Source organism: Vipera berus (assembly GCF_964194415.1).
Source record: "Vipera berus genome assembly, contig: HAP1_SCAFFOLD_225, whole genome shotgun sequence".
Lineage (NCBI taxonomy): Eukaryota > Metazoa > Chordata > Lepidosauria > Squamata > Viperidae > Vipera > Vipera berus.
In genome coordinates this window covers 1-51,525 of record NW_027673514.1, presented here as the reverse complement: position 1 = coordinate 51,525, position 51,525 = coordinate 1, and the positions used below count along the sequence as shown (strand labels likewise).

General features: G+C 48.1%; 3 protein-coding genes across 5 annotated transcripts; 2 read left to right on the top strand and 1 right to left on the bottom strand.

Moving 5' to 3' along the window:
- Positions 1-1,206: 1,206 nt before the first annotated feature.
- On the top strand, positions 1,207-5,151 carry LOC308679343 (uncharacterized protein; the record flags this gene model as incomplete). The annotated part of the gene is made up of 3 exons (XM_081346953.1): positions 1,207-1,267; positions 3,539-3,904; positions 4,992-5,151. 3 exons carry the CDS (start codon positions 1,207-1,209, stop codon positions 5,084-5,086), a joined length of 522 nt encoding a protein of 173 aa, XP_081203079.1. The 3' UTR covers positions 5,087-5,151.
- Positions 5,152-5,229: 78 nt separating this feature from the next.
- Positions 5,230-13,306, bottom strand: LOC308679341 (target of rapamycin complex subunit lst8). Of its 3 annotated transcripts, none has more exons than XM_081346949.1 (8): positions 13,054-13,306; positions 12,916-12,967; positions 9,987-10,149; positions 8,715-8,790; positions 8,468-8,620; positions 8,242-8,366; positions 7,425-7,588; positions 5,230-6,134 (listed from the first exon to the last, which is right to left on the bottom strand). In XM_081346949.1, exons 1-8 carry the CDS (start codon positions 13,180-13,182, stop codon positions 6,016-6,018), a joined length of 981 nt encoding a protein of 326 aa, XP_081203075.1. In that variant the 5' UTR covers positions 13,183-13,306; the 3' UTR covers positions 5,230-6,015. The 3 variants fall into 3 exon arrangements, with proteins under 3 accessions (XP_081203075.1, XP_081203076.1, XP_081203077.1); XM_081346950.1 differs by having other exon boundaries at positions 12,916-12,964; positions 13,054-13,304; XM_081346951.1 differs by lacking the exons at positions 12,916-12,967; positions 13,054-13,306 and adding an exon at positions 11,435-11,662.
- A 4,352-nt stretch (positions 13,307-17,658) lies between these two features.
- On the top strand, positions 17,659-34,638 carry LOC308679342 (glutamine--fructose-6-phosphate aminotransferase [isomerizing] 1-like). The gene is made up of 5 exons (XM_081346952.1): positions 17,659-17,706; positions 28,130-28,257; positions 29,780-29,947; positions 31,333-31,494; positions 31,766-34,638. Exons 2-5 carry the CDS (start codon positions 28,153-28,155, stop codon positions 31,808-31,810), a joined length of 480 nt encoding a protein of 159 aa, XP_081203078.1. The 5' UTR covers positions 17,659-17,706; positions 28,130-28,152; the 3' UTR covers positions 31,811-34,638.
- The last annotated feature ends 16,887 nt before the right edge of the window (positions 34,639-51,525 follow it).

The following is a 51,525-nucleotide window of genomic DNA, read 5'->3' as shown; positions in this document are numbered from 1 at the left end:
CGACCGTCATAAATAGGAGCCATTTGCCAAGCATTCAAATTCTGATCACGTGATCGTGGGGATGTGAAAAATGGCCATAAGTCACTTTTTTCAGTGATGCTGTAACTTTGAACCTTCACTAAATGAATGGTTGTAAGTTGAGGACTGCCTGTATTTATTGCTATCCAGATGTCAAAGAACCGTATTTTATATAGAAAGTAATCAATATTGATATATAGCAAAGAATATCAGCTCTTGATAATGTAATTCCTTCCATACCTTATTTTGCATGCAAGTTTGTGCGGTTAGCAATTTTCCTTTTTAATGCACACACTGGAGGGAGGGGAGAGATAAACAATTTTCAGAAAGAGCTCCTGAAGCTTTAAGTCTGAACACATCTGATAACTGGCTAACAAACGCCTTAAAAAGCCCCCGTTTATCATGCAAAGGCAAAGGTAAAGGTAAAGGTAAAGGTTCCCCCGCACATGCGTGCTAGTCGTTTCCGACTCTAGGGGCCGGTGCTCATCTCCGTTTCAAAGCCGAAGAGCCAGCGCTTGTCCGAGGACATCTCCGTGGTCATGTGGCCGGCATGACTAGACGCCAAAGGCGCACGGAACGCTGTTACCTTCCCACCGGAGTGGTCCCTATTTTTCTACTTGCATTTTTACGTGCTTTCGAACTGCTAGGTTGGCAGAAGCTGGGACGAGTAACAGGCGCTCACTCTGTTACGCGGCACTCGGGATTCGACCCGCCAAACTGCCGACCTTCCGATCGACAAGCTCAGCGTCCTAACCCACTGAGCCACCGCGTCCCTATTGCAAAGGCAAAACACAGCTGTAAAATTCCACAAGCGCAACCCATTAATTAAGGCCCCCATTCCCAATCCTATTAATAATCTTGTTTTTTTTGGGGGGGGGAGGAAACAGCCCTTGTGCCTCTTTTAAGGTAGGGAAGGCACGTGGGCGTTTGGGCTGTCCTCTTGAAAGTAAAAATAACCTCATTAATGCCGAGAAAATTGCAAACCTCGGCCCTTGAAAATGTGACCATAGTCCTTTGCTCTGATTGCAAACAGCTGTGTTTGGTGGCAACCTTCCTCAAGGAAATTCATTTCACAACTTTGTTCAGCCCTATCCTTGAAAATTAGCTGCAGAAATGTAGTTTGCCTTTTGCCTCACCAGCAGTACCAAAAATGAACAATCCTGCCTCAATGATGCGAGGCTGAGAACCATGGGAGCCCCAGTCATCTTTGTCACTGTAAACTGGCCAGGCCAGGGGATTCTGCAGGGAGGTGGGTCCAAAAAGTTAAGTTGTGGGGCACAACTATATGATGGAAGCTCTGCCCTTTATTCTTGTCACGTGGTTCTGACTTTTTTGCCCCCTACCGGACATCCCTTGGCCAAGGCCATCTCCTCCCATTGGTGGCACAAAGCAGCCTTCCAGAGCGATTCTGGAAAATGAAATCCTAACCCACTTGGCAAGAATCTGTGTGCAATACAATCAGCGTTGGACTGGGACCACATTTCAAATTAATATTTTCTGCAGATGTTTTTGGCCTCTACACCAGGGGTCCCCAACCCCTGGTCCCTGGACCTGCACTGGGCTGTGGCATGCCAGAAACTGGGCTGTACAGACAAGTGAAGTGAAGGCAGCATGTGAAACCATGTCCCCTCTGGTCCACAGAAAAACCTCTTTCCACGGAACTGGTTGCTAGTGCCCAAAAGGTGGGGGGGCCCTGCTCTACACTTCCTTTTTAAAAAAAATTAAAAAAAATAAAATGGGGGATTCTAAGGCATTAATGGGTTGGGTAAACCGCCAATTCCTACTTTTTGTATTTTCTTGCCAAAAACCACCAGAAAACTGCCCTGCTATTGTTTGGTAGTTTGGTGACCAACGTTGGTGTCCTAGGATGATTTTCCAATCAAAGAGAGAAACTGGAGGTGAAAGAATAAGGCCTGGATCCCTAGGAAGAAGAGGCTGAGTTGTGAGCAGCAGATCACATGAGGGAGGGAGGGAGGAAGGGAAGGAGGGGTGTCCCAGAGAAGGCCAAGTGCCCCTTAACAGGCCAGGTGTCAGAACTGCCATCCTGCGCTTCACCCTTGCTTTGCTAGATGCCAGCCTGCCATAAACTATGGGGGAGGGAACTGCTGGAAAGGGGGAAAAGGAAACTATACCTCGGGGCAGGTGTGACACCAGGCTGTAGGATGGAAGAAAAAGGCCAGAAGAAAGGATAAATGATCTGTTCCAGTGTTTCTCAACCTTGGCAACTTTAAGGTGGGTGAAGAGTTCCCCAGCCAGTGTTCCTCCCATTCTGGGAGTTGAGGTGCACCCATCTTAAAGTTGCCAAGGTTGAGAAACACGGATCTACTCCTTTCTGGGTCTTCTGGCATCCTAGGTAGGAGATGCAAGACGTCTTGCTACGTATTACTTTTTTCAGTAACTTCGAATGATCACTAAGCAATCTGTTATAAGTCCAGGACTACCTGTATTTAAATTTAATTTGGTTATAATGTTTATAATAGAATATCTAATGCAACTGAGTCAGTTTGGTCTAGTGGTTAAGGCACAAGGCTGGAAACTGGGAGACTGTGAGTTCTAGTCCTGCCTAAGCATGTAAGCTGGCTGGGTGCCTTTGAACCAGTAGCTCTTTCTCAGCCCAGCCCAATACTAGGAGTATTAGGTATGTTCGGTGCCTTGAGGTAATTTAAAAAAATTATAAAATAATAATAAAATAAAAATAACTTTCTCTAGCCCATCACACTCATTGACAAGGCTGGAGGGAATACTAAGAGTGGAAGCCTAACATTGCCAAGGGGCACCAGGTTGGAGAAGGGTCTCTTAAAGATTTTGACATCCCCCCCCTTCCAGGGCCATCTGGGCCATTTCCTCCAGAGAGACGGACACATCTGGGCTTCTCCCAGAGAGAAATCTGATCCCCATTCTCCATCCAGCAAACGTTTCAACCTCTCAAGCAACTATCTGGCCCATGGCAGTCTGAACTCTGGCTGAGACCCTACAAAGAGTGCAGAGAAGAGCAACAAAGAGGATCAGAGGACTGGAGGGTAAAACATACGCTGGAATTGGAATGCAATGAAGAGAAGGACGAGGGGGGACAGGATAGCAGTCTTCCAATATCTCAGGGGCTGCCCCAAAGAAGAGGGAGTCAAGCTATTCTCCAAAGCACCTGAAAGGAGGACAAGAAGCAACGGATGGATGGAAACTAACTAAAGAGAGAACCAGCCTGGAACTAAGGAGAAATTTTCTGACAGTTAGAACAATTAACCAGTGGAACAACCTGCCTCCAGAAGCTGTGAATGCTCCAAGACAGGAAATCTTTAAGAAGAGGCTGGATAGCCATTTGTCTGAAATGGTATAGGGTTTCCTGCCTGAGCAGGGGATTGGACTAGATGATCTCCGAAGTCCCTTCCAACTTTATTATTATTATTATTATTGTTGTTGTTGTTGTTGTTGTTGTTGTTAGGTTTATACATCAACGGAAACATCTTCTCCTGGGGAAGGAGTACCAGCATTTTTGTGGTATTTCTGAACTTTTCCTTTAAAGGTGGTTCAGCTGTTGCTTTAATAATTTTCAGAAGAAAATGGAAATGCAGCGGGCGGGCAAAGAGGGCTCAGTTCCCCAGGGCCTCTTCTGGGAAGCGCTTCCCCCAGAGCAGCGGCCTGGAGTGCGGATCCCGAGGGACGCAGAGGTTGAGCGGGCAGTCTGGGCCTGGAGCCATGCTGAGGTACCCTCACTGTCCTTCCTTTTGCTGCCAGGAGGATCCACCACTGCTTCCCAGCTACGGTTCCCAATACTACCGTGAATTCCTGGGGGTTGTGCCAGGGAGCCTGGTCGAGCCAGCGGAGGCTGGAGAGGCTGCCCGGGCCCTGTGTGAGCAGGTGCCCATCCGCTGGGTTAAGAAGAAAGATGGTAAGCTGATGGGCGCAGCCAGGCCAAAGCCCCCAGGGAATCTCTGCTCCCTTGGAGCTGCAAGTGAAGCTGAATGGTGCCAATCAGTTGTGCCAATGCTGGCATTTGTTAGGAGCTGCTGGCAGCGACATCTGGGTGTCCAGAGGCTGCCCTCCTGACTGAAGGCACCTTGGAAAGAGCAGGGCGGGTGGGCTCCGTCACTGGCACAGGCAATGCGGTTGGGGCAAGGACACACAAGTTGGAACACAGCCAAGTTTATTTAATTCATCTGAGGCAAAGCAGGCAGAAGAGAGCACATCTGGCCTAGTGGTTTAAGGAGTTCAAGTCCTGCCTAAGGCACAAAGCCAGCTGGGTAATCTTGGGCCAGTCCCTCACTCTCAGCCCTGGGAAGGAGGAAATGGCAAGCTACCTCTGAAAAATCTTGCCAAGAAAACTGCAGGGACTTGATCAGGCAGTTGCCAGGAGCCAACAATGACTCAAAAGGACACACACACATACGCACGCACACAACCCAAGGCACAAACCACCTTATACTTCGAGGACGTTGTAGATGTCAGTGAGCGGAAGAAATGGGTCGAATCTAATCCAGAACCTCTCTGCGCTCTGAATCCTCCTGAAACTCCCAGGAGTCAGTCAACATTGCTTGACTGAAGGTTTGCCACGGTGGCTTCACGTGTGGGAGCATTAGAGGTCTAAGCCAGTAAAACCTGCTATCTAGAGCCAAGTCCCCAGTCCCGGGCCACATCCTGGTAATGGGCCACGGCCCATTCGAAACCGGGCCACGCAAGCGGCAGGCAAGCACGTGCATGCAGCTCCATTTGCGTGACCAGCAGGCATTTGCCTACCGCTTGCGCAAAGCCATTTTCATCCCCCACCCACCGGTCCACAAAGCTGGAAAGGTTGGGGAACCACTGATCTAAAGGGTCTTAAAATTAAAACAAAGTTTGGGGGGTTTCCTCCAGATGAGCAACCACCAATGCAGCCTGTCCCTGCCAAGTTTCTAACATTTCTAGCTCATCCAAAGGACTGTTACACCCCCCCCAAAAGAGACCTCCACCTCTCCACACACTCTTTGTGTTCCTCACAGATCCTCCAAAGCAGCGGCTCATCTACCTGTGCATTGACATCTGCTTCCCAAACAACATCTGTGTCTCCATCTGTTTCTACTATCTTCCCGAGTGAAGGTCCAAAGAGACCGACTCCCATGGTTCAGCTCGGCTGTATTTGAACCGAATCAGAACCTCCGCGTCCCTGTGCTCGACCCAAACCCTCCAGCCTCCAGAAAGAGCCCACCTTCAAAGTCAGAACTCCGGACCAGCCAGAAGAAAAAGAACACCACTTACATGGTCATTTATATACATTTATACATACATTTACGAAGTTTGTCGCTTTCAACTGTAACATGTAAATAATTACTTCTGGTAGAAGTAGCTTTATGGTGAAGGTAAGATCCGTACAAGCATTATGTGAAAAACAACACTTAAAAAAAAAACACGCATGGGATGCTCTGATTTGGGATGTGAGCATGCCGGGTCAGAGAGAAAAGTCTGCCCTCGGATGATGAGGCTTCCCTGAAGGTTTGGGCCAACCTCTTCTTTTAAGCCAGATGACCCAGCCGGGCTGCCTGGGGAAGGGGGGGGGGCAGAGTGGAGCCTGCCTCTCCTGCAGGCACTGCCCACAATTACTCTGGAGTCAGTGCCAGCTCCCAAATGGAGCCTCCTCTAGCCTGGGGTGAGAGGAGAGGGGCAAAAAAGGCAGTCTCGGAGAGGAGACTCAGCTCACCCCAGACCCAGAAGGCCCTTCCTAGAGGCAGCCAAGACAAAGATACCCACCACTGCCCAGGGACAGGGCGGCTTCCCTGCTTTAGTCCAAAACCGGGCTAGTTTTAAGGCGGCGCTTCAAAAGGGGAGCCCGAGAGAGGCCAGCTGCAGCCTCACAGCACCTGCCAGTTAAGCCAAAGGGCAGAGACTCTTCGTGCAGCCTCGGCCGAGTTAGACTGGACTCCGCTCCATTTGCAGAAACAAGCAGTGGCCGACGGGGCCAAAGAGGAATCCTCTCCTCCGCCCAGAAGGCAGACCGGCTGGCGAAGAGGTGCCGTCCCGGCTTGCTCCTCAGCCCAACACGCTGTCGTTGAAAGCCAGACAGACAACCGCCTTCTGGTGCCCGCTGTATTCTCTCTTGATCTCCCCCGTCTCCACACACCAGAGGCGGGCCAAGTTGTCTGACGAGGCTGCAGGGGGAAGAGAGAGTTCAGGGGAGCAGCACCAATTCTGGGAAGAGAGGGACAGACAGCCAAAGGCTGGCCGTTTCTCTAGAACAGGGGTTTAGGTCTTGTGGACGTCAACTCCCAGAATTCCCCAGCCAGCAAATCTGGTTGGGCAATTCTGGGAGTTGAAGTACACAACTCTTAAAAGCTTTGCTGGCTGGAGAATTCTAGGGGGTCCGAAGTTTGGAGACCTCTGCTCTAGAAGGCTCCAACCCTTGCCGAGTACTCCTGCGGCACGTTGCAAGACCCGCACAGAAAACGGCTAGGTCGTGTTTTTAAGAGCTTGAGGGAACTCAGTTTGTCCAGCCTTCTGACGTCTGTGAACGTCGGGGGCGCAAGATGGCAGCCCCCCCTTCCGTTCTCAAAGGGGAGTCCCACAAAAGGCAAAGTATCCTTCTCACAATCCCAGAGTGTTGGGTGCAGAAGAACAGATGCGGGTTCTAAGGCGGCAGATTTCAAGGGTCGGAACACACTTCCTAACAGGAAGAACAGTACGACAGGGTGGAAACCTGGAGCCAGGCTGGGGGGCCACCACTGAGTGGGTTCAAGCAGACTGAACAATCTGCCTGCACTGGTTTTGTGCGGATTCCTGCACAGAGCAGGGGGTGGACTTTATAGCCTCAAGGGCCTCTCCAACTCTAGGATCTTAGGCCCCACAGCCCAGTTCATGTCTTGCCTGTACAACAGGAGCAAAATACGGGGCTGGCCCATGAACTGCTCCTTCTCTCCTTTTCCAAAACATGGGATAACACAGGTAGTCTTACAACCATTTGTTTAATGACCATTTGAAATTACAACAGCACTGAAAAAGGTGACTTATGACCATTTTTCACACTTATGACCATTGCAGCATCCACATGATCACATGACTGAAACTCAGGCACTTGGCAACTAGCTCATACTGTGACGGTTGCCGTGTCCCCGGGGGTGTGTGTGTCACGTGATCCCCTTTTGCGACCTTCTGACAAGCAAAGTCAATGGGGGAGCCAGACTCACTTAACGACTGCGTTGCTAACATGACAACTGCAGTGCTTCATTTAACAACTGTGGCAAGAAAGGTCGTAAAGTGGGGCAAAGCTCCCTTAACAACTGTATCACTTAACAACAGAAACGTTGAGCTGAATTGTGGTCACAAGGGAGAACAGGTGCGTTCAAAATGCTACTCTATTTTTGGCAAAAGGGGAAAGGAAGAGCCGCATGGACTCTTCCCTGCTCCAGGATGGCAGGTGGGCCTGTGGGCTCCGCCCTTCTCACCTGTGACAATATACTGGGAATCCCCCGAAAAGGCACAGTCCCACATCCAGCCGCGGGAGGTCTCCCCGGGGTTGTTGCTCTTGATGCTCAGCTCCGTCATCAGTGAGAAGTTGGAGGTCCTCCATATTTTGCACGTCTGGTCAGCAGAGCAAGTGGCCAAAAGCCTGGAGAAGGGAGAAAAAGCAAACACCGCTGAAGGCCTGACAGACCTGGCCCACGATTCCAAAACGGAGCAGGTTTGGCCCCTTTTCTGGCCTTATCTGAGGAACTGGGAAGCATCTTCCCACCTCCTTGGAAGGAGGCTGGTCCAAGGTGGGTCCGGGCATCTCAAAACTGGACAGATCAAGAATTGGCAAAGAAGATGAAAGGAGCTACTAGATCAGGCCTGAGTAATCAGGCCCCCAAATGCAGGGTAGATCTGCACCTCCTAATATGTCTTGGGAGTCTTCCTCAACCATCTCCTTTGGAAGGACCTGCCTCTCTCCCCAGGCCCCTGCCTCCCTCTCTCTGCCAGCTTGAGGCTGGGCTGGGCAGGACAGGAAAGAGCGACCCCTGCTCCCCACCCAGTTACGACTAGACCTGGGTTCCAGATCAGCTTTTACAGAGGTGAAGTCTGAAGCGCAGCAGGGGCTGGACAGAGGGTGCAGGAGATGCCACCCAGTCACGACCAAAGCTCAGTCCAGATGTTGCATGCCAACATGACTCCTCTTGTCCAAGCTTGGTCTGCCAGGCCAATGTTTCTCCTCCCCGTCCCCAAGAGGGAAGATCCCTCCTTTTCCAGGGCCAAGAAAACAGGGCGATGCCACCAATTACTCACGTGGAATCCGGGCTGAATTTGCACTGGAGTGCATAGCGGTTGTGTGCAGGGATCTTGGTCTTGGGGATGAGCTGGGTTACCTCATCTCCGATGCCTCCCGTGAGATTCCACACGTAACAGTTGCCCTGCGAGAGGAGAGATGGCTCAAAGCACCCGGTCCGCTGGCTCTGTGCCGCGTGGAAGGCTAACCGAGGAACTTGGCGAGTCCAGGACTGGCTATCCTTACCGAGCTGTTGACCGCAGCCATATAGCTGGCATCCGGATCTATATGTACCGCATTGACCGAGACCTCTGGCTCTGGGATAAGCTGCTCGTTGTGGTCCGTTTTCAGATCCCAGATGTGGATAGCGCCGCTCTGATCTCCCACAATGAGCTCAGCCTGGGAGGATACAAAGCAAGCGAGCTTTTGGCCCTGCGGCTCCTGCGGCCTCTTCCCCCGTGCAGCAGAGAGCAAGGGATCCTGCCTCAGATACCTGATTGGGATGCAAGCAAACGCAGTTGATAGGCGCGTTCACCTGGAAAATGCGCTGGCACTGAAGATTGCGAGACCTGAGACAAGACACAAACGACGTGACGGGAGAGAGTCAAGGGACTGCTGAGTCTGCTTGCACTCCGGGGAGCATCCACAGAGCCTCTGCTCAACACTGACGGCCATCATGCTGTCAAAGACTACGCTGGCACAGCCGTCCTTGCCTTCTTTAAACGGCTGCCTTTCTTAAAAATTCATTACTGGGCCTCCTATGCTCTCCTTCCCCAGCAGGTTGGCTCAAGGGGGACTTGTCAGATGCAGATGCCGGATGGCAAATGCATTTGTCAGAATAAGTACATATATATCTTTAAGGGGACACCAGACTCTAGAGAGTGAGGCCTGTCTAACCTTGGCAATTTTAAGACTTGTGGACTTCAACTTCCAGAATTCACCCCTGCCTTAGCGCTTGTGCTTCAGTAGGATATCTGTCCCCTCCAGGAAAACCGTGAAGCGTTCAGGCCCTCAGAATTTCCAGGATGTATTTTTTGAGTCCCACAACGAGCAGGGTTTGCTCACTAACTTCCTTCTCCCTTCACCCCTTCATTTCTCCTCTTTTCACTTAAGGCAAAACCTCAGGAACCTCAAGAAGGCACTTTTGGAAAAAGAAGGAAGTTCACCAGAACTGCTACTGAGGTGCCTCCAATGCGGATTCTGCTCACAGGCGAGAAAAAAAACTACAGCTCTAACTCAGCCCCACAGAGGAATATCTCGGTCATTTTGGTGTTAATTGTTTATGATCATGCTAAGAAACTCCTGACTCAGAGCAGCTTCTCACCCCACCGGTTTCAAAGCTGCCCAGCCTTCCTTTGGACTCTCTTACCTACGAAGGGATGTACAGGCCCACCTGGAGGGAGCATCCCACTCAGGCTGAACCTGTATCTATGCTGGCAGTGCCTCATGGGGTTTATGGTGCCTATTGGAGGGTTTCAACTGCCCTCAGTTTCAACTGTAAGAATGATCCCACTTTAACAAGGTAGCAAAATCTTACAAGATCTCTCTCCACGCACCCATGTAAGATCTCATGAAATTCGGGGCGTTTGCTTTTCTAAATCCTCCTTTGATCACTTTTACTCCTTTCCCCATTGTCTGGAGTGTGCAAAGGTGCCCACTGTGTGGGCAAACCGTGCACCTGACTCCTCCTCAGCTGCCCGCTTTCCACGCCTGCCTGCTTAGGGTCGGTCTTGGAAAGGTACGAGATCAACAACCAAAGTCCCACCGGAGGTCCCAGATGCGAGCCATGCAGTCTTCGCCCCCCGTGTACATCCACCGGCCGTCTTCATGGAAGCCAACCGAGGTGATGTTCTTGCTCACCCCGTCGTAGTTGATCACTGGGTTGGGGTTATTGGAGTTCAAGTCATACATGCGGATGTGCTGGTAACCTAGACCACAAACACCAACTAGTTCATAAGGAGTCAAAGCAACGAAACAGTTTCACACAGAGAAAAATAGCACTAGGTCAGGGGTAGGCAACCTCGGCTCTTTTATGACTCATGGACTTCAACTCCCAGAATTCCTGAGCCAGCTGGCTCAGGAATTCTGGGAGTTGAAGTCCATGAGTCATAAAAGAGCCGAGGTTGCCTACCCCTGCACTAGGTCAGCGTTAGGCTCCTTCTGAATTCTCAAAAGGATGGAAAGAGCTGCTCTCACCAACCCATGATCTGAGACTGAAGGTCGCTTGTCTGTCGCTAGTCTTAATCCTAACTTGGGTAATCAACCTTTCACCACCATTCACCTAACTGCCTGGGAGCTGTACCTTTGTTTCTTTAAAAAAAAAGAAGATTGACATTACAAGGATAATCATAATGACAATATCAAACCATTACAGGTACTCCTCAGCCTGCTACCATCACACGGTTGCAAGTGGTGGCAACCTTTAAGTGAGGCAGACTTGCTTAACAGCCCCAGCCGCTCCCGCTCTCCCTGATGAACATGCACCCACAAGAATTCTTCGTTAAATGAACATTAGGTGCCTCATGGATGGAGGCAGATCCTGGGAAGTCCAGCCAACAATCCGGGGCCATAAAGGAGGCAGTATAAAGCTTTGCAAAGCCAAAAAACAGCTGAGGGGAGGGGAGGGGGAGAACCCAGCAAGATTAGGGCCTAACACTGAGTTCCAAGAAACTTCCAAGCCAAACTCCTTGCTTGGCCGATGAAGCTGAGCTGATGGGCTAACGCCTAGCTCCTTGCTAGGCTTTAGGAGAGTATAGCCACCTTAGCTGGCAGCTTCAAAACAAGTTTCCCCAAATCTTTCCCTTTTCCCTCCCTCCTCCAGAAACCCACATTACTTCAGTAAAGAAAACCAAAAAATCTTGAGGACACAGATAAACCTCCAAGTGGCCTCAATGACTCTCGAAAAGAATGCAAATGACCAGCTATCTGCAAGGAATATAAATCCTTCCATGAAACTTCTTGGATGAGAAGCGAAACATCTTCAAGGAGAAACAAAGAAAGCCCAGTTGCCTCTTGAAAAAGCACCTTTGGGACAACCTAGATGACTGAGAGTCTCCACAGACACTGAAAGCTTGATCTTCCCTCCTCCCTTCCCCAAATTTGTCCTGAAGCTAAACTCCTTGGCTCTAACTTCCAATCTCGATCCCTTTTTACCACTTAATTTGCTAAACTTACTGCATGCCTAGAAAGAGGGTGACAAAATTGGTTATTTACCTTGATAGACGACTACCAGGCTGTAGAGGAAAGGAAGCAAAAAAAATCCTTTGTGTTTGCCTTGAGGAGCTGAAGAAAAAGTTCAGCTCTAAAGAAAAAAGTGGCAAGAAGCTTGGAAAACTTTGGCAAGCTTTTTGCTGCCTGTAGGACTCCCTTTAGGACCCAGCTTCGGATGCGGCCATTTGGTACACATTCATCTCCTAGCACAGGGGTAGGCAACCTCGGCTCTTTTATGACTCATGGACTTCAATTCCCAGAAATCCTGAGAGTTGAAGTCCATGAGTCATAAAAGAGCCGAGGTTGCCTACCCCTGTCCTAGCAAGAACCAGGAGAGGTTTGCAGTCTCTCAATCACCAGCTGATTGGGGCAGAAAACTCAGCAAGTAATTGTTGGAGTGTTGAAAATGGTGGCTGCCTCCAGGAGGCATGGGAGCAGGCCCAAATGCTGCGGGATCCCCTGTGGGATGGGAAGGAGAGAAAGAGGCAGGAGGGTGCTGCAGCATTCCTGTGGTGGTGGTGGTAAGGGTGAATGATTACACGGGCACTCTAGCTGCTATAAGTTTGAAACAGGGTGGAATGTAGCCTTTGGGAGGGGCTCTCTCATTTCAAATGGCCATTAAATGACCGGTCATATTTCAAGGACCACCTGAATTAAAAATAGAGCTCAAATTCAGTATTATGCAAATCTGCATCCTTAACAGGATGACAAAAAAAAAATCAAAGCTTTTTCTAAAAAGGGAGAGTTGTTACGTCTGGGTTAAGAAGGATTTTTCACCCAAGTGAAATTGGCCGCAACCCTGATTGGTCAATTGATCTACCTTTTTTTGGGGGGGGGGGAAATCTATGGAAATTGGTCAGAACCCCACGGTAAGATCTTCTTTCACTGGTTCTGTGCCTGCTCCACTGCAGACAGAATCCAATCTCTCTGGGTGAGGGGCTTCCAGAAAGCCCACGTCGCCTTTAAGGTTAATGGGGCACCGATCTGAACTTCAGAATGTGACTGCTGGCAATAATACTCTGTGAGCCGAGTGGGGAAAGGACAATTCTGCATTTACCCATGACAATATTTGAAGCAAAGACAAGAGGAGCCAGGCACAGAATTAATTTCACAGAGCCTCTGCAAAGGCATCTGGGGGCCGCAGCTGGACGGCCAAGCCGAAGCCGCGCCAAAGGCTTTAGAAACCCAGTTCAGACGATGCCACCTCGGGAAGGCTTTTCCTCCGTGATGCAGGATTCCAGCTGGCTTGACCCGGAATTCCACCAGGGCGACCGCTCCGCAGGGCCTTGGGCAGGACCCGGAGCCCTCTTTCTCTGCAGCCATGCCCGGGCAGGGCTCCCCCACCCCGAGGGCCGCGGCCCCTTCCCAGCACGGAGCAATTCTCCCCCCAACCGGCCTGCAAAGCCGGAAAGGCCGGGAGCGCGAGAGCGGCCTAAAGCCCGGCCTGACCGGCGGCGGCTCCCCCCGCCCCTCCGCTTGCCTACCTGCCGCGGCCACCATGGTGCGGTCCGGCGTGATCTCCAGGGCGTTGACCTGCTGCGGGCGGGCGAGCGGCGGTTAAGGAAGCCTGCGGGGACCCGGCCCAGCCCCCCCCCGCCCCCCCCCCGGCGCCCAAAGGATACCGAGTCCTGGTGCTGCACCGTCCGCGTGCAGATGCCGCTGTGCGCCTGCCAGAAGCGCACCGTGTGGTCGTAGCCGGCCGTGGCCAGGATGACCGGGTCGCTGCCCACCGTGCCCTGCGCGGGGTTCATGCTGCCGGCCTGCGGGCGGGGCGCGGGGAGCCCCCCAGGAGGCGGCCCCGGCCGGGCTCCTGCAGCGCGGCCCACCTGGCAGGGAGGTTGTGGGCGGGAGAGCAGCGCCAGGACCCCGCGACCCTCCGGCCCCGCCCCCGCGGGTCAGCTTCCCTAGAGCGCCTGGGTACCGATCTTGCGCATGCGCGAGCCCGGGTCGCCCGGCCGCGAGCATCGAACCCTGCGATTGCGGCGTCCCTACGCATGCGCGCGCGGGGGACCGCCCCTTCCCGTGCCAGAGCCGAGCCGAGACGGGCGCGTCTCTAAGCCATAGACTCCGACTTAGCCTCATCCGAAGACGGCGAATTCCGGGTTCCTTCCTTCCTTTTTGGCTTCCGTCCGGGCTTGCCGTGGGCTGAGAGGCACCACGGAGGACGGGGTTGCGGGCCTGTTTCCCGTTTCGACCAGCGGCCTTCTGGAAGCTGCCTCTGAAGGGCGTGTTTGGATCCCTAGGTTCTCCAGCGCAGGCTATGCGAGGCAGCCCGCCGATGGAGCCACAGTAGGGGACGCTTTTCTGACTCTATTGTTCAGCACCCTCATGAGAACCCAGCCAGTTTTCCGTGACGCCCCCGTCCCGGCTTCACGCGAACTCGTCAGTTTTCACTGAAAGCTCTCGGGCACCCGAGAGGGAGGCGCGCGGCCTTCTCTGCACTGTTCGTAGATCTACCGCCTTACATTCCCCGCAGAAGAGCGCCCTCTGGCGAGGCGGCACCAGGTAACAAGAGTCGAGGCTTTCGCGCGCGATTGGCCTTCTCCCTCGAGTGGGCGGGGCCTCGCAGACGGTCTGGTGGTCCAGGGTTTCTCGGAGACGGGCGGGCTTCAACGTCCAGCCTGCCGGGTGAGGAATCCTGGGAGTTGAAGTCCACGCATCTTCACATGGGCAAAGTTGAGAAACACTGATCCATACAACCCTCTGCTGCATCTCTCAGTGCGCTAATTAACTCTGAATGGCCGTCCGTCCTCTGTTGAAGTCCCTTTTGCGAAATTAGGTCTACCGCTTCCTCCGGCAAATCTGTCCCTTCTATGAACAGCTTTTACCACCAGATCTTCAAACATGGCCACTTTAAGACTTGTGGACTTCAATTCCCGGAATTCCCCAGGCAGCCTTTGGGGAATTCTGGGAGTTGCAGTCGACAAGCCTTAAAGTGGCCAAGTTTGAAAAGCCTTGCACTAGGGCACGTTTCCTAATGTCCAACCCAATTTGGCTTCCTTTTCATTTGGGCGTTTCTGTCACTGCACGTTTTTTTAGTTCGTCAGAAAAGTTCATTGACAGTTGTCATACCTTGACAGTTTCTTTCACATCTTTGGGAAACCTCTGAAGGGCTCTGACCCGGCTTCCACAGATGCTGGGAAAAAGCTCTTCCCCCAGTTGTTCCTCCTCCAGACCAAACACATCTAAAGTCTCTAATTGTTCTCAGGATATTTCCTTCCAGACAGCTCATTGCCCTCCTAGGACTCCTCTGGACGTCTCTAGTTTGTCACTTCCCTTCCTGAATGGCAGGACTCAGGTGGGTAGTGGTTTAAGGGCTGCTATCCCATTTGCCTTGTGTTTGAATTCAATGTGTATTTTGCCTCTTGATCGTCCCAGTCATACAGTCTGGATCCTTGGGATGTTGTCACCAAGATGACCTCTTATCCCCTTAAGTGTAACTCAGTCACCCTTGTGTTAAATTTGTTTGGTGGGGATGAAACATCTTGATCAGTAAAGATTCTCAGTCTCCTGAAAGTAATCAGAGAACGTTCACATCTTGTAGTCAACTCATGCAGCATTTTGTCAGTAACATTCAAGGTATCACAAGGGTGAAAAAGACCTTGGAGATCATCTAGAACAGTCCCTTCTTGTAATGTACTGCCACAATTGGCCATCCAGACTCCGTTTGAGCACCTCCTGAGACGTTACTTTATCTGCTAAGTCTGCCTAGTGCCGAATAGCAAGGAAGAACACTATACTCAAGGATCACATGTTTATTTTGCAGCTGAATCACTCTTTTGGTTTCTGTGCACCCTGGGATTTAGCACGACATCCAGATCCACTCTACAAGCAGTCTATCCAGTGCAGTCACCTTCCAGTGCCTTTGATTTTTTATTTATTTATTAAATTTATATCCTGCCCATCTCATTGCCATGCAATGCTGGGCAGTATTTTTCCTATATGAATAGAGGGCTGCAGGTTTGTCCTGGTCAAACTCCAATTTGCAGCTACTGTCCATTATTCCAACTTCCTGGATTCTCTGGAGATTCTCTTGTTGCAGACCTCCAAGGTGTTTGTCCTCCTCCCTATTTCCTAGACTGGAGCCGCTCAGTGCTTTCGTCCAGCTTCACACAGAGCCAGGGACCTATAAACCAGCTCTCAACAGCAAGGAGGGAGAGCGTCAAAATGACCCTCTTTGCATGTACAGCCTCTATTCTGGCCCCAGAGAAAGTGAAGTCACGTACCCTCCAACGAACAAAATCATATGCTTTTAAATATTGTGTGAATGCAGTTCCTGTCCAAATCACCCACAGGGTATCTCTGTCTTCTCTGGATTTAGTTTCTTAGATTACCCCTCATCCAGCCAATCTCCAGCTGTTTCCTGAAGATGCTGCAAAGAAACAGATCAGGTGCCTATGCATCCTAAGAGTCCTCATGTGGGGCTGGTATAGCTAGGTTTAGCCAGAGAAACTCTGTGTAGTTGAAAAACCTCAGGTGTTCTTAGAATGTTTTCCCTTTGGGCGTCTCATTCTTGGGCCTCATAGCTTTGCCCTAAAGGATATGTCTTATCAAGGGACTCAGCATGAGGCCAGCAGTTGTTTTTCTGCTGACTTCACATTGCTGTTGCAGAGAAATTAGCTAGGAAGTTTGCATACTTAATTACCAGCCTTATCAGTTAGGGACAGAAAGGTGAAAGCGTTAATATTTGAATCACAGAGTCATAGGACTGGAAAGACTTTTGAAGTCATCTTGTTCCTGCTTAAGGCAGGAATCCTTATTCCGTCCTGGAGAAATGGTTGTCCAGTCTATTGAAAACCTCCAGTGGCGGTGTACCAACAACTCTGGGAGGCAAGTTGTTCCATTGATTAATCATTCTTACTATCAGGGAATTCCTCATTTCCAAATTGGATCTTATATCAGGTACAGAAGGAGCTGACTTAGCCAAACTTCACAGGTGTTTTTGGCACAAAGAAACAAGAACAAAATAATTTGAAGGGACATATTGTGAGGAAGAGTTTGTTAAAATTTGGAATCTCTTGAGAATGAAGGTAGATCCAGTGATTTTACCAAGGGCATCATAATCAAATGCCTTTTTAATTCCAAGATAACAATCACAAGTTTACAATAGAGTAAAAATAGAGCAAGAATTGTTGTAGTGAAAGTAGGAATTAATCGTGCTTAAAATATCTACTTGCTGGAAGAATCAAAGTGACTTCAAGAAAAGATCCTATGAAAAAAATGACACAATTCAAAACACTTATATGGAATCAAGAAAATGTATTTGGGTATGTTTATAAGTTATTGGAATATATCAAGGAGACAGAACATATTTAAAATTGTAAATAAAAATTGTATGATAAAATAGATGCAAAACTTCAACAAAGTAATTACAAAGAAACAATGAGAACAGCTATGGAAAAAATCAATTAAACTCACTCCAAATTATGATTTGAGGCCAAATTGCCACAAAATGCCTTAATAAAAATATATCATTTATTTATTAACTGCATTTTTATCCCACCTTTGTTACTTTATAAGTAAACTCAAAGCAGCAAAAATATGTAATGCTATTCAAGGCAGTTCCTTTAAATTCGATTTCTTGCGTTGCTTAAAGCGCTTTGAGGCATCTAATAAATTATCCCCGCACCCGCGGAGGAACCGGACTGGCCGGAGGAGGCCGGCCAAATCGGAAGAGGGTCCCGCGGCCACCTCCCGCACACCACCGACCAAGTCGAGGCCATCGGCAGGCGCCCCGCATGGATTCTGCTGGGCTGGCGGAGCTTCACCTGCAGAAGCCTCGCAACCCGGGCGGGGGTCGACAGGCCATGGAGCCGGCCCCCAGCCCTCCTGGAATCACCTGGACTGGGTCAGCCTCGGGGACCGGCCGCCCCTGCGCTCGCACCGGCTGGACTTGATGGGGCTGAACTGGTGGGGGCGAGCCCGGCACCCGGGGGACTTTGGCCCAACCTGGAGGAAGGCAGGACGAAGCCCATCCCCCTCGCCGCGGGGCTTGATCCCAGCTTGGAGGAGGCCGAGCTCGGGCGCTGCGCACGCAGGTAGGCTGCCGCTGGGCGGGGAGGCTCCGCCGAACAAGTCCGCGCCGCCGCCGGGCTAGCCCAGCCGGGGGCGCGGACTCCGCCGGGCTCGCGCTCCTCCTGCCGCCTTCCAGGGCGGGGCGGGGGCTGCTGCTGCCTGGCTGCTCCGCCCTCGAGCCGGCGACCGCCGCAGCGCCGACCGAGCCCGGAGCGGAGCCGCCTCCGCCGCATCTGCGGGCTGCACCTGCAGCGGCTCAGGTAGGGCTGCGGCAGGGCGCAGGATTCAAGGGGCGCCGGTTGGCGGGGCGGGCCCTCACGGGGGGGGGGGCTGGCTGGCTGGCTGACCGGTGGCGCCCCCCCGCCAGAGCAGAAGAGGAGGGGCAGAAGCGGCGGGGGCGAGCAGCTGCGCGGAGACGCCCGGGGAGGGGCGGCAGGTGCCAGCCTTCTAACGGCCTTGAGCTGAGCGCGGGGGCGGCGGGGGCGGAATCCCTGGAGGAGAACCGGCGCCTCGCCGCCGCCGCCGCCGCGGGGCCTCTTTCTGGACCTGCCGCTCTGCGTTGCGCTAGGCGCCCCCGGGCTCCCTGCTGGCGGTCCTGCCCAGCGCTGGCCGGCCGGGCTGCTCTTCGCGCGGCGTTGCAGCTCCACGGCCGGCCGCAGGTGAGCAGGCGGGCGCCAGAAGGGCGGATCCTTTCGGGAGGTGCCCGCGGTCGCTTGAGAGTCCCGAGGGGCGGCCCCCTCCCGGCTCCCTTGGGCGTCCGGAGCGCCCTCCCTGCGCAACCTGGGGAGCGCCGGGGGCCGTCTGAGCCTGCTCCCCCCCGCCTGGCCGGGTCGGGGCCGGCTTCTTGGGGTGGGGCCGTTGGGGCCGCGTGCGCCGAAAGGGCCGCCCCTGCGGATCCACCCGAGGCTTCCTTCGCTGGCCGGAGGGGTTTGGTCTTGCTGAGCGGTTCCAACGTCTGAAGGTGCGCAAGGGCGCGATTGCGCTTGGCTCAGGAGCCGCGGCTTTCCCCCTCCCAGGATCCCCGTCACCCACCTGCCGGACCGGTTAACCCGAGAGCTGATGACTCGTACCCAGGTGAACCACCAGCTCCCAAGCCGGGCTTAGCCATTCTGGGGTAGGGTGGTGGGAACGCGGTTAATACGCTTGTGGTATAACCAGCCGGGAGTGCCGCCTCCGATCCGGCTCTGCTTTCTTCCCCATTTCTTCCCCTTTTCCTCTTGGCCGAGCAGAAATGCTGCCCGAGGGAAAGTCTCTTCTCTGCTGAGGGCTGAGCTTTGCACAGCAAGGTGGGCCACAATTTGTGCACCTGCCGTTGGCTGCTTCTGGCCAGCGTTGGTGATGCACAGAGAGGGCGCCACTGGCTCTTGGGGCTGCAAATCTGGGCCTGGAGGAGGGTCACTGGGCAGATATGAGCATGCTGGCACCGACTGGGGTAATTTCTGCTGCATTTGGGGCTGATTCAACAGACCTTTTGCTTTATGGTGGTTCACGTACAGAGTATAGCAGGTGCTCCATCTCTGGAGGTTTTCAAAAATAGACGGATTGGGATTGTATAGGGTCTCCTGCCTTGAGCAGGGGGTTGGACTAGAAGACCTCTGAGATCCCTTCCAGCTCTGTGATTCTATGCTCTATGTGGCTCAACATTAAACATGCTAAACTCGCTTTACAAAACCTATTTAAGTAGCACGTCTACCCAAATAAACAAATCACATCATGCCTGGTTCACACAACAGGCTAAGAGAGGCACATCGCAGGTTGCCATAGCAGGTTGAAGTCCAACTTTCACGGGGCCTCTGCTTCACAGACAGGCTACTCCACAGACTGGCAACTGGCTTACAGGTAGTGCTTGACTGATGACCACAGCCTGGACTGGAATTTCTGTTGCTAAGTTGTTAAGTGAGTCAGGACCTTTTTGCCATGGCTGTTGTGGCTGACAGTTGTTAACTGAACCGCTGCAGTTGTTAAGTGAATCACATGGTCACTGAGTGAACCCAGCTTCCCCCGTTAGGTTTTGCTTGTTGGAAACTGGATGCGAAGCTCGCAGATGGCAGGCGTGTGACCTCAGGATGCTGCAACCACCCAAAATATATGCCAGTTGCCTCGATCATGTGACCACGGGGAGGGTGTAACCTTTATCACTGTGAGGACCGGTCATAAGTCATTTTATTCAGTGCTGTTGTAACTTTGAACAGTCACTAAATGAATGGTTGCAAGTCAAGGGCTGCCTGTTCATGGTGCAAAGCCATTGTGTAGCTTGCTTGTCCTCGGTTTAGTAGACCTCGGCCACACTTAGGGGACCCAGGCAGGCGGAAGGTCTTAGGGTGTCTTTAGGCTTTGCTGTCTCCGCCAAAGCAATAAAGAAGGAGCATGACTAAATCAACAGGGTGCAAATGCCCTTCACCAGTTTAACCCCAGTTCCATTAAAAAGCAAGCCCTTTGCTGGGCCGCATGCCACCCCAGATTTGAAATTGCAGGGAAAGGACTATTTCATTTAAATAGTGGAAAGGGTTTCCTGACAGAGACAGCTTTCAGCAGGTGCAGTGATAGGCTGCCTCCCGTGGTCCCCTTCCTATGTCTTCAGACATAGCTGTCTGTCCAAAATGCACCAAGAAGGGGGTGGGCTCCGTGACCTTTGAGGTCCCTTCGAAATCTGTGATTCTATGCAAATTCCTCCCAGCTGTTTCCCTGGTGCTGTTCCAAAAGTTTCCCCTTTGCTTAAGCTGTCATCATTTGCTTGGAATGTGATTTTTTTCATTTCCTCATAGGTTGTAGCAAAACAGGAAATGCCTCTTTTTTCATAATTCAGGATTAGCAAAACCTGATCACCTTGCCTGGCTAGTGAAATACATGCAAAAGACTAGCTTTCTTGAGCCCTTTGGTAAACAAGAGGAAACATTATCCTCTTACCAAGGATAGTCTTGGCTCAAAGCACCTATACAGTTTACATTTTCTCAGGCTCATGACAACCAAAGAGTAGCATCACAACATTTAATAAAAGAAATGACACACCCTTGGTTGACCCCAGAAATAAAGTGCCCTTACATTGGGCACCCTCTGTATCCAACTAAAAGTTTATGGTAGCTTGACAGCTCAGCCCCCCTCTTCTACTGCTGGTTGAACTTTTCCGTCCTTCTCAGATTATTACTGGAGAACCCACATGTTCAAAAAACAAGCTGGGGGTGCTGCTTCTTGTATTCAGCTGGTTGGCAACAAAAGAAAGCAAAAAATCATGCACTGCAGAGTCTGGGAATTGATGGAAACTGCTAGCCAGGTTTTGTTTCTGCAAGAATGTCTACACTAGCCTGGTGTTTCTCAGCCTTGTCAATTTCAAGACAGGTGGACCTCAACTCCCAGAATTCCCCAGCCAGCATGGTTAAGAGCCATGATGATGCAGTGGTCAGAATGCGGTACTGCAGACTAACTCACTGCCCACAGCCAGGAGTTCGATCCTGACCGGCTCAAGGTTGACTCAACCTTCCATCCTTCCGAGCTTAGTAAAATGAGGAGCCAGATTGTTGGGGGCAAAATGCTGATTCTGTAAACTGCTTAAAGAGGGCTGCAGAGCACTGTGAAGTGGTAGATAAATCTGGCTATTGCAAGTTACTAAGGCTGAGAAATACTATACTGCATAGTCAACAGCAAAACAACTACATCTAAAACTAGAAAGAAAAACTGCAGAGAAGAAGAAGGCTTTAAGTGCTTCCTCCTGGTCCTACTCACCCCATAAAATCACTCTCAGATTCCTCCCAAGATTTTGTTCCAAATCCAAATATTCTGAAAAAATTTTCTGCCAGACCATCTGAAATTATTTGGTAGAAGTTCCAGAATGTGGTTTTTATTTGGGAGTTTGAAAGCAAACCTATGTTTTGTTTCGTGCACGTGACTGGTTAATAATAAGTCTTTATTGATTAGCCCTTGGGCCATATCAAAGTGCAAAGTTCCAGCAACAAATTGTTACTAAAATTTGATAAAGGCAGTTTAAAATGGAATTTGATAAAATACAATTTAAAATGGAATTTGATAAAATACAATTTAAAATGGAATTAAAATAAAATACAATTTAAGATGAAATAGTAATAAAATATAATCTAAAATGAATTTGTAATAATGTACAATAATTTAAGATATAGATAAAATATGATAACATCATATTTCGGAGTCGCCCTTGCAATCTACCCCAATCAGTCCCACATATGCAGATCTCAACCGGATCATTTTGTTTAAGTACTGTGCTATGTTAAATGTTATTTTCAAGTTCTGGCTGGACATAAGGTAAGTTATTTTGACATGGGGATCCCAATGGGTCATTTGTTTGGCATATAGACCAAGATACCTGTCTCTCACCCTTTTATAAGCGGCAACAGTCAAATAGGATGTGTGCCAGGACCTCTGCCGCTCCGCAAATGCAGAGAAGTTCATTATCAGGTATAGCATGAAATCTCCCATATCTGACCATTGTGTCAAGTTGTTCAAATTTCGCTCGCGTAAATATCTCCCTAAGATGTTTTGGGAGTTGTGATTTTAAATAACTGTCTACTTGAAAAGCTATATAGCTATATCAGTTTGTGCTTCTATATCCTTAATTTTTTGGGCAACTCTTTTTTTGGATTGTTCTCCTGTTATGCAAGAGACGGGAAGGCCACAGCTTCTTACAAAATTTGTTAGTTTGGTGATCCAGGAGATTTGTGATTGTAGTTTTATTTGCTCTAGTAGGCATAACTTGGGGAGTCTATCAGTCTCCATTTCATTAACTTTGCACCAGTAGTTTTAGATAATGCCTGAATTGTATGAATTCCCAATTCAGCTCTAACTGCTGCAGCAGATGTTCTTGGATCTACACCCAAAATACATCTCAAATGCTGGGACTGTGTTTGTTCTAGGACTGTGGTTGAGTAAAGACCCCAAATTTCTGCTCCATACAAGAACATTGTGGTAACCTTAGCCTTATAAACCTTGATTAATGGGGCTAGGGACCCTGGGTAACTATGGTTCTTTAGTTTGAGCAGTAAATTCAAACGGGCTTTTGCTCTAAATGTACTCCGTTGAGGATGGCAGGCCCAAGATCCAGTCTTGGAAAAAGTTACACCCAAATATACAAAGGTGTTAACTTGTTCAATTGGTTCACCATCTAATTGCCACTTATGTCTCTGATGGTTTCTTCCAAACACCATTATTTTTGATTTAGATTTGCTAATGATTAGGGAGTTATCCTGGCAATAAGAGCTGAATCTTCTTAATAGCCTACTACGTAATCCTACTTGTGAGTATGATAATAAAATCATATCATCAGCATAAAGCAAGCTGTTACAATAAGTATTTAGGATCACCGGCATGTGTACCATGGTATCCTTCATTAACACTGGCAAGTCATTGATGTATAAATTAAATAATAATGGGGCCAGTGTTATGTCGTGGGCTCTGGTGAGCCGGAATGAAGACACACAGTTGTTCAGAGAGCAACTCATTCTTTATTAGTTATGACAGAGCTTAACCTGGGCCGTGCCCAGCCACCATATATATATATATATATATATATAGCCAAACCCTATAGCAGCAGCCAATAGAATGGAACCCGTGCTTCCTGCCAAGGTTGACCAATTGCAAGGCCGGAGATGGTCTGTCTAGGTTTCAAGGGAGCCGTTGGCTCATGTGGTGTGGTACCACAAGCTCAGTACATAACACTCCTTCCCCCTAAGACCAAACTAAATTCCCCCAAACAACTTGACAACAGTCAAGACTTATTAATCACTCCCAATAACCAACATACAAAATAAAACAAAATACAAATAATAATTAATGGTGCTTTTACATTCAGTGTGGTTATAACGCGAACTTTACAGACGTGACTACAATAAGATTAAAGAACCTCTCAGTGAAAATGCTTGCACCCAGACAGTTCAAATCACCCCTTATTTCTGTAGGTAGTGGTACTCTTGTCAAACATTTTACAACACTCATTTAACAACATAGATATGCCAGAGGTTTGTGTATCCAGGATGAACGCCTTGGGGTTCCCCCCACTTTGTGATCTACCAGCTTACCCGGCGGGCTGGGTAGACCCAAGTCCCCTTGTGCTCCATTGTCCAAGGGAAGTGGCGTGCTCTGGCTGGCCTTACCAGGTTGGCCCACCCCAGAGTCAGTCTGTTCTGCAGAATAGGCGCAGTGATTGCTGAGATTTGGCTGGTTCGCCTGGTCAGGGGTTCGATGTTGCACTTCCAAGCTTCCTGGTTCATCCTTGGAATCAATTTCTACTGAGGAGGGGAAACCCTGGTGGTCTTGGTGTGGTCTGATTTGGGTGCCCATGTGAGGACCTCTGGAGGGACTTATGCCACGGTCCTTACTTAGTGACCTTTCAGGAAACCTCTTCCTGAGTTGGTCAATATGTCTTCTGACCAGTCGACCCCCCTCCAACCCCACTACATAAGATAGGGGTCCTGACACCTTGGTTACTTGACCAGGAACCCACAAATTCCCTGGCCCATAGTTTCTGGCCCAAACCAAATCACCCATTTGCAACCCCCTCAGTGGTTTTGGTCTGGAGGCTTCTGCTGCCACTCTGTCTGGATGCAACCTGTCCAGTTTAGTAATTAAATGTCTCCCCCCAACGAAGCTCAGAAGCACTTTTACCTGTAGCTGTGCAGGGAGTGGTATGCTGGCAGAGCAGAAAATCTGCCAATCTGTGATGCCAGTCATCTGCTATAATACGCTTGAGTGCGTCCTTTGTAGTCCTCACCATTCGTTTGGCTTGCCTGTTCGAAGAAGGGTGGAATGGTGCAGATGTAGCGTGTCTGATGAGGTTAGCCCTGAGAAAAGCTTGAAACTCAGCAGCAGTAAATTGAGCCCCATTATCAGAAACCAGAACGTCAGGCAACCCATGTGTTGCAAAGAGTTTCCTCAGCACTTGGAGCTGCCCTTAAAGACCACCCGGAGGCTTCAGCTGGTGCAGAGTGCGGCCGCGCGGGTAGTGATGGGAGCACCCCGATACTCCCATATTACACCCCTCCTGCGTGAGCTTCATTGGTTACCGGTTGTCCTCCGGGTGAGATTTAAGGTGCTGGTACTTACCTTTAAAGCCCTACATGGCTTAGGCCCGGGATACTTGCAGGACCATCTGCTGCTGGGAACGACTTCCCATTGCCCAGTGCGCTCACACAGAGAAGGCCTCCTCAGGGTACCATCGGCTAGACCAGACATGTCAAACACAAGGCCCGGGGGCCGGATCCAGCCTGTGAAGTGGTTTCATGTGGCCCACGAAGCCATCCTGGAAACATTGAGGGAACGGCCCCCACTGCCTTGGCCCTGGCCCAGAGACCCTCCTTCTGCCAGAGACCCTCAGATCTGTCCCACTCCTGCCCAGGCCCCCATAGGCACCCTTGATGCGAACGATGTAGAACTGGCCACGCCCACCCAGCAGGCCATATGCACTCTAGCCACGCCTACCCAGTAGGCCACGCCCACCCTGGCCATACCCACCCGGCCCCCTGAGGGCAACCGCCATGCTGATGCGGCCCTCAATGAAATTGAGTTTGACACCCCTGGGCTAGACAGTGTCGGCTGGCGACCCCCAGGGGGAGGGCCTTCTCTGTGGGAGCGCCAGCCCTATGGAACCAGCTCCCCCCTGAGCTTCGGATGGCCCCAGATCTCCAGTCCTTTCGCCGCGGCCTCAAAACATTCCTTTTCCACCAGGCTGACCTGGACTGACAGGGATTTTAGTTATGTTTTTAATTTTTAACTTTAATTTTTTTTATTGAAAAGTTTTTCAATACATTTTATCTTTAACAATCCCTCCCCCCTCCCCCCACCCAACCCTTCCTAACCCTCCCTAACCCTCCTCCCACCCCTTCCCCCCTCCCCCCTCCCCGACTTCCCAGAGCTAAATACAAGGTATAAAGGTAAAAACAATCATAAACAACCATATGTTAACAACAATAAACTATTAAGTCTATCGCACTCTAGCTCGTATAAAATGACTACAAGCAATACTAATATCACATCAAAACTTATACAAATGCTAAATGAAACTTTTTAGTCCCATATTTGTTCTGGATGTAATCAATCCACTTTTTCCACTCCATAATATAACGTTGCTTTAACTTTAATTTTTAACTTATTTTAATTTTAATTTATTCTACAGGGGCCATTAATTTAATTTTCTTTTAACTTCTGTATTATTGTATCTTATTGTTGTTAGCCGCCCTGAGTCCTTCGGCATATAAATCCCAATAATAAATAAGTAAATAAATATTAGGAACTGGGGTGACTTCCAGCCATTTTGAATGGCTGTCTACAACTATCAGGAAAAGTTGTCCCTGAAAAGGCCCAGCATAATCAATGTGAACCCTGGACCAGAGGGTATGTGTTTCTTCCCACCTGTGAACTGGGGCCTGAGGCATTTCAGGCCTAGATTGCTGACAAGTATAGCAACCATGAACTTGATCCTGTACAGCCTTATCCAGGCCAGGCCACCAACGGTAGCTTCTAGCTAAGGCATTCATCCTTACAATGCCAGGATGGCCTTCATGCAGAGAGTGTAAGACTCTATCCCTCAATGAGGTGGGAATTATGACCCTGTTGCCCCATAATATGCAGCCCTTGTGTGCAGACAACTCAGGTCTTCTGACAAAATAACTTTGGAATTCTGATCCTGGACTTTTGTCCAGCCAACCTGTGTATACCCATGACAAAACTCTGCTCAGAATTTTATCTGTGACAGTTTCAGCAGCAATATCCCCAGTGTGGAGGGGAAATTCGGGTAAATCCTGAATGGACAATATTTTAGCAGCAGGTGCAGGGTCAGGCTCCATTAGTGGCAGTGGCAGTCTACTGAGGCCATCCGCATCCCCCTTGCAATGAAGCCAAAATATGGCCGACTACAGGAACTGGGTAAGCATATTGACTAAGGGCCTTATTCAATGTACATTTATAATCTGTGCAGATACGAACCTCCCCGTTAGACTTCAGTGGGGTGACGATAGGAGTTTCCCACTCCCCCCCCCATCAACAGGCTCTAAAACGCCCTGTTCTACGAGCTTATCAATTTCTGAATCAATTTTGTGCTTCAGGGCAAAGGGAACCCTCCTAGGCTTAATTCTGATAGGTACAACGAGAGGATCTAATTTAAAAGAAATTGGCGGGCCCGTATAAGTCCCCAGATTTGACTCAAAAACATCCGTGTATTCCTTGCAAACAGTCATGAGGTCTGCTGTTTGAGTCCGGTTAATGCCTGTAATTTGAATGCCCAAAGCATCAAACCAATCAAGTCCAATAAGACTCATTCTTTGGCCCTCTACTACTATGACATCCAGGTGCCCCCAAAACCCTTAAAATTTTACCAGTACTGAGGCTTCTCCCTTAACCTTAACGTTAGTGTTCTGAAAATCAGTTAAAACAATATCAGAGGGCATTAGTTTAACCCACTTGTTGCTGCGCCTGCAAACACAGTTGAATGTGTCTTGCAAAATGATTGATACAGCCGAGCCGGAGTCCAACTCCATTTTACAAGGAACTCCTTGTAGCTCTACTGTGAGCTTGAGTTTGGGCTTGAGTGGGCAATGAGCCCCGGTGCGGCAAACACTTCTCCGGCTTCTGAGGAATCCCACACTAAGTGGACCCTGGGCCCCAGTACCTCTCCTAGTCAGTTCCTCCAACTGGTGCTTGGGTGGCCTGTCTCTCTGGCAGGCTCTGCAGACCACGGCAATGTGGCCGGTCCTTCCGCAAGCTCTACATGTGGCCGAGTGGAATCTGCAACTGGCGCAAAGATGCTGCCTCCGCACCCCTTACATCTAGGTAAGAGAACTGTCTTGTAATCGTTCTCTCTTTGCTGGCTTCTACGGTTTTGCGTGCTCAGTTGTTTTTGGAGCTTGTTGACTTCGGGTTCTTCGTCTTCTGACGATTCTCCGGCGTGTTTGGCGACCTCGGAATGGACTGAATCTTCAATCCTCAGGGTTTTGGAGGGCTGTATGGTCTGCACAGCTCCTCCTGCGGTTTCGTTGGCCATGATCTCGTCCTGAGCTTCTGAGAAAGTGAGGTTGGGTCTCGAGAACAATCTTTGTTGTAATGTTCTATCTCTGAGGCCGCAGACAAGCCGGTCTCTCAGGTGTTCCTCTAAGTTCGAAAACTTGCAGAGGTTTGCGGCCTGCCTTAGGCCCGCAATAAACTCTGACGCTGTCTCTCCAGGTAGCTGCACTCTCTGGTCGAACTTAAAACGCCACGCCATCTCCAACATTTTCGGCTGAAAATGTCCGGTCAGCTTCCTTTTGAGATCTGCAAACGATACGGCTTCGATGGGCGTTGGCACAAAGAGATTTTCAGCTAGATCGAAAGTTGCTGGTCCACAAATTATCCTACTGCAAGTTGTCCCATTCCCTCTCAGCAGGAATGACCGTTCTCTGCTAAGTCTCTCCTCTTTGGGCAGGGGTACCCCAAGAAAGGCAATCTGCGCCCTCATTTGGATTGCAGATTGAAGAAAGCAATCTCCGCCCCTGGTTTTAAAAACCACAGTTGCAACCCCGTGGCTTCAGATTCTACCCGTAATGGGCCCTTTGCCATTCTCGGCCGTCCTTCACGGCAGCTTTATAAAGAGGGGGTCCGTTTCAGCCTGTTTCTCAAAGGTCTCTGAACACCCAGTAGCCGGGGTGTGTTGTGTACTTTCGAAGCATTGCCTCTTCTTGTTGCTTTTGACAGACTTGATTAAAGAAGTGCTGAGCATGGACGATGAGATCCAGAAGCTGGCCACAGAGCTCTACCACCAGAAGTCCATCCTCATTATGGGGCGGGGCTATCACTACGCAACCTGCCTTGAAGGCGCCCTGGTGAGCATCCTCTTGAACCCACATCTTTGTGAACACGGTTCCTTGGCAGCTGCAGTTGCACCCCTTGGAGAGAGAAATGTTCCTAGTCCCTTGGGGCAGATAAAGCGGGGGTGGTAGTGAAAAAGAAGCCTGCCAAACATGGTCATTCATAATCATGGAGGGGTACCACAGACCAGAATGTGGACAGGCTTTGAAAGCGAAAGATCTAAACCAGTGTTTCTCAGCTTTGACCACTTGAAGATGGGTGGACTTCAACTCCCAGAATTCCCCAACCAGAATGTGGACAGGCTTTGAAAGCGAAAGATCTAAACCAGTGTTTCTCAGCTTTGACCACTTGAAGATGGGTGGACTTCAACTCCCAGAATTCCCCAGCCAGCTGGCTGGGGAATTCTGGGAGTTGAAGTCCACCCATCTTCAAGTGGTCAAAGCTGAGAAACACTGATCTAAACTGGGCAGAGGAAGCTGGCTGTAGTGTACAACCAGAAAAGTAAAACTGGATTTTATTTTTTTTAAATAGCAGACAAGCAGGCAGCGACCCAAAGCATAAGGCTCTGTAGCTGATGGGATGCGTTCTCTTCTAGCAGAACTTAAGATGTAGGGACCACACTGGAGCTCTGCTCCCCACCTAGGTTTATCTTCAGTCTCCTCTAACGCTTTGCAGATACACAGAGGAATTTCTGGGCAGGTGTATCTGCCCAGCTGGGAAAAGATTTTTTACATTGGTTGTAAGTGCCATATTTGGAAAATGGCAAGGCTTTGATTGTGCAGTCACCATTTGACTTTTTTTTTTGTTGACACCCCCATTGCCTTCCAGTCATCCCTGTTTCTGGAATGATAAACCCATCCCGGTGTGTTTTAAGATACCCCTCATTTCAAATAGGTCTTGTGCAGGACAAACTTTATTCAGAAGCATCCTCTGAGTGGGCTGGTTCGCAAAATGTTAGAGATGGGGCACAGTCTGGAAAGTGGTGTCTCCTTGATAGTCCTATTCTATTCTATTCTATTCTATTCTATTCTATTCTATTCTATTCTATTCTATTCTATTCTATTCTATTCTATTCTATTCTATTCTATTCTATTCTATTCTATTCTATTCTATTCTTCTATATTCTACATTCATTCTATTCTATTCTATTCTATTCTATTCTATTCTATTCTATTCTATTCTATTCTATTCTATTCTATTCTATTCTATTCTATTCTATTCTATTCTATTCTATTCTATTCTATTCTATTCTATTCTTATTCCACTCCACTCTACAGGAGAATAAAACAAAGGGTTTGTTCCTACGTGGAAGCCTTATCACAATGTTCTTCCTTCACCGTTTCCCCTTTTCTCAGAAGGAAGCAAGCTAAGGGAAGGAGTTGTTCTGGGCCCATCTTTTTTCCCAAGGAATTCATGTAGAGGTTTCACAGTGACTTTCTCTTGACAAGCAGTAGATGTCTTGAAAGATGGAGAGCAGGGAAAGCTTTGGTTCTCCACCATGGCCGTGGAGATTAACAAAGGGCTCCTTCTGCTTAGAAAATCAAAGAGATCACCTACATGCACTCGGAGGGCATCCTGGCTGGGGAGCTGAAGCATGGCCCCCTCGCCTTGGTGGATAAGCTGATGCCGGTGATTATGATCATCATGAGGGACAGCACCTATGCCAAATGCCAGAATGCGCTGCAGCAGGTGATGGCACGGCAGGTAAGCAAAGGGGCCTGGGGGACTCCGGTGTCTTTCCCCCCCCCCCCTCGGAATATTGAATGGGGTAATGAGCCCTGCTGACTTTATTTTAGTCAGTTTCAGCTGGGTGGTTGTCTGATTTCTAATGAAAAAACAGCAGACTGTTAACAAAAGGAAGCAGATGTTCCCCTCATAAAGATGAAGGACCTCGTTTCAGCTGGAGGAGACCCACATGGGAGCTTCTTGGTGGATGTCAGAACTGCCATCTTGTGCTTGCGTCTTGCATCCGCCATCTGCCAGTCTGCCCTGAACTGTGGGGGGAGGGAGCTGAATGGGAGTGGGGAGGCCGACTGCTCATCGTACCTTCCAGAGACCAAGTCAAGGTCTCCATTGGGAATGGAACGGAACGGCTTAACAATTCACCAACCAGCCCACCATTGAAGACAGTTCCCCAAGCCATTCAAACTTAATTGGACAATAAGGGACCAGCAAAGAGGAGGAACTGGGGAGGTACTGGATGGGGAAAGTTAACCGGAGAAATTTCAGTTCTAGCTTTGCTATGCTGCAAACCACATGGCCCTTTAGTAAAATATACCTTTCACTACAAATGGAGGATCTTCCTTGCTGAAGGGAAGAAAGTTGGGGCAGGGCTGTCAGTGGCTTTTGACTTGTTTGTAATCTTTCAGCCCCACATTTTCAAATGTGTTCTTTTGTGAAGATAAAGTCTGAGGAGGAAATATAATACAGGTGGTCCTTGTTTAATGACCACTCGTTCAGTGACAGCTCTTTGGTGACCGAACGTATAGTGGCATTGCACAAGTGGTAGTTATGACCAGACCTTATAGTTACATTGCAGTGTCCCTGCAGCCACATGATTGTGATCCTGGTGCTCTGTTCTCGACTCATGATTATGAGCTTCCCTGCTGGCTTCCCATTAGCAAAGTCAATGGGAAAGCCGGCAGGAAGTCGGAAGTTGCAGTCATGTGAGGTGCTTGCTTAAGGATGAAAACTGGGACTGTTGGAACTGCCATTGCTAAGTGGGCAGTCATGTAGTTTTTCAGCTTAACAACAGTGTCACTTAATCATGGAATTTCTGTTCTCAATTAGCATAATTAAACAAGGATCTTGAGCCCCTGAGAAAAATGGAGATACACCCCAAGTAAACAATGGTTGAAGAAGCACTTTCTTCTACCACAATCTAATTTTGTTCTTGTAAGCAAAATGTGTGCATGCAAGGGTGTCCTTGAGAGGGCTGGGCATCAAAAAAGGCAAGATGGCAGCAGGCACAACCATATAGTTTGACTTTTTTGAGTCCAGTCCTCACGGATGGCCCCCATGTGTGCCTCTGAGGCTAGATCGAGTTGGTAGAGACTTCTCTGTTCACTCTTTTTGTTTAATTTTCATAGGGGCGGCCTGTCGTGATTTGTGGTAAGGAAGATAACGAGACCATTAAAAATAACAAGCGAACCATCAAAGTTCCTCATTCGGTGGACTGTCTACAGGGCATCCTGAGTGTGATTCCTTTACAGCTGCTGGCTTTCCATCTGGCTGTTCTCAGAGGCTACGATGTAAGTTACAGCTCTTCGGAAGCCCTTCTCACTCTCCCGATCCCAAACGTTTTCTCTTCCCAGTTAACCCCAGAAGTTCAATCACTCACTTCAGGCTGTGATGTCAGGGGGTTAAGTGGATACGGCAAATTCCTGGGGATCAGCTAGGCTAAATGGAAGAGCAGGTATTTGTGACTTCCGAGCTAAGCCAGAGTTGAGGAACCATCGAGCATCCTTAACTTTTGCTATGACAAAGATTTTAATAGTTTTTATATCATTTTCATTCTTCCAGGTTGACTTTCCAAGAAACTTGGCCAAGTCTGTTACGGTTGAATGAGATGCTTGCCCAAGGTTGACAAGAGATTACTTCCCCGTCACTTTTGGTACCGAAAAACGCTGATTTTAAACATTCTCCTGTGATCAATTCTTACTTCCAATATAGAAAAATCTTTATACTGTAATTGTTGCATTTGTGATAGTTAGGATTTGAATCCATAAACTCCTAGTAGCATTGTTCAGTGGCAGCTAAGTCAAGAGTACTGGTTTTTTTTCTTTTAAATTGTTTGTTGCAATCTTCACCAGTTATATAAAACTGCCTCATTTCCTAGTTTTCTCTAGGACACTCAGAGTGGTGAGCTCATGCAGGGTTGGAAATTGCAAATGACAGATAAGGACTTGCCTTCTTTCCCAAAACTGCTCCATTGCTACCATTGGGAGAGTCTGGTTGGACTTTTTTTTTGGCTCCAAGGTTTCTGTTGGCCAGTGCATTTCCGCGCCCCCCCCGCCGCCCCCCAGCAGTCCAAATTTGTGCAGTCTGTGCTGCCCCAGGCATCTGTTTCCTGAGCATTACTTTTTCCAACCCACTCCTGGTGGGTGGATTGTCTATCAGTCCTTGATTGCAAAGTCTGCATTTTGGAGTTACGCCCCCAGACCTGCAAAAGGGTGTGAAAGCACCTCCCCCCCCGCCCCCCATCCATAAACAGAGATCTGCACAGCTGGTCCTTCTGAGGTGAAGGCCCTGTGTCAAGTCTTTAATGGGAATCAAGTCAAATGTCGGTAGGTTGACTTAACCTTTTAAGTGAGGAGCAGAGAAATCCCTTTTCTCCAAACAAGGTAAATTTCCATTTCAGTGCATCAAAGAGAAATGCCAGCATCTGAAGGTGCAATGAGGAAAAAAAAAGTCTGTCTTGAACTGGTGTGGCTGAAGGCAAACCAGCACCTGTCTGGGCAGCTCTTCAGTCCTTCTCCTGCTTCCCTCGACCTGTGAAGGTGTGTGGTGGATTCCAGGGGGAAGAGTAGAGTTGGAATAGGGGTCATCCAGTGAATCTGGACACCAGAGACGAACAAGGGAGTTGCGTTTTCCATCTGGACATATTTTAGCTCTGCTCTGTATAGCATTCCTATTCCGGATAAAAAGAGGGGAAACCCCCGTGGATTTTGAATTGGAGGGTGAAGCCGCTGAGGAGGGGCCTCAGCAAAATGCCATTTCAAGGCCCCCTGCTTCTGCAGTTATCAGAAATGGGCAGATTTTCTTCCAGTTCAGATAGTTTGCTTTAAACTGTCTTTTAAACTAGATCAGCCCTCTGTGCTTGTGGATATTATGCTGATATATTTCTGCGGTGGGCAAGCGAGCTAAAATGATTCTAAAATGACCCCAATGGGAATAATACAGCAGAGAAGGCATGCAACATAAGGAGAGGACCAAAGATAAATAGATGCCTCGGGAAACATCGTCTAGCTCTGAAATCTCTAGAGGATGCGAACATAATAAAAATCCAGAGTGACCAAAATATGCCGCCCTTCAACCTCCTCCTCATTAGTTAATGGGACAGACATTGGCACCAAAAAGGCTTTCATTGATGTATTTCTAGAATGGAGAAAAGGCAAATTGCACAGAAAGTTAACAGAAATGTAAACTGTGTCAGAATATAGAGGCAAGCTGAATCTAGGCCTGTTCTTGGCACCCTTTGATCCTAATAGGGTGACACAGGGAGACTTGACCATCCTTCTTGCCTCACTGTGCTCTTGGGGGGTGGAGGGGAAATGACCAGCAGCGTCCATTAGATGGAAGCTAAGTTAAGGACCGCTTGGTAAGTGCATAGGAGACTACAGCACACATATTCATCCTAAAATGATGATTTGCACTCATGAAAGACATGGTAGTTTGTGGTGAACACTGGAAAGTTCAGACATTTTATTATAAAAAGAAGTTTCTTGGCCAATGTTAGCATTTGTGTAATGTCCAGATGCTCGGTCTCCATTCTTCTCGGGCTGCTGGTTCCCATCTGAGCTGCCATAACATAGTCAGAAGCCTTAGGATGGCCGCAGGGGGCTCTTCACTCCGCTTGGTCTCCGCTACTTTTAAGTCTGAGAATGAACAGGAAAAAGAGGCCACACCTATTGGAAGCCAACATGGCCTACAAGGCCAGGAGGGAGCCAAGCCGTAAAGGAAAGTGGGAGAAATTTCCCCGCTTCGCTTTCTGCATGAAGCGCTCCCCGTGCTTCCAACACACCCACCTTCCGCCCAGGAAAGCCATGAGTCTGGGGGGGGGGGCAAATTCCCTTGGAATACCACGTGACTCAAAGCACTTCCCCCCCCAAGGCCAACGTTCTCCAGGGCAGGGCCCCCCAACCTCCAAACCACAGCCCCGGTACTGGGCCGTGGCCAGTTTGGAACCAGGCCGCTCAAGTGGCAGGCGAGGGGGTGTGCGCAGCTCCATTTGCATAAGCTGCGGGGCACTAACATGCATGTGAAGCTCCATTTGTGCAAGCAGTGGCTGTGAGTTTCACACACGTGTGCTAGTGCCCACTGCTCATGCAAATGGAGCTGTGTGCACCCTTTCCTCCCCCCCCCACCAGTCCGCAAAACCGGAAAGGTTGGGGACCACCTTCCAGGGCACCCGGCCTTGTGTCCTGTGCCTCCTGGAGTCAGTTCAGTGCTGGCTTGGGCCCAGGGAAGTTGGCCTGTGTGTGTGTGTGTGTGTGTGAGAGAGAGAGAGACGATGGAAAGAGGTGGGCACCGGATCACTTTCTTTTTCTGAATGTATTCAGCTTGCCTTGGTTGATGGGACCATAGTTCGTTTTGTGTATAACTTTTATCATTTCAGTTCTCTTGATTTTGTATTTGTACCTTGCTCTTTGAATAAAGATAAGTGTGTAATCTTCCTTACTTGAGCATCCTTGGATCATTGGGCTTCCTTCGGGGACACGTGCCACCCATGATGACTCAGATTTGGTCTTAGGTGGGCTTTGGTAAAAATTGTAAAAGGGGAAAAGGCCTGCCTGGTTAGGCCTGCATTTCATCCTGACACTGATTTTGAAACCACGGCTTGGACTCATTTTATGAATTCCCTGCAAAGGGTGTATTATTTTGGCTGGGTTTTGTTCCCCAACTGAGGCACGGAACAGCCCTGACACTCTTTATCAAAGCCCCACCCCGTTTTTACACATCTAAAAAAGAGACCAAAGCTGTATTCACGCTATTGCAGCCACTATCTTCTGCACTTTCTTCCCAAGCTTTTTCTATAAAAAACATTTTTTTTGCAGGTATTTGCAACTTTGAGGTGGCTTCTTAATCCACCCAGTCAGCTTTTGCGGAATTCTGCAGATGGCCAGTCACCTCCCAAATTGGCCCAGTTGGGCTGAATCTGCAGAACCCCCTCAAGGCAGGCAAAACCATCCATGCCCCACATTCTTGGCTAACTTGCCAAGTATTCACCATCTATTTACAGCCTCTTAATGTGGTTCATCTCTTGGGGAGGGGGTTTGCCTCAGACACCGTCTTCTGGGCCAGTCAGTGGAGTTTGGTCTATGACCTCTAATGGTCTAAGCAAGATAACTAAACACAAGACACCATGCTGGAATGTGGCTGACGGAGCAGCTTGTGTGGTCCCAGCAACTGGGATGTTCAAGTCGTTCTGGTAGAACATTGGGAAAATCTCCTTATGTGCTTGACAAGGATCTAACAATCTGTGTGTATGTATGTATGTGTGTGTGTTCAAGCAGAGGTTGCTGCACAGCTATTTTTTTTGGAAGTCTTCTATATGAATGGATTTCTACACTGATCTGTAAGTTGGGCTTAATGGTCTCCATAAACCCTTAAATGATGTGATATTTTAGAATTAAAGTTGTACGCATAAACGTCCACTGAGTCGATGGGGCCCATAAAGCTATTGAATCACTGGTGTAAATTACGGTATTCAGCTGCTGTCATTGGGTGAGGATTCCTCCACAAATACAAGACCAAATATTTTGGGGGGAGCAGGAAAGGGAGGGGCTGCCTCATCCATCACTTCCTTTTTTCTACAAATTGAACATAAAAACCAAAGCTCCGATTATTTTTTTTTAATAACATCAGAACTGACAGAATAATGACTGCATTTAATTAAAAAAAACCGACTCATGCAAACTAGCCAAAGGCCCAGAATAATTTGTTTATGCTGGCTGAAGAATCACGAATTGCCTGATTTCCATCCGCTGCACCGGCTGCCCCCATTTCCGGTTTCCATCCGGTCTTCACACAGGGCCAGGTTGGCGGCCCTGTCGTGTCTCCTGTGCTGGGCCCACTGAGCTGGGTGCAGAATAGCAGCGTTGGAAGGGACCTTGGAGGTCTTCTAGTCCCGAGACCACTCTGGGTCCTTGAATTCATAATCCCATGGATGACATATTGGTTCACCAAGACTGATCTGTAAAACTTTTCAAAGAATACAATATGTCCAAACATTTTACGAGAAAAAAACAACAACCACCATGCAGTGCTATTCAATTGAATCTAATCTTGCTCCATTCTGCAAGGAATTCTTTAGAATGGCTAATTTTGCATTATTTAATATAACGAGGCCCAAGGGCTTCCTAGTAAGAGAAAATACCTACATAGTACTGTATGTCCATACATAGTACAAACCCAGTTCAACCTCACTGTCACGTAACATTTAGTGTCACCGTCCCAAGTTGAACACTTCTAGTCTTGGCTTCTCCGTTCCAGGTGCTGGAATGCTTTGAGCTGATCCCGTTGGCTCTTATGTCACCCGGGAACATGAAGAAAAGGAAAGAGAAGCCATCTTAGCAGTTGTGGGCCTGCATATCCTGAGCCCTGGGAAAGAGCGCCCTCAGCAGCGCTGGCCCAACACGCCCATTGCTCTATTGACATGGTCGCATCTTGGAAGCCTCCATCTAGACTTAGAAGGTTCCTCTTACTTAAGCCTTGCTTGGATTCAGGTCTTGAAAACAGCTCATTCTGCTGAGATCCATAGCACCTTGCAGAAGTGTTGGGCACAATCTGTAACAGCAGCTGCCTGAATTTTGGGGGGTCCCTGAGATGGGGAATGAGGACATTTGAATCGCTTCTGCAGGATGTCCTTCTGTGCAAAGCCATCACCAAGGGGTGGAGATGCACCAGACGCCCTTCCCACCGTGCGAAAACCTGTGGCTTTCTCCAGTTCTGGCTTGTGCTGCCATGGGTCAGTCTCCTAACGTGGGGTGGGGGTGGGGGATGGAGGGTGGGTGTTTCTCCTGCAATGTGACTTCAGCCAAATCAATGGGAGTTCAGGGCAAGGAATGGGCAGGCTCCCACAGAAGCCCTCAATTGCTGCCTACCAGCTTTCTTGCTGGTTGAGTGGAAGACGGCCAGTGATCACAATGCTTTGTAAAGGAGGTGCTTGTCATTTACACACAATATTTATACATTAATAAAAGCAATACAACCATAGAGAGAGAAAAAAATAAACAAGCACAGCTTGATATAATAATATGCCATGAAATATCATTGGCTTTATAATAAGTTACTACAATGTGGAAAAAAAACCCAAGATCTTTTATCCGTACAGAATAGGAAATGCTTCCATTTAAAATATGGCAAGCACACAATAATAATATATACACCACAGATTTGGAATGTTGCTTTTCACTTGTGCACAGAACTTTTGCATATTTGTATTTGTGTATCTTTGTCTGGATTTACATTTTTTAAATTATTTCGTATCCTTTCCCTGTTACCCTGGGAATTTATATTCTTTTGAGTCTAGAATCGAGAAGACAAAAGCTTTTAATAAAACCAGATGCTATTTAAAATTGAACTCCCTCTCAAATTGTCCCTATGCAGTTAGCAATAAAAAAATGCTGGGGTTGTTTTTCAAAGCATTTTGGTACATTTTGAGGCACTGTTAATTATAATGAGTAAAACCTACTTTTATATGACATGACTACAGCAATAATATTTCTGAGCACAGTCCGAAGAGAGGATATCCATGGGGAGGGGCAAAGTCAAGATAGAGGCCATGCAATGGAAGACCCAACCTTTTTATAACACATAAAAAGATAAAGCTTTGATCACAGAGTTTGTGACCACCAACTTGACTTTATTTTACCTCCGCTGGGTATATCGCTCTGCTGTTGAGTCGTCTTCCTGACAAACCCTGACAAAACCACGGAACTACTTTTCTGGAGTTCCCATCCATCTCTGCTGGCTTCTTGATACCCAGCAAGCTTCATCTGGAAGAAACTTAAAAGAGCTACTCAAGTAGATTGTGCCCAATTGCTAACCAGCCAACCCGGGTGTTGCGGCTTTCCTAAGAGGTAAACCCCAGTGATCAAATTGATCACAAGCTGCAATCCAATGAAAGGATATTTCTCAAGAGGGATCTCACGTGGCAGAAGCCAAAGGGATGCATGTGTACGCTTGTGTGTTGAGGGTGATCTTCACTGTTCTGCCTGCAGACACAGTTATCTGTTCTGGAAGAAAGATCTATGGAGAAAGGCAGTTGAATCTTTCTGCCATGCTGAAGAAGCAGCTCTGGGTAAGTGTCCCCCCCAAAAAGGAGAACTCCCCCCCCCAGGACATTGGTTTTTCATCCTCAGTGTCCACCATGTCCTTTCATGCTTTGTTCTTTGCTTCTTTGAGGACGGAATAAGCAGAGACCATAGCTTGTTTTATAGTTTTACACTTTGTTGTTAGTAGATCACCGAAAAAATCTCTCTGTCTCTGCTGGCATGAAAGTAGATCGGGTTGAAAGCTTCAACTTCAGCCTTAGAAAAGGTCCTATTGAGTTTAATCATTGTAACGTGCAGTCAAAAGCCAGGTAGGAACTTCATGAGTGGTCCATTTTTTTTAAAAAAAACTGACTTTCACATGTCACTTTGCAGAGATGGGTATGTGCTTTGTACACAAGAGAACCACCTGCATTTCATTACAGGGCAGTTGGGCACGTTATCCCTTTGAGCAAAATTGTGCCCTGGCAAAGGTACAAATTGATGTTGCTCTTCTTTTTTGGGGCTTACTGCTGACGTTAAGCACGTGTGTCACCTAACAACTAGGCTTTCCAAGAAAAACCTTCCAGCTGTAGAGCCCACACAGATATGACGGGGAGATACATGGTCCCTGCCGGTTCCTATTCATTCCTCTGCAGACCCCTTGCAAGAAGGGTCAGAAAAGTTAAGATGGCAGCCATGACTGCACAGGTAAGGCCCATCCCTTTTCTAAGCACACGGATGCAAGATGCATCAGACAGAGAGGTGGTGCTTTAATCCTGTAGTTGCAGCCATCATCTTTTGATTTTTTTTGACCCCACCTGTAACACCCACATTGCTATGCCTGAAGAGCAATCTTAACACGGTGGCAATTCAGGAGCTCAAGCCAACCAAAGTAAAATACTGTCAGGTAGCATTGAGTTACACTTAAATAAAGGATGCTTAAGCCAAGGGATGAAAAGTTGCACCACTGAAGCCATAAAAGTGCAAAATGCTTAACTTTAGCTTTTGGAAATTAATTTGATGAGTGCAGAGGAGGATGTTTACTTAAGTTGTCCTTCGGAAAGCATCCACTAGTTAAAGGGGCATAAAAATTTAAACATTTGGTGTGCATGACCTCGGAAAGTTGCTGCTCCCTATTACATCCTCAGCTCCCAAAGGAGGGTCTTGGATGCTTTCCTGCCGGTGATGTTGAGCAGGACCAGTGGTCTTAAACTGGTTCACCCCCTGCCCCAATTTGTAACGCACAAAGAAGAACAAAATGCTACCAGGGCATCTTGGAGCATCTAGTTTGCCTCCCTTGGCAAAATGCAGCGGGGCCATGAAAACAGCCCCATTTCTCTGACACCATAGGCAGGGGAGGGTCCCCAAAGTCAAAATAGTGGTCACAGCATCATAATTAAAGCCCGATAGTTTCTGTCATTTTTTGGATGGTCTAGCCCATTAATACACCATTAATGAGTATCTGGCTTCACAGTGTTCTAGTGGGTGGTGGGCCAAGGGCTCCCCGGCCCCCTGCAGCCTCCACTCATTGATCCCCTGACCCTAAGGTGAAAGCTGATGATGGCATCCCCAGCCATTTCAAGGCAGAGAAACAACATGCTTTAAGCATATTAACCCTTAAAAAGATAAACCCCTCCCCCCCCCACTTGGGTCACGTGGCTTCACACGTTTTGGTCCTTACCGCTCCAAAAATGCAAGCTTGGCCCTCCCCCAAAGTTGCTCGTCCCAATTCGGATTATTTCAAGTCCTTTGGCTTCAATGGCCCTCCCTAAAGAAGGACCCACCCCGTGTCAGGCCGCGATCTTCAGTGATGTTTCTCAAACTTGGCGAGTTTTAAGAGACGTTAGCTGGACAATGCTAGGAGCTGAAGCTCAGCTGCCTTAAAGGAGCCAAGTTTGAGAAATCCTGATCTGGAAGCTGATGGTGCTCACATGCCCAGAAATCCCAAAACCAGGGGGCACCCAAGGCAGAGAGGCAGGAGACGGTGCTCAGAAAAACCAGCGTGGGAAATGCAGTGAAATTCAGGAAGGTTCCAGCCATGTCGGCCAACACATAACCATCTTTTTCCAAGCCGGGGGTTGTGAGGCTTCCATGTCTACCCATCCAACTACCTTTCTCATTTGCAGGTTATTGTCTGCTTTCCTTCTACCCATCGCAATCAAGGCAATCCCAAGGCACCCAGATTTAGAGGCCAGAACTGGAAAGCGACAGTTACAAGCTGGCTGAGTTCACCACCATGAAACCTTAAACCTGGGATAAGAGAAAGAAGCCACTCTGTCCAATTGGGTCAACCTAATTGTGGTTTAATGGGCTGTTTGAATTACAAGACACAGGTAGTCCTTGACTCACAACAGTTCATTTAGTGACCATTCAAAGTTAAAACGGCACTGACTTATGACCGTTTATCACACTTACAACCATTGCAGCATCTTCGTGGTCACATGATCAAAATTAAAGAGCTTGGCAACTGACTCATACTTATGACCGTTTCTGTGTCCCGGGGTCCCCTTTTGTGACCTTCTGACAAGCAAAGTCAATGGGGAAGCCAGGTTCACTTAACAATTGTGTTATTAATTTAACAAGTGCAGTGATTCGCTTAACAACTGGGGTAAGAAATGTAAAATGGGGCAAAACTCACTTAACAATTGTCTTGCTTAGCAACATAAGTTTTGGGCACAATTGTCGTCGTAAGTCAAAGACTACCTGTATTCCATCCCGTTTGAACCTGGGCTAATCTGATGAGTGAACCCAGCCAGGGCAACGTCATCAGAGCCACTTCCTCTCCAGCTTCTGCTGGCCTCTTTCTATTTCCTGGAATCCTTCTATTTCCGAGAAAATATAACTATGACTGAGATCTAGAACACCTCTAGAAGAATTCTCTCTGCCCCAGCTCTCATTCTAGACATCCGTTACTCAATCCACAAAACCATGTCAACATACTGGTATATGAACCCACTGGACAAAAAAAATCTTTGTTAACACCTCCAAAAAGGCAATCGGTTTTCAGCACTATCAACTCTCTTCGTTCTTTCATTTTCCCTTCTGGATTGCTATTTTTATGGCAACAGAAAACAAGAGAACAAAAAATGAAACAACAACAACAACAGTGGTCAGTGTAGAAATGGAAATAGAGCTGTCTTAACACCCCCCACCCCCCACCCCTGCATAGGAATCTGTTTTAGAGCAGAGCAATTGCATAATATAAACTGTACCTGGAAGTCTCTGACAATCGGCATCTAACCATAGTTATTCAGAAAAAAGAAAAAAAAACACTCAGCGTATATAATGGTAAGGTTAATCCAGTTCTGTCTGCATCTCACCCTGGTTGACTCTGCTGCCCTGCTGTCAATCTGGGCTGGTTATTTTTCTAAGCTGGCCAGCAGGAAACTTCACCCAGAATTTGACCCATTTGGTCACCTATGTTAAGAAGAATAGGAGGAGGGGAGCGTGTTTGGCTATTTCCAGCTGTTTTATGTCCTCCTATAAAATCAACTGCTTCTTGATGCTTTCAGGTATTCAGACATTGCACAGGATGTCTGCCAATGTATCCTCAGAGGATGGTGGGACTCTTCCCACCTAGTCTGGCTCTCCAGCTTCTCTATCGCCTGCCGTTAGCTGAAAAGCTGTGTGGTTTCTTTTTTGTTTTGCAAAGTGGAAGGCCCTGGAGTCTTTCATCCATTACCGTAACCTGTATTTCACTGTAAAGGCTCTCATTCTTGCAGCAACACACCCCGTCCAGATCCATGAAAAATTATCATCCCTCTGGTAGAAAATTCCATCACCATCAGCCCAGTTGATAGGAATGGCACTGTGTTGGACTGCAGCGGATTCTGTGATCAGAGGCAGGTTCTCCAGATGTTCCCACCACTAATTCATGGGGAAAGCCGTTTTCCAAGGACTACTGGCTTTGCCCAATGATGCCATTTTCTCCCATCTTTATCCCACAGTCTTCCTTCCTTCCTTCTTTCCAATTGCAGAGATTCTTTTGGAACTGAAAACAGGGGATTTGAGATTTCCAGTAAAGTTGAGGCATCTTAAAAAAAAAAGTAACGATAAAAGCAGTTCCTTCTCTTCCTTGCCCAGAACGCAAAGGCCACTTCTCTGAATGGAACTGCAACAGCGCAGCTGGAAATGGCTCGAGAAATGCTTCTGGGAGAGAGCGGCTTGGGCTTTAGATGGAAGGGCGGGGCGGGGGGCGGGAAGGAGGTGGAGCCCGGTTGGGGGGAGGAGCATGAGGAGGGGGCGGAAGCAGCGTGGAAGGTGGGGAAGGGGTGGGGGGTGTGGGTGAGCTCGGGGCTGGCGGGGTGTAGATGGGGGCCAGGGGGGGAGGGTTGTAAGCAGGGGCGGGGGGCGGGGATGGAGGGTGGTAGGTGTTGTTGAGCGGGTACTTGGGTGGCGCCTGGAAGGTCTTCACTCGGGTGAAGGTAATGCAACGTCCCTGAAAGACAAGCAAAAAATGAGACTCTTCCAGTAGGACAAAGCAAAGACACTGTAAATTCTGAATGCCTTGGGAAGAGGAGAGGAGAGGATAACACAATAACAGAATCACAGAGCCAGAAGGGACCTGGGAGGTCTTCTAGTCCGACCCCCTGCTCAGGCAGGACACCCTATACCAGTGGTGGCGAACCTATGGCACGCGTGCCAGAGGCGGCACTCAGAGCCCTCTCTGTGGGCACGTGCACCGTTGTCCCAGCCCCATGTCCCCCCACGGCCCCACCCTCACCAGCAGCCCCCTCCAGAGGAGAGTCACTCCCGGGCACGGCCCTCGTGGAGCAGCGCGGCCAAGGACATGGCAGCCGGGCAGCAGGGACAAGACTCCGCCCTCACGCTCCATCGTGTGCAGATGATGCTGCGGGGTGCAAGGAGAGGGCATGGTTCCCATGGCACTGCAGGGCCGCCTGGGCAATCTGCTGCGGTGGGCCGTAGAGGTGGTGGGTGGCCCTGTGGGCGGGCGGGCGAGGGCCGGGGCAGTTTTTGGGCACTCCGTCTCTAAAAGGTTCGCCATCACTGCCCTATACCATTTCAGACAAACAATTGTCCAATCTCTTCTTAAAAACATCCAGTGTTGGAGCATTCACAACTTGTGGAGGCAAGTTGTTTCACTGATTAACTGAAGAGAAGAGGGGAGGCGAGGATAGAATAGAGGAGACTAGGACAGAACAGAACAGAACAGAACAGAACAGAACGCGGAACAGAATCACAGAGCTGGAAGGGACCTTGGAGGTCTTCTAGTCCAACCTCCTTTCCAAGGCTGGAGACCTTATTTCATCCCAGACAAAAGAAGGACCCTCTCCTCCACCCATGGGGTTAATGGAAAGCAAGCCAACAAGGGCCTGCATTGGCCATCCCCTTCCTTGTTTCTGGTCTTGGGGGGAGGGGGGGGCTTCAGTCAAGGTTTGCACCCCTTAACCATGGAAGCCTTCGTCCCTCTACTCCCCCTGCAAAGTTAAGAAAGTGAGAGGAACTGGCCTAATTAGAGAAAATATATTGCCTAATTACACAGATTTTTTTGTGCAGACCAGTTCCCTACTATATTGCATTTTTGTATGTTACTGTGATGAAGATATGCAATTTTAAAGATATTCCCCAATACAGTTTTTTAAAAAATAGGTGAACTACATTGATTCTAAAATGTAAGTTTCTTTGCCTGGATTGTTAGAAAAATAGTGCAGGGCCACACCTGGCTCTGAGACCAACAGAAAAGCTGATGGCAAACCTGAGGTGCAGAGGGCCAGAATGGCAAACAAATGGTTGTAGATTAAACCAAACAACACGCAGATGGCCTTCATGGCCCTCGCCTACTGACCTGATGCTCCTTGACCATTGGTGACTTATGAAGGCGCTGAACGAGTGGTATTTAAGGTCAGTCCTTGAAGTGGCAGCTGTTGTGGTATCCCCAAGATCACAGGATTGTGATCTGGGCTTTAACCAAATACAGTTTGGAGCATCCCTGCTGGCTTCCCACAAAGTCAGTGGAGAGGCCAGCAGGAAGTCAGAAGTTGTGGTCACATGAGGTCCTCACATAATGACACGATTCATTTAACAATGGCAAATAGGGACTTCCAGAATGGAACATTGCGGCTTATGACCACATTGCTTATTGATGGAAATTCCAGTCCCAATTACCATTAAGTGAAGACTCCTCTATTGTGGGGTGGGATGGACAATGAGGGCCATGGAAGTGTCCTGTATGTCATTTGTAGTAGTGAGCAGAACACCTTACAAGAGTCCACCCTTTACCCATGCCTACTGTATATATTTTATTAATTTTTGTGGGGTTAGGGTTAGGGTTAGGGTTGGGTTTTTTTTAAAAAAATAACATTCTTAATATTTAGCAAACAGCATATTGACTGGGTTCATGTATTTAAAAACAATAAGTAAGAGTTAATTTCTATATTATCATAATATGTTAGTTAATCGCTCAATAGTCTTTTTCCTACTAGTATATCTTCAATGTTACATAGTACATATCACCTTCTGCCAATGTCAACACCCCACCGCCCTGTGCGCTCCCACAGAGAGGGCCTCCTCAGGGTGCCACCGCTCAAGGAATGTCGGCTGGTGGCCCCCAGGGGGAGGGCATTCTCAGTGGGTGCGCCAGCCCTCTGGAACTGCTTACCAACTGAAATCCGGATGGCCCCCGACCTCCGCACCTTCCGGCGCGACTTGAAGACTTACCTATTCCAGCAGTCCGGCCTGGCCTGATAGCTCTAATTGGGGTCCCAGTTTGTTTTGTTTATTGTTTTTTCAGTACTGTTTCATTATGTTTGCCTACCTTACTCTGTACACCGCCCCGAGTCCCTCGGGAGAAGGGCGGTTTATAAAAACAAATAAATAAATAAATAAATAAAATAAAATAAATGTTCCTTTCTCTCTAACTCATTTTTCTAGCCATTGGTAAAAATTGTCCCATGTTCTAAAAGTACATTGAGTCTTCCTTCTCTTTTATCTTTAATGTCAATCTGTCCATTTCTGCACAATCCAAAATTTTCTTAATTAGTTCTTCTTTCATTGGTAAGTTTTCATTTTTCCAACATTGGGGAAATACAATTCTTGCTGCAGTTAATACATGTAAAATTAAATATATACAATCTTTCTCGTAGTTTCCTCCTATTATGCCTAATAGAAACAGTTCTGGCTTGAAATCTATATGTTTTTTAGTCATTTTTTCCAACCATATGTGTATTTTTGACCAAAATCTTTTAGCTTTAGGGCACGTCCACCAGATATAATAATAAGTACCTAGTTTTTGTTTACATTTCCAACACTTGTTTGATGTATTTTTAAACATTTTTGCTAATCTCACTGGTGTTAGATGCCATCTGTAAAACATTTTGTATAAGTTTTCTTTGTAAGCCACCACTTTCATTAATTTAGCATTTCTTTCCCATAATCTTTGCCAGTTTTCTAATTCTATATTATGTCCAAAGTTCTTTGCCCATGTTACCATTGGTTCTTTTACTTGTTCCTCTTCCATCTTTAAGTTTAACAAATATTCATAGAGTTTCTTAATCAATTTTTCATCTGTTTTTATTAGTATCTGGTCAAATTCTGTCTGTTCTTTACAGAATCCCATTGTTTTAGCATCTTTTTCATATCTCGTTTGAATTTGCAAGTATGGCCACCACGATAGTTCATGCCCATGCCTACTTCTTACAAGGCATTTAAGGACCTTGCAGGGCATGGCCAAGATGGTTCTGAGGGTGATGATAAGAGTGCCATGTTTTGTGACGCGAATGGCCTTGGGTGAGCGGAGGAAGAAACGCAGCCGAGACAATGGTCGGATAAGAGGCAGATCAGCCCTGTGGTGGGGGAGGCGTTTCAGGAGGGACCTTCCCTTCTGGGGGAAAAGCTCTCAGTCTTGCAAGATTCTCTTTAATGTGACCCTTTAGTGCAGGGGTCCCCAAATTTGGCAACTTTAAAACTTGTGGACTTCAACTCCCAGAATTCCTCAGCCAGCCATGGGGAATTCTGGGAGTTGAACTCCACTAGTTTTGAAGTTGCCAAGTTTGGAGACCCCTTCTTTAATGTAAAGATCAAGCTAATATTCCTCAGCGTGCTTCTCGTCTGGACTACGTTGAAGGGCTAGTAAATTTTGCGTTGCAACATTTCCAAGTGGGCCGGTTCAGTTTGGTGCCGGTCAAATATCTTTCTCTTTGGCTCCATTTGTGCCACCTGTCGAGCGCCCGGCTTGTGCTCTTCTGCGGCAGAAGTATCTCTCCCCCCCCCCAGGGATTAGAGGGGGCGTCTGCAAAGGACACAGCCGGTGGTCAGGGCAGGACCGAGCAGAGGGAAGGAGCCAGCAGTCTGAAGCTGCAGGCCCCCTTCCCAGCAAAACCAGCAGAGCTATGGCCGACCTTCCCAGGTCCAAACTGGGAAAGAGAGAAAGGCTGTTTTGTCAGTTGGTCCTGCTCACTGCGCTCGTCACAGATAGTCCTCGACTTACCACCATCCGTTTAGGGAGTGTTCGAAGTTACAACAGCCTTGAAAAAAGTGACTTATGAGACTTTTCCACCCTTGCGACCACTGCAGCATCCCCCTGCTCAGGTGATCCAAACTCAGAACTGTCCTGTGTTTACCAGGGTTGCAGTGTCCCCTTTTGCAACCTTCTGACGAGCAAAGTCAGAAGGAAGCCAGATTCACTTAACAACTATGGCAAGAAAGATTGCAAACCTCACTTTAACAATTATCTTGCTTAACAAGAAAAATTGTTGGGCTCCATGGTGACCGTAAGTCGAGGACCACCTGTGCTTGTGACGCAGAGCAGTGCCCAAGAGTTAGAGCTTGCTCCGCAAGAGCCTTTGGCCAGGGCTGGGTCTCCGCAGCCCTTTGCGTTCTGAGCCGGGAAACAATCCTGGGATCTCACGTCTGTCTTTGCCTTCCACAAAACTAAACATGATGTTTAGCCAACTGCGTCTCCACCACCCAGACCCATCTCTCCTCTTTGGCCCCGAAGGGGAGCTCAAGCAGGATTAGTCCAGTTGGATTTCTTAATGTCCAGGTATTTTAATCATAAAGAAATGATGGCCGCTGGCAGAAACCCCAGCCAGAAAGAAAAATGCCTGAGTTTGTTTTGCCTGCAAGCCTGCTCAGTGGGGACAGAAAAAACACTGGTTAATCTGACTGGAGCTCCTGAAGTCCCCTACAAAATCAGGTAAAATGTTTGCAGAACACAAAGAGCTTTCCAAATGTTGGGTCACCAGAGCAGATGTGATACAAAGCAGGATTTGGACCCTGAATTTAGGAACAAACAGAGTGTGTGCTTCTTGGGAAGGGAGCGGTTTAGAAAGCAGACAGGAGACTCTGAGAGCTCCAACGCAAGGCTGTATTTTACAAACATCAACTCTTTGCACCCTGAGGGGAATGCGGCTGTGCCACACGCTTCACTTTTAAAATCCAGGGGCCCCATTTCTGCCCCATTTGGGGAAATGCTTGGCACTGGGAGGACCAAATATTGTTTGTGTGGGGGAGGAGGAGGACTCCCTGCAAAGATATTGAGAAGCTGCAAATACACATGCTGTGAATGCGTAAATAAATGCATATGCTGGCATGGAAACGACCCGTGTATCCTATTTAATTTGCATTTCCAAAATCCACAGAAGGAATGTGAACTAAACCTGAATGGCAATTTGGAGGTTTTGAATTGATCTCATAGGCATTTGTTGTAGCTAAGTGAGACGGTTGTTAAGTGAGCTTTGCCTCATTTTATGACCTTTGTTGTCACTGTGAAATGAATCACTGTGGTTGTTGAGCTAGTAACACGGTTGTGAATTAAATCCGGCTTCCCCGTTGACTTTGCTTGTCAGGTTGCAAAAGCTGATCACATGACCCCAGAATGCTGCGACCGTCATAAATAGGAGCCATTTGCCAAGCATTCAAATTCTGATCACGTGATCGTGGGGATGTGAAAAATGGCCATAAGTCACTTTTTTCAGTGATGCTGTAACTTTGAACCTTCACTAAATGAATGGTTGTAAGTTGAGGACTGCCTGTATTTATTGCTATCCAGATGTCAAAGAACCGTATTTTATATAGAAAGTAATCAATATTGATATATAGCAAAGAATATCAGCTCTTGATAATGTAATTCCTTCCATACCTTATTTTGCATGCAAGTTTGTGCGGTTAGCAATTTTCCTTTTTAATGCACACACTGGAGGGAGGGGAGAGATAAACAATTTTCAGAAAGAGCTCCTGAAGCTTTAAGTCTGAACACATCTGATAACTGGCTAACAAACGCCTTAAAAAGCCCCCGTTTATCATGCAAAGGCAAAACACAGCTGTAAAATTCCACAAGCGCAACCCATTAATTAAGGCCCCCATTCCCAATCCTATTAATAATCTTGTTTTTTTTGGGGGGGGGAGGAAACAGCCCTTGTGCCTCTTTTAAGGTAGGGAAGGCACGTGGGCGTTTGGGCTGTCCTCTTGAAAGTAAAAATAACCTCATTAATGCCGAGAAAATTGCAAACCTCGGCCCTTGAAAATGTGACCATAGTCCTTTGCTCTGATTGCAAACAGCTGTGTTTGGTGGCAACCTTCCTCAAGGAAATTCATTTCACAACTTTGTTCAGCCCTATCCTTGAAAATTAGCTGCAGAAATGTAGTTTGCCTTTTGCCTCACCAGCAGTACCAAAAATGAACAATCCTGCCTCAATGATGCGAGGCTGAGAACCATGGGAGCCCCAGTCATCTTTGTCACTGTAAACTGGCCAGGCCAGGGGATTCTGCAGGGAGGTGGGTCCAAAAAGTTAAGTTGTGGGGCACAACTATATGATGGAAGCTCTGCCCTTTATTCTTGTCACGTGGTTCTGACTTTTTTGCCCCCTACCGGACATCCCTTGGCCAAGGCCATCTCCTCCCATTGGTGGCACAAAGCAGCCTTCCAGAGCGATTCTGGAAAATGAAATCCTAACCCACTTGGCAAGAATCTGTGTGCAATACAATCAGCGTTGGACTGGGACCACATTTCAAATTAATATTTTCTGCAGATGTTTTTGGCCTCTACACCAGGGGTCCCCAACCCCTGGTCCCTGGACCTGCACTGGGCTGTGGCATGCCAGAAACTGGGCTGTACAGACAAGTGAAGTGAAGGCAGCATGTGAAACCATGTCCCCTCTGGTCCACAGAAAAACCTCTTTCCACGGAACTGGTTGCTAGTGCCCAAAAGGTGGGGGGGCCCTGCTCTACACTTCCTTTTTAAAAAAAATTAAAAAAAATAAAATGGGGGATTCTAAGGCATTAATGGGTTGGGTAAACCGCCAATTCCTACTTTTTGTATTTTCTTGCCAAAAACCACCAGAAAACTGCCCTGCTATTGTTTGGTAGTTTGGTGACCAACGTTGGTGTCCTAGGATGATTTTCCAATCAAAGAGAGAAACTGGAGGTGAAAGAATAAGGCCTGGATCCCTAGGAAGAAGAGGCTGAGTTGTGAGCAGCAGATCACATGAGGGAGGGAGGGAGGAAGGGAAGGAGGGGTGTCCCAGAGAAGGCCAAGTGCCCCTTAACAGGCCAGGTGTCAGAACTGCCATCCTGCGCTTCACCCTTGCTTTGCTAGATGCCAGCCTGCCATAAACTATGGGGGAGGGAACTGCTGGAAAGGGGGAAAAGGAAACTATACCTCGGGGCAGGTGTGACACCAGGCTGTAGGATGGAAGAAAAAGGCCAGAAGAAAGGATAAATGATCTGTTCCAGTGTTTCTCAACCTTGGCAACTTTAAGGTGGGTGAAGAGTTCCCCAGCCAGTGTTCCTCCCATTCTGGGAGTTGAGGTGCACCCATCTTAAAGTTGCCAAGGTTGAGAAACACGGATCTACTCCTTTCTGGGTCTTCTGGCATCCTAGGTAGGAGATGCAAGACGTCTTGCTACGTATTACTTTTTTCAGTAACTTCGAATGATCACTAAGCAATCTGTTATAAGTCCAGGACTACCTGTATTTAAATTTAATTTGGTTATAATGTTTATAATAGAATATCTAATGCAACTGAGTCAGTTTGGTCTAGTGGTTAAGGCACAAGGCTGGAAACTGGGAGACTGTGAGTTCTAGTCCTGCCTAAGCATGTAAGCTGGCTGGGTGCCTTTGAACCAGTAGCTCTTTCTCAGCCCAGCCCAATACTAGGAGTATTAGGTATGTTCGGTGCCTTGAGGTAATTTAAAAAAATTATAAAATAATAATAAAATAAAAATAACTTTCTCTAGCCCATCACACTCATTGACAAGGCTGGAGGGAATACTAAGAGTGGAAGCCTAACATTGCCAAGGGGCACCAGGTTGGAGAAGGGTCTCTTAAAGATTTTGACATCCCCCCCCTTCCAGGGCCATCTGGGCCATTTCCTCCAGAGAGACGGACACATCTGGGCTTCTCCCAGAGAGAAATCTGATCCCCATTCTCCATCCAGCAAACGTTTCAACCTCTCAAGCAACTATCTGGCCCATGGCAGTCTGAACTCTGGCTGAGACCCTACAAAGAGTGCAGAGAAGAGCAACAAAGAGGATCAGAGGACTGGAGGGTAAAACATACGCTGGAATTGGAATGCAATGAAGAGAAGGACGAGGGGGGACAGGATAGCAGTCTTCCAATATCTCAGGGGCTGCCCCAAAGAAGAGGGAGTCAAGCTATTCTCCAAAGCACCTGAAAGGAGGACAAGAAGCAACGGATGGATGGAAACTAACTAAAGAGAGAACCAGCCTGGAACTAAGGAGAAATTTTCTGACAGTTAGAACAATTAACCAGTGGAACAACCTGCCTCCAGAAGCTGTGAATGCTCCAAGACAGGAAATCTTTAAGAAGAGGCTGGATAGCCATTTGTCTGAAATGGTATAGGGTTTCCTGCCTGAGCAGGGGATTGGACTAGATGATCTCCGAAGTCCCTTCCAACTTTATTATTATTATTATTATTGTTGTTGTTGTTGTTGTTGTTGTTGTTAGGTTTATACATCAACGGAAACATCTTCTCCTGGGGAAGGAGTACCAGCATTTTTGTGGTATTTCTGAACTTTTCCTTTAAAGGTGGTTCAGCTGTTGCTTTAATAATTTTCAGAAGAAGAATTCTTCGTGTCCATAGCAGATATGATTAATGTAGGGTTAGACGTCTTTGTGTCTAGGCACCTGGGAGGCAGAGCAGACTGTGGGTCGCCTCGTGTCTGAAGGTTGGGCAATGCCAAGAAGGAGGGATAAGTGTCTGATATTTGACCAGGCAAAAGTGAATCTAGGAATGAAAACTGTGACACTGAGTAAAAAAACAGACAGAAGCTTGTAGGCATTTCTTTAAATGTGATAATTAACAAGCAAGTCTGTCTCTATTATATC

Bases quoted from the DNA above. Each gene is read 5' to 3' on its own strand.
- LOC308679341 (XM_081346949.1), bottom strand. From the start codon at position 13,182: ATGAACCCCGCGCAGGGCACGGTGGGCAGCGACCCGGTCATCCTGGCC. The intron at 8,621-8,714 runs GTATCTGAGGCA...GTATCCTCCCAG, and splicing joins TTTGCTTGCATCCCAATCAG to GCTGAGCTCATTGTGGGAGA. The intron at 6,135-7,424 runs GTGAGAAGGGCG...TTCCCCCTGCAG, and splicing joins TTCCCAGTATATTGTCACAG to CCTCGTCAGACAACTTGGCC.
- LOC308679342 (XM_081346952.1), top strand. From the start codon at position 28,153: ATGGACGATGAGATCCAGAAGCTGGCCACAGAGCTCTACCACCAGAAG. The intron at 29,948-31,332 runs GTAAGCAAAGGG...TAATTTTCATAG, and splicing joins AGCAGGTGATGGCACGGCAG to GGGCGGCCTGTCGTGATTTG. The intron at 31,495-31,765 runs GTAAGTTACAGC...TCATTCTTCCAG, and splicing joins CTGTTCTCAGAGGCTACGAT to GTTGACTTTCCAAGAAACTT.